This window comes from Lonchura striata, chromosome W (assembly GCF_050655825.1).
Source record: "Lonchura striata isolate lonStrDom1 chromosome W, ASM5065582v1, whole genome shotgun sequence".
NCBI classification, from domain to species: Eukaryota; Metazoa; Chordata; class Aves; order Passeriformes; family Estrildidae; genus Lonchura; species Lonchura striata.
In genome coordinates, this window is record NC_140743.1 from 23052047 (window position 1) to 23122517 (window position 70471).

Genomic DNA, 70471 nt, shown 5'->3' on the forward strand with positions numbered 1-70471 from the left:
GCAGTGTTTTTGGAGTGTGCAGCAAATCCGTGTTTCTGGGCAAGGGCGACATAAGTGCGCTGCGCTGCTAAGCTTTCTCCCTGCGAGACACACTGGCAAAGCTTTTCGCTATGATGCAGTCTAGTGCAGAACCACACTCGGCTCTCCGCTGCTGTCCGAAGCCAAGCGCCGGTTGCCGGCGTCTTTCAGCTGAAGCAGCGCTTCGGAGCTTACGGCTGCCGCTCCGGTGTTGTGTGCGCGAAGCAGCTGCTTCTCCTGCTCCCGGAGTTGGACAGGGCGGCAGCTTGTACTAAGGCGAAGAACGAAGCCACTGAGAGACGAGATTGAGTGCACAGCCTTGGGACTGCTAGAGGACGGTGGCTAAAGCTCCCTGCCTTTTCAATGCACTGCTGGCATGCTTTATGGAAGGTGTTCCGAGACAACTTTTCTGGGTTTTGACTTCGTCCTGATGCAGCCCCTCTTGGGAAATTGGTGTTCGCCTCCTGAGGCTCGAGATGCAGTGAACCCGATGGCACCTGCCGAAATGAAAAACTCCGTTGAGTTGTCGAGAAGCAAGAACATAGACAGCGCCTTGTGATTAGGAGTCAGCCGCTGCTGGACTTTTGCGATTGCTTTCATTGTGCAATGAATACAAGGACGGCATGTGCACGCTACAACAACGAGCTGGGTAGGAGTGGGCAGAAGAGAACGGCCGTCAGACAGCAGCTTACATATTACCCAGGAAAGAGCAGTGTTTTTGGAGTGTGCAGCAAATCCGTGTTTCTGGGCAAGGGCGACATAAGTGCACTGCGCTGCTAAGCTTTCTCACTGCGAGACACACTGGCAAAGCTTTTCGCTATGATGCAGTCTAGTGCAGACGCACACTACGGCTCTCCGGAGCTGATCGGAGGGAAGCGCCGGTCGCCGGCGTCTTTCGGCTGAAGCAGCGCTTCGGAGCTTACGGCTGCCGCTCCGGTGTTGTGCGCGCGAATCAGCCGCTTCTCCTGCTCCCGGAGCCGGACAGAGCGGTAGCTTCTACGTGGGCGCAGAACTAAGCCGCTGAGAGACGAGATTGTGTGCACAGCCTTGGGACGGCCAGAGGACGGTGGTTAAAGCCCCGTGCCTTTTCAATGCACTGCTGGCATACTTTATTGAAGGTGTTCCAAGACAACTTTTCTGGGTTTTGACTTTGTTCTGATGCAGCACCTCTTGGGAAATTCGTGTTCGTTTCCTGAGGCTCGAGATGCAGTGAACCCGATGGCACCTGCCGAAATGAAAAACTCCGTTGAGTTGTCGAGAAGCAAGAACATAGTCAGCGCCTTGTGATTAGGAGTCAGCCGCTGCTGGACTTTTGCGATTGCTTTCACTGTGCACTGAATACAAGGACGGCATGTGCACGCTACAACAACGAGCTGGGTAGGAGTGGGCAGAAGAGAACGGCCGTCAGACAGCAGCTTACATATTACCCAGGAAAGAGCAGTGTTTTTGGAGTGTGCAGCAAATCCGTGTTTCTGGGCAAGGGCGACATAAGTGCGCTGCGCTGCTAAGCTTTCTCACTGCGAGACACACTGGCAAAGCTTTTCGCTATGATGCAGTCTAGTGCAGACGCACACTACGGCTCTCCGGAGCTGATCAGAGGGAAGCGCCGGTCGCCGGCGTCTTTCGGCTGAAGCAGCGCTTCGGAGCTTACGGCTGCCGCTCCGGTGTTGTGCGCGCGAATCAGCCGCTTCTCCTGCTCCCGGAGCCGGACAGAGCGGTAGCTTCTACGTGGGCGCAGAACTAAGCCGCTGAGAGACGAGATTGTGTGCACAGCCTTGGGACTGCCAGAGGACGGTGGTTAAAGCTCCATGCCTTTTCAATGCACTGCTGGCATACTTTATTGAAGGTGTTCCGAGACAACTTTTCTGGGTTTTGACTTTGTTCTGATGCAGCACCTCTTGGGAAATTCGTGTTCGTCTCCTGAGGCTCGAGATGCAGTGAACCCGATGGCACCTGCCGAAATGAAAAACTCCGTTGAGTTGTCGAGAAGCAAGAACATAGACAGCGCCTTGTGATTGGGAGTCAGCCGCGGCTGGACTTTTGGGATTGCTTTCACTGTGCACTGAATACAAGACGGCATGTGCACGCTACAACAACGAGCTGGGCAGGAGTGGGCAGAAGAGAACGGCCGTCAGACAGCAGCTTACATATTACCCAGGAAAGAGCAGTGTTTTTGGAGTGTGCAGCAAATCCGTGTTTCTGGGCAAGGGCGGCATAAGTGCGCTGCGCTGCTAAGCTTTCTCCGGCGAGACACACTGGCAACGCTTTTCGCTATGATGCAGCCTAGTGCAGACGCACACTACGGCTCTCCGCTACTGTCCGAAGCCAAGCGCCGGTCGCCGGCGTCTTTCGGCTGAAGCAGCGCTTCAAAGCGTACCGCTGCCGCTCCAGTGTTGTGTGCGCGAAGCAGCCGCTTCTCCTGCTCCCGGAGCCGTACAGAGCGGTAGCTTCTACGAGGGCGCAGAACTAAACCGCTGAGAGACGAGATTGTGTGCACAGCCTTGGGACTGCTAGAAAACTGTGGCTAAAGCTCCCTGCCTTTTCAATGCACTGCTGGCATGCTTTATTGAAGGTGTTCCGAGAAAACTTTTCTGGGTTTTGACTTCGTCCTGATGCAGCCCCTCTTGGGAAATTCGTGTTCGTCTACTGAGGCTCGAGATGCAGTGAACCCGATGGCACCTGCCGAAATGAAAAACTCCGTTGAGTTGTCGAGAAGCAAGAACATAGACAGCGCCTTGTGATTGGGAGTCAGCCGCTGCTGGACTTTTGCGATTGCTTTCACTGTGCGCTGAATACTAGGACGGCATGTGCACGCTACAACAGCAAGCTGGGCAGGAGTGGGCAGAAGAGAATGGCCGTCAGACAGCAGCTTACATATTACCCAGGAAAGAGCAGTGTTTTTGGAGTGTGCAGCAAATCCGTGTTTCTGGGCAAGGGCAGCATAAGTGTGCTGCTCTGCTAAGCTTTCTCCATGTGAGACACACTGGCAAAGCTTTTCGCTATGATGCAGACTAGTGCAGACGCACACTCGGCTCTCCGCTGCTGTCCGAAGCCAAGCGCCGGTTGCCGGTGTCTTTCGGCTGAAGCAGCGCTTCGGAGCTTACGGCTGCCGCTCCGGTGTTGTGTGCGCGAAGCAGCCGCTTCTCCTGCTCTTGGAGCCGGACAGAGCGGTAGCTTCTATGAAGGCGAAGAACGAAGCCGCTGAGAGACGAGATTGTGTGCACAGCCTTGGGACTGCTAGAGGACGGTGGCTAAAGCTCCCTGCCTTTTCTATGCACTGCTGGCATGCTTCATTGAAGGTGTTCCGAGACAACTTTTCTGGGTTTTGACTTTGTTCTGATGCAGCCCCTCTTGGGAAATTCGTGCTCGTCCCCTGAGGCACGAGATGCAGAGAACTAGAAGGCAGCTGTCGAAATTAAAAACTCCATTGAGTTGTAGAGAAGCAAAAACATAGACAGTGCCTTGTGTTTGGGAGTCAGCAGCTGCTGGACTTTTGGGATTGCTTTCATTGTGCAATGAATGCCAGGACGGCATGTGCCCGCTACAACAACGAGCTGGGCAGGAGTGGGCAGAAGAGGACGGCCATCAGAAAAAAGCTTACATATTACCCAGGAAAGAGCAGTGTTTTTGGAGTGTGCAGCAAATCCGTGTTTCTGGGCAAGGGCGACATAAGTGCGCTGCGCTGCTAAGCTTTCTCACTGCGAGACACACTGGCAAAGCTTTTCGCTATGATGCAGTCTAGTGCAGACGCACACTACGGCTCTCCGGAGCTGATCGGAGGGAAGCGCCGGTCGCCGGCGTCTTTCGGCTGAAGCAGCGCTTCGGAGCTTACGGCTGCCGCTCCGGTGCTGTGCGCGCGAATCAGCCACTTCTCCTGCTCCCGGAGCCGGACAGAGCGGTAGCTTCTACGTGGGCGCAGAACTAAGCCGCTGAGAGACGAGATTGTGTGCACAGCCTTGGGACGGCCAGAGGACGGTGGTTAAAGCCCCGTGCCTTTTCAATGCACTGCTGGCATACTTTATTGAAGGTGTTCCAAGACAACTTTTCTGGGTTTTGACTTTGTTCTGATGCAGCACCTCTTGGGAAATTCGTGTTCGTTTCCTGAGGCTCGAGATGCAGTGAACCCGATGGCACCTGCCGAAATGAAAAACTCCGTTGAGTTGTCGAGAAGCAAGAACATAGACAGCGCCTTGTGATTAGGAGTCAGCCGCTGCTGGACTTTTGCGATTGCTTTCACTGTGCACTGAATACAAGGACGGCATGTGCACGCTACAACAACGAGCTGGGTAGGAGTGGGCAGAAGAGAACGGCCGTCAGACAGCAGCTTACATATTACCCAGGAAAGAGCAGTGTTTTTGGAGTGTGCAGCAAATCCGTGTTTCTGGGCAAGGGCGACATAAGTGCGCTGCGCTGCTAAGCTTTCTCACTGCGAGACACACTGGCAAAGCTTTTCGCTATGATGCAGTCTAGTGCAGACGCACACTACGGCTCTCCGGAGCTGATCGGAGGGAAGCGCCGGTCGCCGGCGTCTTTCGGCTGAAGCAGCGCTTCGGAGCTTACGGCTGCCGCTCTGGTGCTGTGCGCGCGAATCAGCCGCTTCTCCTGCTCCCGGAGCCGGACAGAGCGGTAGCTTCTACGTGGGCGCAGAACTAAGCCGCTGAGAGACGAGATTGTGTGCACAGCCTTGGGACTGCCAGAGGACGGTGGTTAAAGCTCCGTGCCTTTTCAATGCACTGCTGGCATACTTTATTGAAGGTGTTCCGAGACAACTTTTCTGGGTTTTGACTTTGTTCTGATGCAGCACCTCTTGGGAAATTCGTGTTCGTCTCCTGAGGCTCGAGATGCAGTGAACCCGATGGCACCTGCCGAAATGAAAAACTCCGTTGAGTTGTCGAGAAGCAAGAACATAGACAGCGCCTTGTGATTGGGAGTCAGCCACGGCTGGACTTTTGTGATTGCTTTCACTGTGCACTGAATACAAGACGGCATGTGCACGCTACAACAACGAGCTGGGCAGGAGTGGGCAGAAGAGGACGGCCATCAGAAATAAGCTTACATATTACCCAGGAAAGAGCAGTGTTTTTGGAGTGTGCAGCAAATCCGTGTTTCTGGGCAAGGGCGGCATAAGTGTGCTGCACTGCTAAGCTTTCTCCCTGTGAGACACACTGGCAAAGCTTTTCGCTATGATGCAGTCTAGTGCAGACGCACACTACGGCTCTCCGGAGCTGATCGGAGGGAAGCGCCGGTCGCCGGTGTCTTTCGACTGAAGCAGCGTTTTGGCGCTTACAACTGCCGTTCTGATGTTGTGTGCGCGAAGCAGCTGCTTCTCCTGCTCCCGGAGCCGGACAGAGCGGTAGCTTGTACGTGGACGAAGAACGAAGCCGCTGGGAGACGAGACTGTGTGCACAGCCTTGGGACTGCAAGAGGACGGTGGCTAAAGCTCCCTGCCTTTTCAATGCACTGCTGGCATGCTTTATTGAAGGTGTTCTGAGACAACTTTTCTGGGTTTTGACTTCGTCCTGATGCAGCCCCTCTTGGGAAATTGGTGTTCGCCTCCTGAGGCTCGAGATGCAGTGAACCCGATGGCACCTGCCGAAATGAAAAACTCCGTTGAGTTGTCGAGAAGCAAGAACATAGACAGCGCCTTGTGATTAGGAGTCAGCCGCTGCTGGACTTTTGCGATTGCTTTCATTGTGCAATGAATACAAGGACGGCATGTGCACGCTACAACAACGAGCTGGGTAGGAGTGGGCAGAAGAGAACGGCCGTCAGACAGCAGCTTACATATTACCCAGGAAAGAGCAGTGTTTTTGGAGTGTGCAGCAAATCCGTGTTTCTGGGCAAGGGCGACATAAGTGCACTGCGCTGCTAAGCTTTCTCACTGCGAGACACACTGGCAAAGCTTTTCGCTATGATGCAGTCTAGTGCAGACGCACACTACGGCTCTCCGGAGCTGATCGGAGGGAAGCGCCGGTCGCCGGCGTCTTTCGGCTGAAGCAGCGCTTCGGAGCTTACGGCTGCCGCTCCGGTGTTGTGCGCGCGAATCAGCCGCTTCTCCTGCTCCCGGAGCCGGACAGAGCGGTAGCTTCTACGTGGGCGCAGAACTAAGCCGCTGAGAGACGAGATTGTGTGCACAGCCTTGGGACGGCCAGAGGACGGTGGTTAAAGCCCCGTGCCTTTTCAATGCACTGCTGGCATACTTTATTGAAGGTGTTCCAAGACAACTTTTCTGGGTTTTGACTTTGTTCTGATGCAGCACCTCTTGGGAAATTCGTGTTCGTTTCCTGAGGCTCGAGATGCAGTGAACCCGATGGCACCTGCCGAAATGAAAAACTCCGTTGAGTTGTCGAGAAGCAAGAACATAGTCAGCGCCTTGTGATTAGGAGTCAGCCGCTGCTGGACTTTTGCGATTGCTTTCACTGTGCACTGAATACAAGGACGGCATGTGCACGCTACAACAACGAGCTGGGTAGGAGTGGGCAGAAGAGAACGGCCGTCAGACAGCAGCTTACATATTACCCAGGAAAGAGCAGTGTTTTTGGAGTGTGCAGCAAATCCGTGTTTCTGGGCAAGGGCGACATAAGTGCGCTGCGCTGCTAAGCTTTCTCACTGCGAGACACACTGGCAAAGCTTTTCGCTATGATGCAGTCTAGTGCAGACGCACACTACGGCTCTCCGGAGCTGATCAGAGGGAAGCGCCGGTCGCCGGCGTCTTTCGGCTGAAGCAGCGCTTCGGAGCTTACGGCTGCCGCTCCGGTGTTGTGCGCGCGAATCAGCCGCTTCTCCTGCTCCCGGAGCCGGACAGAGCGGTAGCTTCTACGTGGGCGCAGAACTAAGCCGCTGAGAGACGAGATTGTGTGCACAGCCTTGGGACTGCCAGAGGACGGTGGTTAAAGCTCCATGCCTTTTCAATGCACTGCTGGCATACTTTATTGAAGGTGTTCCGAGACAACTTTTCTGGGTTTTGACTTTGTTCTGATGCAGCACCTCTTGGGAAATTCGTGTTCGTCTCCTGAGGCTCGAGATGCAGTGAACCCGATGGCACCTGCCGAAATGAAAAACTCCGTTGAGTTGTCGAGAAGCAAGAACATAGACAGCGCCTTGTGATTGGGAGTCAGCCGCGGCTGGACTTTTGGGATTGCTTTCACTGTGCACTGAATACAAGACGGCATGTGCACGCTACAACAACGAGCTGGGCAGGAGTGGGCAGAAGAGAACGGCCGTCAGACAGCAGCTTACATATTACCCAGGAAAGAGCAGTGTTTTTGGAGTGTGCAGCAAATCCGTGTTTCTGGGCAAGGGCGGCATAAGTGCGCTGCGCTGCTAAGCTTTCTCCGGCGAGACACACTGGCAACGCTTTTCGCTATGATGCAGCCTAGTGCAGACGCACACTACGGCTCTCCGCTACTGTCCGAAGCCAAGCGCCGGTCGCCGGCGTCTTTCGGCTGAAGCAGCGCTTCAAAGCGTACCGCTGCCGCTCCAGTGTTGTGTGCGCGAAGCAGCCGCTTCTCCTGCTCCCGGAGCCGTACAGAGCGGTAGCTTCTACGAGGGCGCAGAACTAAACCGCTGAGAGACGAGATTGTGTGCACAGCCTTGGGACTGCTAGAAAACTGTGGCTAAAGCTCCCTGCCTTTTCAATGCACTGCTGGCATGCTTTATTGAAGGTGTTCCGAGAAAACTTTTCTGGGTTTTGACTTCGTCCTGATGCAGCCCCTCTTGGGAAATTCGTGTTCGTCTACTGAGGCTCGAGATGCAGTGAACCCGATGGCACCTGCCGAAATGAAAAACTCCGTTGAGTTGTCGAGAAGCAAGAACATAGACAGCGCCTTGTGATTGGGAGTCAGCCGCTGCTGGACTTTTGCGATTGCTTTCACTGTGCGCTGAATACTAGGACGGCATGTGCACGCTACAACAGCAAGCTGGGCAGGAGTGGGCAGAAGAGAATGGCCGTCAGACAGCAGCTTACATATTACCCAGGAAAGAGCAGTGTTTTTGGAGTGTGCAGCAAATCCGTGTTTCTGGGCAAGGGCAGCATAAGTGTGCTGCTCTGCTAAGCTTTCTCCATGTGAGACACACTGGCAAAGCTTTTCGCTATGATGCAGACTAGTGCAGACGCACACTCGGCTCTCCGCTGCTGTCCGAAGCCAAGCGCCGGTTGCCGGTGTCTTTCGGCTGAAGCAGCGCTTCGGAGCTTACGGCTGCCGCTCCGGTGTTGTGTGCGCGAAGCAGCCGCTTCTCCTGCTCTTGGAGCCGGACAGAGCGGTAGCTTCTATGAAGGCGAAGAACGAAGCCGCTGAGAGACGAGATTGTGTGCACAGCCTTGGGACTGCTAGAGGACGGTGGCTAAAGCTCCCTGCCTTTTCTATGCACTGCTGGCATGCTTCATTGAAGGTGTTCCGAGACAACTTTTCTGGGTTTTGACTTTGTTCTGATGCAGCCCCTCTTGGGAAATTCGTGCTCGTCCCCTGAGGCACGAGATGCAGAGAACTAGAAGGCAGCTGTCGAAATTAAAAACTCCATTGAGTTGTAGAGAAGCAAAAACATAGACAGTGCCTTGTGTTTGGGAGTCAGCAGCTGCTGGACTTTTGGGATTGCTTTCATTGTGCAATGAATGCCAGGACGGCATGTGCCCGCTACAACAACGAGCTGGGCAGGAGTGGGCTGAAGAGGACGGCCATCAGAAAAAAGCTTACATATTACCCAGGAAAGAGCAGTGTTTTTGGAGTGTGCAGCAAATCCGTGTTTCTGGGCAAGGGCGACATAAGTGCGCTGCGCTGCTAAGCTTTCTCACTGCGAGACACACTGGCAAAGCTTTTCGCTATGATGCAGTCTAGTGCAGACGCACACTACGGCTCTCCGGAGCTGATCGGAGGGAAGCGCCGGTCGCCGGCGTCTTTCGGCTGAAGCAGCGCTTCGGAGCTTACGGCTGCCGCTCCGGTGCTGTGCGCGCGAATCAGCCACTTCTCCTGCTCCCGGAGCCGGACAGAGCGGTAGCTTCTACGTGGGCGCAGAACTAAGCCGCTGAGAGACGAGATTGTGTGCACAGCCTTGGGACGGCCAGAGGACGGTGGTTAAAGCCCCGTGCCTTTTCAATGCACTGCTGGCATACTTTATTGAAGGTGTTCCAAGACAACTTTTCTGGGTTTTGACTTTGTTCTGATGCAGCACCTCTTGGGAAATTCGTGTTCGTTTCCTGAGGCTCGAGATGCAGTGAACCCGATGGCACCTGCCGAAATGAAAAACTCCGTTGAGTTGTCGAGAAGCAAGAACATAGACAGCGCCTTGTGATTAGGAGTCAGCCGCTGCTGGACTTTTGCGATTGCTTTCACTGTGCACTGAATACAAGGACGGCATGTGCACGCTACAACAACGAGCTGGGTAGGAGTGGGCAGAAGAGAACGGCCGTCAGACAGCAGCTTACATATTACCCAGGAAAGAGCAGTGTTTTTGGAGTGTGCAGCAAATCCGTGTTTCTGGGCAAGGGCGACATAAGTGCGCTGCGCTGCTAAGCTTTCTCACTGCGAGACACACTGGCAAAGCTTTTCGCTATGATGCAGTCTAGTGCAGACGCACACTACGGCTCTCCGGAGCTGATCGGAGGGAAGCGCCGGTCGCCGGCGTCTTTCGGCTGAAGCAGCGCTTCGGAGCTTACGGCTGCCGCTCTGGTGCTGTGCGCGCGAATCAGCCGCTTCTCCTGCTCCCGGAGCCGGACAGAGCGGTAGCTTCTACGTGGGCGCAGAACTAAGCCGCTGAGAGACGAGATTGTGTGCACAGCCTTGGGACTGCCAGAGGACGGTGGTTAAAGCTCCGTGCCTTTTCAATGCACTGCTGGCATACTTTATTGAAGGTGTTCCGAGACAACTTTTCTGGGTTTTGACTTTGTTCTGATGCAGCACCTCTTGGGAAATTCGTGTTCGTCTCCTGAGGCTCGAGATGCAGTGAACCCGATGGCACCTGCCGAAATGAAAAACTCCGTTGAGTTGTCGAGAAGCAAGAACATAGACAGCGCCTTGTGATTGGGAGTCAGCCACGGCTGGACTTTTGTGATTGCTTTCACTGTGCACTGAATACAAGACGGCATGTGCACGCTACAACAACGAGCTGGGCAGGAGTGGGCAGAAGAGGACGGCCATCAGAAATAAGCTTACATATTACCCAGGAAAGAGCAGTGTTTTTGGAGTGTGCAGCAAATCCGTGTTTCTGGGCAAGGGCGGCATAAGTGTGCTGCACTGCTAAGCTTTCTCCCTGTGAGACACACTGGCAAAGCTTTTCGCTATGATGCAGTCTAGTGCAGACGCACACTACGGCTCTCCGGAGCTGATCGGAGGGAAGCGCCGGTCGCCGGTGTCTTTCGACTGAAGCAGCGTTTTGGCGCTTACAACTGCCGTTCTGATGTTGTGTGCGCGAAGCAGCTGCTTCTCCTGCTCCCGGAGCCGGACAGAGCGGTAGCTTGTACGTGGACGAAGAACGAAGCCGCTGGGAGACGAGACTGTGTGCACAGCCTTGGGACTGCAAGAGGACGGTGGCTAAAGCTCCCTGCCTTTTCAATGCACTGCTGGCATGCTTTATTGAAGGTGTTCTGAGACAACTTTTCTGGGTTTTGACTTCGTCCTGATGCAGCCCCTCTTGGGAAATTCGTGTTCGTCTACTGAGGCTCGAGATGCAGTGAACCCGATGGCACCTGCCGAAATGAAAAACTCCGTTGAGTTGTCGAGAAGCAAGAACATAGTCAGCGCCTTGTGATTAGGAGTCAGCCGCTGCTGGACTTTTGCGATTGCTTTCACTGTGCACTGAATACAAGGACGGCATGTGCACGCTACAACAACGAGCTGGGTAGGAGTGGGCAGAAGAGAACGGCCGTCAGACAGCAGCTTACATATTACCCAGGAAAGAGCAGTGTTTTTGGAGTGTGCAGCAAATCCGTGTTTCTGGGCAAGGGCGACATAAGTGCGCTGCGCTGCTAAGCTTTCTCACTGCGAGACACACTGGCAAAGCTTTTCGCTATGATGCAGTCTAGTGCAGACGCACACTACGGCTCTCCGGAGCTGATCGGAGGGAAGCGCCGGTCGCCGGCGTCTTTCGGCTGAAGCAGCGCTTCGGAGCTTACGGCTGCCGCTCCGGTGCTGTGCACGCGAATCAGCCGCTTCTCCTGCTCCCGGAGCCGGACAGAGCGGTAGCTTCTACGTGGGCGCAGAACTAAGCAGCTGAGAGACGAGATTGTGTGCACAGCCTTGGGACTGCCAGAGGACGGTGGTTAAAGCTCCGTGCCTTTTCACTGCACTGCTGGCATACTTTATTGAAGGTGTTCTGAGACAACTTTTCTGGGTTTTGACTTCGTCCTGATGCAGCCCCTCTTGGGAAATTCGTGCTCGTCCCCTGAGGCACGAGATGCAGAAAACTAGAAGGCAGATGTCGAAATTAAAACTCCATTGAGTTGTCGAGAAGCAAGAACATAGACAGCGCCTTGTGTTTGTGAGTCAGCATCTGCTGGACTTTTGCGATTGCTTTCATTGTGCAATGAATGCCAGGACGGCATGTGCCCGCTACAACAACGAGCTGGGCAGGAGTGGGCAGAAGAGGACGGCCATCAGAAATAAGCTTACATATTACCCAGGAAAGAGCAGTGTTTTTGGAGTGTGCAGCAAATCCGTGTTTCTGGGCAAGGGCAGCATAAGTGTGCAGCGCTGCTAAGCTTTCTCCCTGTGAGACACACTGGCAAAGCTTTTCGCTATGATGCAGTCTAGTGCAGACGCACAGTACGGCTCTCTGGAGCTGATCGGAGGGAAGCGCCGGTCGCCGGCGTCTTTCGGCTGAAGCAGCGCTTCGGAGCTTACGGCTGCCGCTCCGGTGTTGTGCGCGCGAATCAGCCGCTTCTCCTGCTCCCGGAGCCGGACAGAGCGGTAGCTTCTACGAAGGCGAAGAACGAAGCCGCTGAGAGACGAGATTGTGTGCACAGCCTTGGGACTGCTAGAGGACGGCGGCTAAAGCTCCCTGCCTTTTCAAAGCACTGCTGGCATGCTTTATTGAAGGTGTTCCGAGACAACTTTTTTGGGTCTTGACTTCATCCTCATGCAGCCCATTTTGGGAAATTCATGTTCGTCTCCTAAGGCTCGAGATGCAGTGAATCCGATGGCACCTGCCGAAATGAAAAACTCCGTTGAGTTGTCGAGAAGCAAGAACATAGACAGCGCCTTGTGATTGGGAATCAGCAGCTGCTGGACTTTTGCGATTGCTTTCACTGTGGAATGAATGCCAGGACGGCATGTGCACGCTACAACAACGAACTGGGAAGGAGAGGGCAGAAGAGAATGGCCGTCAGACTGCAGCTTACATATTACCCAGGAAAGAGCAGTGTTTTTGGAGTGTGCAGCAAATCCGTGTTTCTGGGCAAGGGCGACATAAGTGCGCTGCGCTGCTAAGCTTTCTCCCTGCGAGACACACTGGCAAAGCTTTTCGCTATGATGCAGTCTAGTGCAGACGCACACTCGGCTCTCCGCTGCTGTCCGAAGCCAAGCGCCGGTTGCCGGCGTCTTTCAGCTGAAGCAGCGCTTCGGAGCTTACGGCTGCCGCTCCGGTGTTGTGTGCGCGAAGCAGCCGCTTCTCCTGCTCTTGGAGCCGGACAGAGCGGTAGCTTCTATGTGGGCGCAGAACTAAGCCGCTGAGAGACGAGATTGTGTGCACAGCCTTGGGACTGCCAGAGGACGGTGGTTAAAGCTCCGTGCCTTTTCACTGCACTGCTGGCATACTTTATTGAAGGTGTTCCGAGACAACTTTTCTGGGTTTTGACTTTGTTCTGATGCAGCCCCTCTTGGGAAATTCGTGCTCGTCCCCTGAGGCACGAGATGCAGAGAACTAGAAGGCAGCTGTCGAAATTAAAAACTCCATTGAGTTGTCGAGAAGCAAGAACATAGACAGCGCCTTGTGTTTGGGAGTCAGCAGCTGCTGGACTTTTGCGATTGCTTTCATTGTGCAATGAATGCCAGGACGGCATGTGCCCGCTACAACAACGAGCTGGGCAGGAGTGGGCAGAAGAGGACGGCCATCAGAAATAAGCTTACATATTACCCAGGAAAGAGCAGTGTTTTTGGAGTGTGCAGCAAATCCGTGTTTCTGGGCAAGGGCAGCATAAGTGTGCTGCGCTGCTAAGCTTTCTCCCTGTGAGACACACTGGCAAAGCTTTTCGCTATGATGCAGTCTAGTGCAGACGCACAGTACGGCTCTCTGGAGCTGATCGGAGGGAAGCGCCGGTCGCCGGCGTCTTTCGGCTGAAGCAGCGCTTCGGAGCTTACGGCTGCCGCTCCGTTGTTGTGCGCGCGAATCAGCCGCTTCTCCTGCTCCCGGAGCCGGACAGAGCGATAGCTTCTACGAAGGCGAAGAACGAAGCCGCTGAGAGACGAGATTGTGTGCACAGCCTTGGGACTGCTAGAGGACGGCGGCTAAAGCTCCCTGCCTTTTCAAAGCACTGCTGGCATGCTTTATTGAAGGTGTTCCGAGACAACTTTTTTGGGTCTTGACTTCATCCTCATGCAGCCCATTTTGGGAAATTCATGTTCGTCTCCTAAGGCTCGAGATGCAGTGAATCCGATGGCACCTGCCGAAATGAAAAACTCCGTTGAGTTGTCGAGAAGCAAGAACATAGACAGCGCCTTGTGATTGGGAATCAGCAGCTGCTGGACTTTTGCGATTGCTTTCACTGTGGAATGAATGCCAGGACGGCATGTGCACGCTAAAACAACGAACTGGGAAGGAGAGGGCAGAAGAGAATGGCCGTCAGACTGCAGCTTACATATTACCCAGGAAAGAGCAGTGTTTTTGGAGTGTGCAGCAAATCCGTGTTTCTGGGCAAGGGCGACATAAGTGCGCTGCGCTGCTAAGCTTTCTCCCTGCGAGACACACTGGCAAAGCTTTTCGCTATGATGCAGTCTAGTGCAGACGCACACTCGGCTCTCCGCTGCTGTCCGAAGCCAAGCGCCGGTTGCCGGCGTCTTTCAGCTGAAGCAGCGCTTCGGAGCTTACGGCTGCCGCTCCGGTGTTGTGTGCGCGAAGCAGCTGCTTCTCCTGCTCCCGGAGTTGGACAGGGCGGCAGCTTGTACTAAGGCGAAGAACGAAGCCACTGAGAGACGAGATTGAGTGCACAGCCTTGGGACTGCTAGAGGACGGTGGCTAAAGCTCCCTGCCTTTTCAATGCACTGCTGGCATGCTTTATGGAAGGTGTTCCGAGACAACTTTTCTGGGTTTTGACTTCGTCCTGATGCAGCCCCTCTTGGGAAATTGGTGTTCGCCTCCTGAGGCTCGAGATGCAGTGAACCCGATGGCACCTGCCGAAATGAAAAACTCCGTTGAGTTGTCGAGAAGCAAGAACATAGACAGCGCCTTGTGATTAGGAGTCAGCCGCTGCTGGACTTTTGCGATTGCTTTCATTGTGCAATGAATACAAGGACGGCATGTGCACGCTACAACAACGAGCTGGGTAGGAGTGGGCAGAAGAGAACGGCCGTCAGACAGCAGCTTACATATTACCCAGGAAAGAGCAGTGTTTTTGGAGTGTGCAGCAAATCCGTGTTTCTGGGCAAGGGCGACATAAGTGCACTGCGCTGCTAAGCTTTCTCACTGCGAGACACACTGGCAAAGCTTTTCGCTATGATGCAGTCTAGTGCAGACGCACACTACGGCTCTCCGGAGCTGATCGGAGGGAAGCGCCGGTCGCCGGCGTCTTTCGGCTGAAGCAGCGCTTCGGAGCTTACGGCTGCCGCTCCGGTGTTGTGCGCGCGAATCAGCCGCTTCTCCTGCTCCCGGAGCCGGACAGAGCGGTAGCTTCTACGTGGGCGCAGAACTAAGCCGCTGAGAGACGAGATTGTGTGCACAGCCTTGGGACGGCCAGAGGACGGTGGTTAAAGCCCCGTGCCTTTTCAATGCACTGCTGGCATACTTTATTGAAGGTGTTCCAAGACAACTTTTCTGGGTTTTGACTTTGTTCTGATGCAGCACCTCTTGGGAAATTCGTGTTCGTTTCCTGAGGCTCGAGATGCAGTGAACCCGATGGCACCTGCCGAAATGAAAAACTCCGTTGAGTTGTCGAGAAGCAAGAACATAGTCAGCGCCTTGTGATTAGGAGTCAGCCGCTGCTGGACTTTTGCGATTGCTTTCACTGTGCACTGAATACAAGGACGGCATGTGCACGCTACAACAACGAGCTGGGTAGGAGTGGGCAGAAGAGAACGGCCGTCAGACAGCAGCTTACATATTACCCAGGAAAGAGCAGTGTTTTTGGAGTGTGCAGCAAATCCGTGTTTCTGGGCAAGGGCGACATAAGTGCGCTGCGCTGCTAAGCTTTCTCACTGCGAGACACACTGGCAAAGCTTTTCGCTATGATGCAGTCTAGTGCAGACGCACACTACGGCTCTCCGGAGCTGATCAGAGGGAAGCGCCGGTCGCCGGCGTCTTTCGGCTGAAGCAGCGCTTCGGAGCTTACGGCTGCCGCTCCGGTGTTGTGCGCGCGAATCAGCCGCTTCTCCTGCTCCCGGAGCCGGACAGAGCGGTAGCTTCTACGTGGGCGCAGAACTAAGCCGCTGAGAGACGAGATTGTGTGCACAGCCTTGGGACTGCCAGAGGACGGTGGTTAAAGCTCCATGCCTTTTCAATGCACTGCTGGCATACTTTATTGAAGGTGTTCCGAGACAACTTTTCTGGGTTTTGACTTTGTTCTGATGCAGCACCTCTTGGGAAATTCGTGTTCGTCTCCTGAGGCTCGAGATGCAGTGAACCCGATGGCACCTGCCGAAATGAAAAACTCCGTTGAGTTGTCGAGAAGCAAGAACATAGACAGCGCCTTGTGATTGGGAGTCAGCCGCGGCTGGACTTTTGGGATTGCTTTCACTGTGCACTGAATACAAGACGGCATGTGCACGCTACAACAACGAGCTGGGCAGGAGTGGGCAGAAGAGAACGGCCGTCAGACAGCAGCTTACATATTACCCAGGAAAGAGCAGTGTTTTTGGAGTGTGCAGCAAATCCGTGTTTCTGGGCAAGGGCGGCATAAGTGCGCTGCGCTGCTAAGCTTTCTCCGGCGAGACACACTGGCAACGCTTTTCGCTATGATGCAGCCTAGTGCAGACGCACACTACGGCTCTCCGCTACTGTCCGAAGCCAAGCGCCGGTCGCCGGCGTCTTTCGGCTGAAGCAGCGCTTCAAAGCGTACCGCTGCCGCTCCAGTGTTGTGTGCGCGAAGCAGCCGCTTCTCCTGCTCCCGGAGCCGTACAGAGCGGTAGCTTCTACGAGGGCGCAGAACTAAACCGCTGAGAGACGAGATTGTGTGCACAGCCTTGGGACTGCTAGAAAACTGTGGCTAAAGCTCCCTGCCTTTTCAATGCACTGCTGGCATGCTTTATTGAAGGTGTTCCGAGAAAACTTTTCTGGGTTTTGACTTCGTCCTGATGCAGCCCCTCTTGGGAAATTCGTGTTCGTCTACTGAGGCTCGAGATGCAGTGAACCCGATGGCACCTGCCGAAATGAAAAACTCCGTTGAGTTGTCGAGAAGCAAGAACATAGACAGCGCCTTGTGATTGGGAGTCAGCCGCTGCTGGACTTTTGCGATTGCTTTCACTGTGCGCTGAATACTAGGACGGCATGTGCACGCTACAACAGCAAGCTGGGCAGGAGTGGGCAGAAGAGAATGGCCGTCAGACAGCAGCTTACATATTACCCAGGAAAGAGCAGTGTTTTTGGAGTGTGCAGCAAATCCGTGTTTCTGGGCAAGGGCAGCATAAGTGTGCTGCTCTGCTAAGCTTTCTCCATGTGAGACACACTGGCAAAGCTTTTCGCTATGATGCAGACTAGTGCAGACGCACACTCGGCTCTCCGCTGCTGTCCGAAGCCAAGCGCCGGTTGCCGGTGTCTTTCGGCTGAAGCAGCGCTTCGGAGCTTACGGCTGCCGCTCCGGTGTTGTGTGCGCGAAGCAGCCGCTTCTCCTGCTCTTGGAGCCGGACAGAGCGGTAGCTTCTATGAAGGCGAAGAACGAAGCCGCTGAGAGACGAGATTGTGTGCACAGCCTTGGGACTGCTAGAGGACGGTGGCTAAAGCTCCCTGCCTTTTCTATGCACTGCTGGCATGCTTCATTGAAGGTGTTCCGAGACAACTTTTCTGGGTTTTGACTTTGTTCTGATGCAGCCCCTCTTGGGAAATTCGTGCTCGTCCCCTGAGGCACGAGATGCAGAGAACTAGAAGGCAGCTGTCGAAATTAAAATCTCCATTGAGTTGTAGAGAAGCAAAAACATAGACAGTGCCTTGTGTTTGGGAGTCAGCAGCTGCTGGACTTTTGGGATTGCTTTCATTGTGCAATGAATGCCAGGACGGCATGTGCCCGCTACAACAACGAGCTGGGCAGGAGTGGGCAGAAGAGGACGGCCATCAGAAAAAAGCTTACATATTACCCAGGAAAGAGCAGTGTTTTTGGAGTGTGCAGCAAATCCGTGTTTCTGGGCAAGGGCGACATAAGTGCGCTGCGCTGCTAAGCTTTCTCCCTGTGAGACACACTGGCAAAGCTTTTCGCTATGATGCAGTCTAGTGCAGACGCACACTACGGCTCTCCGGAGCTGATCGGAGGGAAGCGCCGGTCGCCGGCGTCTTTCGGCTGAAGCAGCGCTTCGGAGCTTACGGCTGCCGCTCCGGTGCTGTGCGCGCGAATCAGCCACTTCTCCTGCTCCCGGAGCCGGACAGAGCGGTAGCTTCTACGTGGGCGCAGAACTAAGCCGCTGAGAGACGAGATTGTGTGCACAGCCTTGGGACGGCCAGAGGACGGTGGTTAAAGCCCCGTGCCTTTTCAATGCACTGCTGGCATACTTTATTGAAGGTGTTCCAAGACAACTTTTCTGGGTTTTGACTTTGTTCTGATGCAGCACCTCTTGGGAAATTCGTGTTCGTTTCCTGAGGCTCGAGATGCAGTGAACCCGATGGCACCTGCCGAAATGAAAAACTCCGTTGAGTTGTCGAGAAGCAAGAACATAGACAGCGCCTTGTGATTAGGAGTCAGCCGCTGCTGGACTTTTGCGATTGCTTTCACTGTGCACTGAATACAAGGACGGCATGTGCACGCTACAACAACGAGCTGGGTAGGAGTGGGCAGAAGAGAACGGCCGTCAGACAGCAGCTTACATATTACCCAGGAAAGAGCAGTGTTTTTGGAGTGTGCAGCAAATCCGTGTTTCTGGGCAAGGGCGACATAAGTGCGCTGCGCTGCTAAGCTTTCTCACTGCGAGACACACTGGCAAAGCTTTTCGCTATGATGCAGTCTAGTGCAGACGCACACTACGGCTCTCCGGAGCTGATCGGAGGGAAGCGCCGGTCGCCGGCGTCTTTCGGCTGAAGCAGCGCTTCGGAGCTTACGGCTGCCGCTCTGGTGCTGTGCGCGCGAATCAGCCGCTTCTCCTGCTCCCGGAGCCGGACAGAGCGGTAGCTTCTACGTGGGCGCAGAACTAAGCCGCTGAGAGACGAGATTGTGTGCACAGCCTTGGGACTGCCAGAGGACGGTGGTTAAAGCTCCGTGCCTTTTCAATGCACTGCTGGCATACTTTATTGAAGGTGTTCCGAGACAACTTTTCTGGGTTTTGACTTTGTTCTGATGCAGCACCTCTTGGGAAATTCGTGTTCGTCTACTGAGGCTCGAGATGCAGTGAACCCGATGGCACCTGCCGAAATGAAAAACTCCGTTGAGTTGTCGAGAAGCAAGAACATAGACAGCACCTTGTGATTGGGAGTCAGCCGCTGCTGGACTTTTGCGATTGCTTTCACTGTGCACTGAATACTAGGACGGCATGTGCACGCTACAACAACAAGCTGGGCAGGAGTGGGCAGAAGAGAACGGCCGTCAGACAGCAGCTTACATATTACCCAGGAAAGAGCAGTGTTTTTGGAGTGTGCAGCAAATCCGTGTTTCTGGGCAAGGGCAGCATAAGTGTGCTGCGCTGCTAAGCTTTCTCCATGTGAGACACACTGGCAAAGCTTTTCGCTATGATGCAGCCTAGTGCAGACGCACACTACGGCTCTCCGCTACTGTCCGAAGCCAAGCGCAGGTCGCCGGCGTCTTTCGGCTGAAGCAGCACTTCGGAGCTTACGGCTGCCGCTCCGGTGTTGTGTGCGCGAAGCAACCGCTTCTCCTGCTCCCGGAGCCGGACAGAGCGGTAGCTTCTACGAGGGCGAAGAACGAAGCCGCTGGGAGACGAGATTGTGTGCACAACCTTGGGACTGCTAGAGGACGGTGGCTAAAGCTCCGTGCCTTTTCAATGCACTGCTGGCATACTTTATTGAAGGTGTTCCGAGACAACTTTTCTGGGTTTTGACTTCGTCCTGATGCAGCCCCTCTTGGGAAATTCGTGCTCGTCCCCTGAGGCACGAGATGCAGAGAACTAGAAGGCAGCTGTCGAAATTAAAAACTCCATTGAGTTGTCGAGAAGCAAGAACATAGACAGCGCCTTGTGTTTGGGAGTCAGCAGCTGCTGGACTTTTGCGATTGCTTTCACTGTGGAATGAATGCCAGGACGGCATGTGCACGCTACAACAACGAACTTGGAAGGAGTGGGCAGAAGAGAACGGCCGTCAGACAGCAGCTTACATATTACCCTGGAAAGAGCAGTGTTTTTGGAGTGTGCAGCAAATCCGTGTTTCTGGGCAAGGGCGACATAAGTACGCATAGCTGCTAAGCTTTCTCCCTGCGAGAAACACTGGCAAAGCTTTTCGCTATGATGCAGTCTAGTGCAGACACACACTACGGCTTTCCGGAGCTGATCGGCGGGAAGCGCCGGTCGCCGGCGTCTTTCGGCTGAAGCAGCGCTTCGGAGCTAACGGCTGCCGCTCCGGTGTTGTGTGCGCAAAGCAGCCGCTTCTCCTGCTCCCGGAGCCGGACAGAGCGGTAGCTTGTACGTGGGCGAAGAACGAAGCTGCTGGGAGACGAGATTGTGTGCACAGCCTTGGGACTGCTAGAGGACGGTGGCTAAAGCTCCCTGCCTTTTCAATGCACTGCTGGCATGCTTTATGGAAGGTGTTCCGAGACAACTTTTCTGGGTTTTGACTTCGTCCTGATATAGCCCCTCTTGGGAAATTCGTGCTTGTCCCCTGAGGCACGAGATGCAGAGAACTCGAAGGCAGCTGTCGAAATGAAGAACTCCGTTGAGTTGTCGAGAAGCAAGAACATAGACAGCGCCTTGTGTTTGGGAGTCAGCAGCTGCTGGACTTTTGCGATTGCTTTCACTGTGCACTGAATGCCAGGACGGCATGTGCACGCTACAACAACGAACTGGGAAGGAGTGGGCAGAAGAGAACGGCCGTCAGACTGCAGCTTACATATTACCCAGGAAAGAGCAGTGTTTTTGGAGTGTGCAGCAAATCCGTGTTTCTGGGCAAGGGCGACATAAGTGCGCTGCGCTGCTAAGCTTTCTCCCTGCGAGACACACTGGCAAAGCTTTTCGCTATGATGCAGTCTAGTGCAGACGCACACTACGGCTCTCCGGAGCTGATCGGAGGGAAGAGCCGGTTGCCAGCGTCTTTCGGCTGAAGCAGCGCTTCGGAGCTAACGGCTGCCGCTCCGGTGTTGTGTGCGCAAAGCAGCCGCTTCTCCTGCTCCCGGAGCCGGACAGAGCGGTAGCTTGTACGTGGGCGAAGAACGAAGCTGCTGGGAGACGAGATTGTGTGCACAGCCTTGGGACTGCTAGAGGACGGTGGCTAAAGCTCCCTGCCTTTTCAATGCACTGCTGGCATGCTTTATGGAAGGTGTTCCGAGACAACTTTTCTGGGTTTTGACTTCGTCCTGATATAGCCCCTCTTGGGAAATTCGTGCTTGTCCCCTGAGGCACGAGATGCAGAGAACTCGAAGGCGGCTGTCGAAATGAAAAACTCCGTTGAGTTGTCGAGAAGCAAGAACATAGACAGCGCCTTGTGATTGGGAGTCAGCAGCTGCTGGACATTTGCGATTGCTTTCCCTGTGCACTGAATGCCAGGACGGCATGTGCATGCTACAACAACGAGCTGGGCAGGAGTGGGCAGAAGAGAACGGCCGTCAGACAGCAGCTTACATATTGCCCAGGAAAGAGCAGTGTTTTTGGAGTGTGTAGCAAATCCGTGTTTCTGGGCAAGGGCGGCATAAGTGCGCTGCGCTGCTAAGCTTTCTCCCGGCGAGACACACTGGCAACGCTTTTCGCTATGATGCAGCCTAGTGCAGACGCACACTACGGCTCTCCGCTACTGTCCGAAGCCAAGCGCAGGTCGCCGGCGTCTTTCGACTGAAGCAGCGCATCAAAGCTTACGGCTGCCGCTCCAGTGTTGTGTGCGCGAATCAGCCGCTTCTCCTGCTCCCGGAGCCGTACAGAGCGGTAGCTTCTACGAGGGCGCAGAACTAAACCGCTGAGAGACGAGATTGTGTGCACAGCCTTGGGACTGCTAGAGGACGGTGGCTAAAGCTCCCTGCCTTTTCAATGCACTGCTGGCATGCTTTATTGAAGGTGTTCCGAGAAAACTTTTCTGGGTTTTGACTTCGTCCTGATGCAGCCCCTCTTGGGAAATTCGTGTTCGTCTACTGAGGCTCGAGATGCAGTGAACCCGATGGCACCTGCCGAAATGAAAAACTCCGTTGAGTTGTCGAGAAGCAAGAACATAGACAGCGCCTTGTGATTGGGAGTCAGCCGCTGCTGGACTTTTGCGATTGCTTTCACTGTGCGCTGAATACTAGGACGGCATGTGCACGCTACAACAACAAGCTGGGCAGGAGTGGGCAGAAGAGAATGGCCGTCAGACAGTAGCTTACATATTACCCAGGAAAGAGCAGTGTTTTTGGAGTGTGCAGCAAATCCGTGTTTCTGGGCAAGGGCAGCATAAGTGTGCTGCTCTGCTAAGCTTTCTCCATGTGAGACACACTGGCAAAGCTTTTCGCTATTATGCAGCCTAGTGCAGACGCACACTACGGCTCTCCGCTACTGTCCGAAGCCAAGCGCAGGTCGCCGGCGTCTTTCGGCTGAAGCAGCGCTTCGGAGCTTACGGCTGCCGCTCCGGTGTTGTGTGCGCGAAGCAACCGCTTCTCCTGCTCCCGGAGCCGGACAGAGCGCTAGCTTCTACGAGGGCGAAGAACGAAGCCGCTGGGAGACGAGATTGTGTGCACAACCTTGGGACTGCTAGAGGACGGTGGCTAAAGCTCCCTGCTTTTTCAATGCACTGCTGGCATGCTTTATTGAAGGTGTTCCGAGACAACTTTTCTGGGTTTTGACTTCTTCCTGATATAGCCCCTCTTGGGAAATTCGTGCTTGTCCCCTGAGGCACGAGATGCAGAGAACTCGAAGGCAGCTGTCGAAATGAAGAACTCCGTTGAGTTGTCGAGAAGCAAGAACATAGACAGCGCCTTGTGTTTGGGAGTCAGCAGCTGCTGGACTTTTGCGATTGCTTTCACTGTGGAATGAATGCCAGGACGGCATGTGCACGCTACAACAACGAACTTGGAAGGAGTGGGCAGAAGAGAACGGCCGTCAGACAGCAGCTTACATATTACCCTGGAAAGGGCAGTGTTTTTGGAGTGTGCAGACAATCCGGGTTTCTGGGCAAGGGCGGCATAAGTGCGCTGCGCTGCTAAGCTTTCTCCCTGCGAGACACACTGGCAAAGCTTTTCGCTATGATGCAGTCTAGTGCAGACACACACTACGGCTCTCCGGAGCTGATCAGAGGGAAGCGCTGGTCGCCGGCGTCTTTCGGCTGAAGCAGCGCTTCGGAGCTTACGGCTGCCGCTCCGGTGTTGTGTGCGCAAAGCAGCCGCTTCTCCTGCTCCCGGAGCCGGACAGAGCGGTAGCTTGTACGTGGGCGAAGAACGAAGCTGCTGGGAGATGAGATTGTGTGCACAGCCTTGGGACTGCTAGAGGACGGTGGCTAAAGCTCCCTGCCTTTTCAATGCACTGCTGGCATGCTTTATTGAAGGTGTTCCGAGACAACTTTTCTGGGTTTTGACTTCGTCCTGATATAGCCCCTCTTGGGAAATTCGTGCTTGTCCCCTGAGGCACGAGATGCAGAGAACTCGAAGGCAGCTGTCGAAATGAAGAACTCCGTTGAGTTGTCGAGAAGCAAGAACATAGACAGCGCCTTGTGTTTGGGAGTCAGCAGCTGCTGGACTTTTGCGATTGCTTTCACTGTGCACTGAATGCCAGGACGGCATGTGCACGCTACAACAACAAACTGGGAAGGAGTGGGCAGAAGAGAACGGCCGTCAGACTGCAGCTTACATATTACCCAGGAAAGAGCAGTGTTTTTGGAGTGTGCAGCAAATCCGTGTTTCTGGGCAAGGGCGACATAAGTGCGCTGCGCTGCTAAGCTTTCTCCCTGCGAGACACACTGGCAAAGCTTTTCGCTATGATGCAGTCTAGTGCAGACGCACACTACGGCTCTCCGGAGCTGATCGGAGGGAAGAGCCAGTCGCCAGCGTCTTTCGGCTGAAGCAGCGCTTCGGAGCTTACAGCTGCCGCTCCGGTGTTGTGCGCGCGAATCAGCCGCTTCTCCTGCTCCTGGAGCCGGACAGAGCGGTAGCTTCTACGAGGGCGCAGAATTAAGCCGCTGAGAGACGAGATTGTGTGCACAGCCTTGGGACTGCTAGAGGACGGTGGCTAAAGCTCCCTGCCTTTTCAATGCACTGCTGGCATGCTTTATTGAAGGTGTTCCGAGACAACTTTTCTGTGTTTTGACTTCGTCCTGATGCAGCCCCTCTTGGGAAATACGTGTTCGTCTCCGGAGGCCAGAGATGCAGTGAAACCGATGGCACCTGCCGAAATGAAAAACTCTGTTGAGTTGTCGAGAAGCAAGAACATAGACAGCGCCTTGTGATTGGGAGTCAGCCGCTGCTGGACTTTTGCGATGGCTTTCACTGTGCACTGAATGCCAGGACGGCATGTGCACGCTACAAAAACGAGCTGGGCAGGAGTGGGCAGATGAGAACGGCTGTCAGACAGCAGCTTACATATTACCCAGGAAAGAGCAGTGTTTTTGGAGTGTGCAGCAAATCCGTGTTTTTGGGCAAGGGCGACATAAGTGCGCTGCGCTGTTAAGCTTTCTCCCTGCAAGACACACTGGCAAAGCTTTTCGCTATGATGCAGTCTAGTGCAGACGCACACTCGGCTCTCCGCTGCTGTCCGAAGCCAAGCGCCGTTCGCCGGCGTCTTTCGGCTGAAGCAGCGCTTCGGAGCTTACGGCTGACGCTCCGGTGTTGTGTGCGCGAAGCAGCCGCTTCTCCTGCTCTTGGAGCCGGACAGAGCGGTAGCTTCTACGAAGGCGAAGAACGAAGCCGCTGAGAGACGAGATTGTGTGCACAGCCTTGGGACTGCTAGAGGACGGTGGCTAAAGCTCCCTGCCTTTTCTATGCACTGCTGGCATGCTTCATTGAAGGTGTTCCGAGACAACTTTTCTGGGTTTTGACTTCGTCCTGATGCAGCCTTTCTTGGGAAATTCGTGTTCGTCTCCTGAGGCTCGAGATGCAGTGAACCCAATGGCACCTGCCGAAATGAAAAACTCCGTTGAGTTGTCGAGAAGCAAGAACATAGACAGCGCCTTGTGATTAGGAGTCAGCCGCTGCTGGACTTTTGCGATTGCTTTCACTGTGCACTGAATACAAGGATGGCATGTGCACGCTACAACAACGAGCTGGGTAGGAGTGGGCAGAAGAGAACGGCCGTCAGACAGCAGCTTACATATTGCCCAGGAAAGAGCAGTGTTTTTGGAGTGTGCAGCAAATCCGTGTTTCTGAGCAAGGGCGACATAAGTGCGCTGCGCTGCTAAGCTTTCTCACTGCGAGACACACTGGCAAAGCTTTTCGCTATGATGCAGTCTAGTGCAGACGCACACTACGGCTCTCCGGAGCTGATCGGAGGGAAGCGCCGGTCGCCGGCGTCTTTCGGCTGAAGCAGCGCTTCGGAGCTTACGGCTGCCGCTCCGGTGTTGTGCGCGCGAATCAGCCGCTTCTCCTGCTCCCGGAGCCGGACAGAGCGGTAGCTTCTACGTGGGCGCAGAACTAAGCCGCTGAGAGACGAGATTGTGTGCACAGCCTTGGGACTGCTAGAGGACGGTGGCTAAAGCTCCCTGCCTTTTCTATGCACTGCTGGCATGCTTTATGGAAGGTGTTCCGAGACAACTTTTCTGGGTTTTGACTTCGTCCTGATGCAGCCTTTCTCGGGAAATTCGTGTTCGTCCCCTGAGCCACGAGATGCAGAGAATTCAAAGGCAGCTCTCGAAATTAAAAACTCCGTTGAGTTGTCGAGAAGCAAGAACATAGACAGAGCCTTGTGTTTAGGAGTCAGCCGCTGCTGGACTTTTGCGATTGCTTTCACTGTGCACTGAATACAAGGATGGCATGTGTACGCTACAACAACGAGCTGGGCAGGAGTGGACAGAATCGAACAGCCGTCAGACAGCAGCTTACATATTACCCAGGAAAGAGCAGTGTTTTTGGAGTGTGCAGCAAATCCGTGTTTCTGGGCAAGGGCGGCATAAGTGCGCTGCGCTGCTAAGCTTTCTCCCTGTGAGACACACTGGCAAAGCTTTTCGCTATGATTCAGTCTAGTGCAGACGCACACTACGGCTCTCCGCTGCTGTCCGAAGCCAAGCGCCGGTCGCCGGCCTCTTTTGGCCGAAGCAGCGCTTCGGAGCTTACGGCTGCCGCTCCGGTGTTGTGTGCGCGAAGCAGCCGCTTGTCCTGCTCCCGGAGCCGGACAGAGCGGTAGCTTCTACGAAGGCGAAGAACAAAGCCGCTGAGTGCCGCGCTCCCGCCCCGGTTCCCTTTGTCTCAGCCCCGGCTAGCTCTCATCCTGGGGCGAGGGCGGGCGATGGAGGCACCCTCCGCCGCTCCCAGCTGGGGTTTGGAGAGTGCCTTTGTGGGTCCCGAGCAGCGCTAGCAAGCCTCGCGGTGGTAAATGAAGAGCGGATCCTGCTGGGGGCTAAGTCCGAGTTTATTGTAGCCCAACGGGGCCAAATGTCCTAGAACGATGCCAGCCAACAGGAACAAGCACAAGGTGCTTGCACTGGCTTATAAACTGTAAGGGAGGGGTATCCAACGACCAATGGGGATAGGGATAGGGGGTGGCTCCGGGATGGGGGGATATGGTGGGGTCCAATGGGGGAAGGATATGGGGGGAGCCCCAGGTCCTCGCCCAATCACCCGGTGCCCTGAGTAGAAGCTTCTGGATGGATGGGAAGGGGCACCGAGTGATAGACAAGGCACCCGGGGGGGGTAAAATGCCTCTTTCAGGGTGATGGATAGATACTGGGAAGGCGGGAAGGGCGGACAAGGCGGGAAAACTGGGGATAAACCAAGTTGCACACGGGGGTACAAAGGAATAAACCAATACATAATACAGGGATAATAAAACATATACATAACGCAACTCCACATCTCCTCCTTTTTTTGTTTAAAAAGAAAGAAAGGTGAAGAGGATAAAGTAAGCCTTTAAACGGGGGCTTCACAGTCAGTGGGCTCATTTTGAAACTAGATGTTTCCTTTTTCTGGAAATTCTTCTTCTTGAAACCCTTCTTTGTTCAAGGGTTTCAGTTCATCACTATGTTAAAGCTTGTAATAAACACAATGAGTCCCAGCAGCAGCAAAAGTCCTGTTTCTTTAGAAAGCAACTGAAATTAATAGTCGAGGTAGGGGAGGTCTAACTCAAAGGGGAACAGAGAATCCCAGGAGCCAGGGAGGGAAGAGGGGGGACCAGGTGAGGGGGACCTTTTCCGCCGTCGGAGGGCGGCGTACCCAACTTGAGGACTGTCCGGTTTTCTCTTCTGGGTTTTAGGGACATATGGTCTGACGAATTTGGAAGGGACCCATCTCAGGCCTGAGGGCGTGGATACGCAAGCGTACCCCCGTCCCCAGGTGACCAAGTCATAGGGTCCTTCCTGCCGCCAGGTCTCAGGGTTTTTAATGAGAACTGGCGGCTTTTCCCTGACCTTGCTCTGCTCGTAGGAATTAAAGTGCCTCGCGATGGGGGGGTTGAGGCACTCGAAGGAACAGTTTAAGAAATTGATGGTAAAAAGGGCTCGCGCTAACTGAACCTGGGGGGACTCATTTTTAGCTGACGACTGTTGTTGTTTAAGCATCCTTTTGATGCTTTGATGAGTCCTCTCTACCACGGCTTGACCTGTCGGGGAATAGGCGATGCCAGTTTTATGTTCTATTCCCCATTGCTGCAGGAAGCCTGCGAATTCCTTGGATGTGTACCCGGGGGCATTGTCTGTTTTTATCTGTTTTGGGACGCCTAGCATGGAGAAGGCTTGTATCAGGTGTTTCTCTACTTCCTTGGCCTTCTCCCCTGTGTGGGCAGAGGCGAAAACTGCTCCAGAGAAGGTGTCCACGGAGACATGGACGTACTTCATCCTCCCGAAGGAGGGGATATGAGTAACGTCCATCTGCCACACCTCACAGGACTTCAGACTCCTAGGGTTAGCCCCTGCGCTCACCGATGGTAGTGGGAGCGACTTACAGGACGGGCATGTGGCCACAATGGCCTTGGCCTGGTCCCGGGTTAGATGGAACTGCCGGACCAGACCAGGCGCATTTTGATGGTAAAGCTGGTGGCTTATTTTGGCTTGCTGGAACTTGTCCGGGAGCGGCGCCAGCTGTGCGGGGGCGGCAGCGAGGGAATCGGCACGGCGATTGTCCTCGGCCAAGAACCCCGGCAGGTCGGTGTGTGACCTGATATGCATCACATAAAACGGTTGCTCTCGGTGGGAGACTAGCCTTATCAGCTTAGAGAGCAACCTGTTAAGGGCATCGTTGGAGACACCTTGCAGGATTGCATCCTGTGCTCTAGACACTACACCTGCTACATAGGCCGAATCAGTTACCAAATTAAAAGGTTCAGAGAACCGCTCAAAAGCTCTAACGACTGCGGCCAACTCAGCTACTTGAGGGGATCCTTCTACTTCAACAACATCTGCCTCCCACTGCTGAGTTTGAGGATCTTTCCAAGTCACTACTGACTTGTGGGACCCTCCGGACGCGTCCGTAAAAACTGTTAGAGCCTTTAAGGGTTTTTTGCTCTGAATTTGTTTTGTTGACAGAGTGAATTGGATTTCGGAATTGAAAATTTTGTGGGCCGGTCTCAAAACAGAAATTTTTCCGGTGTAGCTGTCCAGTGCAAACTGCAATGATTCATTCTCTTGCAGCAGGTGTTCTAACATTGCCTTTGTGAATTGGCCCGATTCTAATTTCAAAGGAATGTGGATGTGATCAAAGTCACACCCCGCCAGCTCCCGAATCCGCGTTCTCGCTTTGCGGATTAGCTCTGCCACCAGCTCTTGTGGCCGTGTCAACCTTTTGGATCGTGAATGACTCAGGAATACCCACTCTATGATGGAGAGTGGGTCCCTTTTGTCCTGATCCTTGCCCTTTCCTAGGGTGTCTGCCCATTGGAAGATGACACCGTGGAGGTGTGGCAGTCTGCCCAATATGATGAATCTGAAGGGCAGGCCCGGATCGTACCTGTGGGCCTGCCTGGCAGACATTGCCTCCTGAACCTTCTGCAAAGCAGCTTTGGCCTCTGGAGTGAGTTCTCTGGGAGAACTAGGCTCTTCCCCCCCTTTCAATAAATTGAAAAGAGGGGCTAGGTCTTCGTTGTTAATACCTAACCAGGGTCTCACCCAGTTTAAAGACCCACACAGCTGCTGCACGTCAGCTAGAGTCTGAATTGAATTTTTTATGGCCAATTTCTGCGGAACAATGGTCCGCTTGTTTATTTCTAAACTCAGGTACTTCCAAGGTGGCATTTTTTGAATCTTATCCTCTCGCAGCTCGAACCCTACAGCAACCAACGCACTGGTTGTCAGTTCAAGCGCGTGTGTAAGTAGATCGCTGTTGGGGGCACAAATAAGAATATCATCCATATAGTGCTGGATGATCACGCCCTCGGTGGCTGCACGCACAGGGGACAGCAATGAAGAGACGTACCACTGGCAAATGCTTGGGCTGACTTTCATGCCTTGGGGAAGAACTTTCCAGTGGTATCTCTCCATTGGGGCTTCTCGGTTGATGGAAGGAACCGAGAAGGCGAACCGTGGTGCGTCATCAGGGTGTAGGGGAATTTGGAAAAAACAATTTTTGATGTCAATGACAGCTAATTCCCAATTTTCTGGTAACATCGTGGGGGACGGCATCCCTGGCTGGAGAGGACCCATGTCTTCTATTACATTGTTGATGGCGCGAAGGTCATGAAGGAGGCGCCACTCGTCTTTGCCAGGTTTTTTCAGGACAAAGACAGGGGAATTCCAGGGGGATGTTGTTTCTTGGATATTCCCTTTGGTAAGTTGCTCCTTCACGAGCTCCCGAAGCGCTTTTAATTTCTGTTTATTGAGCGGCCACTGCTCTACCCACACTGGTGTATCTGTGAGCCAATTAAGTTTCCGGGTAGGACGCTCCTCAGTGACTGTTGCCCGAAAAACCTGGGGGGTCGGGATGTTAATTGTGACCCCCCACTGGGCCATCAGGTCTCTCCCCCATAAGGGTTCTGTGTAATCTAATACGAACGGGCGTAAATAGGCCGATTGTCCGTTCGGCCCCTCAAATTTTACGATGTTTTTTGATTGCTTTGCCAATTGAGAACCCCCTACACCTTGAATTTTCCCCGCCACGTTTTGCAATTCCCAGCGTGACGGCCAATCCCGTGCGGGAATGACTGTCACGTCTGCTCCTGTATCTAGGAGACCGCTTAGGTGTTTGTACTCCCCATCCTTCCGCATATAGCAGGAGAGCTTTGGTCTTTCCTTCCCTATGACCTGGGCCTGGCACACCTGGTAGCTCTTCTTCGCTGACTTCTTCCATAGATCCTCAGGGTGTGCCGGAGGCCCAGATGCTGGGATGGCCTGGGCGATGACTTGGCCCTTGGGAAGGAAGACTGGAGGATGGGAGCAGTGCAGCCACACCACTAATCGCTCGGTGTTCCTAGATGTCAGGGATGGTGCAATAGTGACTTCGAGAGGCGTGAATTTTGTGTCCCCAAGAACGATGTACTTACTGTGGAGGTTCCTCCAGGTTCCTGGGTCCTCTGTGTCGACAGCGATGGAGTGCCAGTCGCTGTCCCTTAGGTGCAGAGCCTTAGTCAGGGTCAACCTATATGGGGAGAAACCAGATACGATGTTAAGTATCGGCTTGGGCTGGTTCGGGCCTCGACCCAGCCAAGCAGTGGGAATGAAATCCACATCTTCTCTCATATAGGCTGGTTTGTCAGCCATAATCTGGTGTGTCAAGTCCAGTGAAATGTCCTCAGGTGGGTATTGCAGGTAGTCGTCTCTCCCCTCCTCTGATGTTATAGAACCCACCATATTTATGTCCTCGCGCAGGGAGGGACTGCGCTGATGACTCAGTTTTTTTGTTTTCCCCCCGAGTTGGGGGCACTCTTTTCTTGTCGCTGCTGTTTAAACCTAAAAAACTCGTCCCTCAGCGGGCATTGGGAAGCCCAATGTCCCTTCTGCCTACATAGATTGCAGGCTTGATGGTGCTGTTGTCCCCTCGGGGGTGCTCCTGTAGGGCGGCGATCTGGAGAAGGGGTGGCTGGCGGTGTCACGGCTTCAACGAAGGCTACTCTCTTTGTTGGTGGTTTAGGAGTCTCTGGAATGTCTTTAGCAGGAACTGTCACCTTCCTCGCACAGACTTGTAGCATGCTTTGAAGGGTAGGCTCAGGGTCCAGGGGCAGACTGAGGATTGCTTGCCGGCACGCGTCGTTAGCGTTCTGCCTCGCAACTGTGGCAAGCATCCCCTCTCGCAGCCTCTCGTCCGGGACCTGAGCCTCCATCGCGTGATGCAAGCGATCCACGAACGCGACAAAAGGTTCTAGGGATTCCTGCTTTAGGGACAAGAAGTTAATAACTGTACTGCTGGGTCTTAATTTAAAAAACGCCTTTTCTGCTGCCCTAGTGCTGACTTGCAGCACCTCTCTGGGGATTTTTTCCGCCTGCTTGGTCCCCATTTTCCAATCCCCCTCCCCGCACAAGTGGTCTAGCGATATTACAGCCCCATCCTCATCCCTAGAGCTATCTGCATTGGCCCAGAGGTCAGGTAACACCTCTCTGATCTTCCGCTTCCACTCGGACTCCCAGATGAGGAATTCTCCGTGGGTAATTAAACAGGAGAAGAGAGTTCGCATGTCTGCTGGGACATATTCTTTGGAGGAGAGGGTTGCTTTTAATAAGCCTCGGAAGTATTCGCTTTCCATCCCGAACCCCTTCTTGGCCTTGCAGAGCTCTTTGACGGTCTGCTGGGGGATGGGGGACCACTGTGCAAGGGGCCTACCCCCCTGCCGCGGGGTACAGGTGACAGGTGCGGCCGAGAAGGCAGGTAGGGACTGGGGTGTATCGGGGTTCCCACGCTGCCCCCCCCCGGAACCGAAAGCGTGGGAACTGGAAGTGGGGTCGTGGGAACCAGGGGACGAGGCGTGGTCTGGAGCAGGAGGAGTGGTATGGTGGGGACTCCCCTCCCCGGGGGTGGAGCTGAGGGGTGGGGTGTTGAATAATTCAAGGGAGGGGGAGTTGACGGGGGGTGGAGGAGGGAGGTGGGCGGAGAAATCCGGGGAGCAGAAGGGGTTGGTCTGCCGGAAGGGATTATGGGAGGGGGGAGGACAGGGATCATGGGAAGAAGGAGCACGAGTGGCGGGAAAACCCACGCGGTCACCTCCATCTTGTGTCCTGGGGAAGGGGGAAGAAGGGGAGCCATTTCGTGGGGTTTGGGGATGGAGGATGGGGGATGAGGGATCTTCGGGGGTCTGGGATAACTGAAAACGAACGGAGTCTCTACGGGACGGGGCTGTACAGCGCGGGGAAGAAGGGGAACGGGTAGAAGCAGAGACAGTGCCTGCACCGCTCTGCGGGGTGTCTAGGGTATTCTCAGAGGGGCCAGAATCTGCCTGCGGGCAATGCCGGGATGCCTGTCTGATAATACCCGACTTCGGGAGAGAGGGAGAGTTTTGCCGCAGTTTTCCCGCAGCGCCCGCCGCAGCCGCAGCTTCGGGAGCAGCGACAGCAGCTGCCCTGCGCTCCGCTGCAGCGGCGAGCGCTGCATCGTACTGCAGCGACCGGGCTGAGGGACAGGGAAGCGGAGTAGGGTTATATGAACTACCCGCCGAACTGGGGATCGGTTTGTTTGCGGCTGGCTGTGGCAGACTTTCGTAGCGATATTTAATTATATCGCGAATTTGGAGAGCCAAATGGGTGAATATGGAGAGAGAGAGATCTGACTGTCGCAGGATCTTCCCCGCTACCTGTTCCCAAAAAGGGGCTTGGTATAATTTAGCTGGCGAAATGTCAGGGAAAGTTTGCGACAACCACTGAACGAACCGTTTTACTTCAGATTTTTTAACCTTAATTCCCCCCACTAAAAGGATACCCACAACTTGGGAATAAATGCTCTTCTGCGGCACGGACAGCCTTGCACCCATGGCTGTTAGATGTTAAATCGTGCTGCAGCGCCTACGATTGGGAAAACACGAACGAAAAACAAAAGACCACACTTCCGGCTTTGTCGCGGTCCTTAAGCTTCCCGCCCGGAAAGGGAAGCACCAAAAACAGGAATTTTTTCCCCGAACCTCGGGGAAAAAGAAACCCACCAAAAAGGGATCCTTCCCCTAAAACCTAGGGGAAAGGAACCAACCAAAAAAAAAGGACCGGGAAAGCCCCAGGGGCCCCTATACTCACAAACCACAGGGGTCCGAGAGGGAAGGGTGGAAAAGAAAAACCAATCGCAGGGCTTCTCCGCGAGAGAATCGACTCCGGAGGTGCTTTCCAGAGCTGCCGATCCTGTCCCCAAGAGTGCCACCCACTAAAACGTGGGTCTGCTCTCGCCGGGGTAGCTGACGGCCAGGAGGACGATTCTTCAGGTCTGCGCGACCCTAAAATCCTCAAACGAGGGTCCAACGCCGCGAAAACGGGGCCGCTCGTTGGGCGCCAGCTGCCACGCTCCCGCCCCGGTTCCCTTTGTCTCAGCCCCGGCTAGATCTCATCCTGGGGCGAGGGCGGGCGATGGAGGCACCCTCCGCCGCTCCCAGCTGGGGTTTGGAGAGTGCCTTTGTGGGTCCCGAGCAGCGCTAGCAAGCCTCGCGGTGGTAAATGAAGAGCGGATCCTGCTGGGGGCTAAGTCCGAGTTTATTGTAGCCCAACGGGGCCAAATGTCCTAGAACGATGCCAGCCAACAGGAACAAGCACAAGGTGCTTGCACTGGCTTATAAACTGTAAGGGAGGGGTATCCAACGACCAATGGGGATAGGGATAGGGGGTGGCTCCGGGATGGGGGGATATGGTGGGGTCCAATGGGGGAAGGATATGGGGGGAGCCCCAGGTCCTCGCCCAATCACCCGGTGCCCTGAGTAGAAGCTTCTGGATGGATGGGAAGGGGCACCGAGTGATAGACAAGGCACCCGGGGGGGGTAAAATGCCTCTTTCAGGGTGATGGATAGATACTGGGAAGGCGGGAAGGGCGGACAAGGTGGGAAAACTGGGGATAAACCAAGTTGCACACGGGGGTACAAAGGAATAAACCAATACATAATACAGGGATAATAAAACATATACATAACGCAACTCCACAGCTGAGAGACGAGATTGTGTGCACAGCCTTGGGACTGCTAGAGGACGGTGGCTAAAGCTCCCTGCCTTTTCAATGCACTGCTGGCATGCTTTATGGAAGGTGTTCCGAGACAACTTTTCTGGGTTTTGACTTCGTCCTGATGCAGCCCCTCTTGGGAAATTCGTGTTCGTCTCCTGAGGCTCGAGATGCAGTGAACCCGATGGCACCTGCCGAAATGAAAAACTCCGTTGAGTTGTCGAGAAGCAAGAACATAGACAGCGCCTTGTGATTAGGAGTCAGCCGCTGCTGGACTTTTGCGACTGCTTTCACTGTGCACTGAATACTAGGATGGCATGTGCACGCTACAACAACGAGCTGGGTAGGAGTGGGCAGAAGAGAACGGCCGTCAGACAGCAGCTTACATATTACCCAGGAAAGACCAGTGTTTTTGGAGTGTGCAGGAAATCCGTGTTTCTGGGCAAGGGCGACATAAGTGCGCTGCGCTGCTAAGCTTTCTCACTGCGAGACACACTGGCAAAGCTTTTCGCTATGATGCAGTCTAGTGCAGACGCACACTACGGCTCTCCGGAGCTGATCGGAGGGAAGCGCCGGTCGCCGGCGTCTTTCGGCTGAAGCAGCGCTTCGGAGCTTACGGCTGCCGCTCCGGTGTTGTGCGCGCGAATCAGCTGCTTCTCCTGCTCCCGGAGCCGGACAGAGCGGTAGCTTCTACGTGGGCGCAGAACTAAGCCGCTGAGAGACGAGATTGTGTGCACAGCCTTGGGACTGCCAGAGGACGGTGGTTAAAGCTCCGTGCCTTTTCAATGCACTGCTGGCATACTTTATTGAAGGTGTTCCGAGACAACTTTTCTGTGTTTTGACTTCGTCCTGATGCAGCCCCTCTTGGGAAATTCGTGCTCGTCCCCTGAGGCACGAGATGCAGAGAACTAGAAGGCAGCTGTCGAAATTAAAAACTCCATTGAGTTGTCGAGAAGCAAGAACATAGACAGCGCCTTGTGTTTGGGAGTCAGCAGCTGCTGGACTTTTGCGATTGCTTTCATTGTGCAATGAATGCCAGGACGGCATGTGCACACTACAACAACGAGCTGGGCAGGAGTGGGCAGAAGAGAACGGCCGTCAGACAGCAGCTTACATATTACCCAGGAAAGAGCAGTGTTTTTGGAGTGTGCAGCAAATCCGTGTTTCTGGGCAAGGGCAGCATAAGTGTGCTGCGCTGCTAAGCTTTCTCCCTGTGAGACACACTGGCAAAGCTTTTCGCTATGATGCAGTCTAGTGCAGACGCACAGTACGGCTCTCTGGAGCTGATCGGAGGGAAGCGCCGGTCGCCGGCGTCTTTCGACTGAAGCAGCGCTTCGGAGCTTACGGCTGCCGCTCCGGTGTTGTGTGCGCGAAGCAGCTGCTTCTCCTGCTCCCGGAGTTGGACAGGGCGGCAGCTTGTACTAAGGCGAAGAACGAAGCCACTGAGAGACGAGATTGTGTGCACAGCCTTGGGACTGCTAGAGGACGGTGGCTAAAGCTCCCTGCCTTTTCAATGCACTGCTGGCATGCTTTATGGAAGGTGTTCCGAGACAACTTTTCTGGGTTTTGACTTCGTCCTGATGCAGCCTTTCTTGGGAAATTCGTGTTCGTCCCCTGAGGCACGAGATGCAGAGAATTCGAAGGCAGCTGTCGAAATTAAAAACTCCATTGAGTTGTCGAGAAGCAAGAACATAGGCAGCGCCTTGTGTTTGGGAGTCAGCAGCTGCTGGACTTTTGCGATTGCTTTCACTGTGCACTGAATGCCAGGACGGCATGTGCACGCTACAACAACGAGCTGGGCAGGAGTGGGCAGAAGAGGACGGCCGTCAGAAATAAGCTTACATATTACTCAGGAAAGAGCAGTGTTTTTGGAGTGTGCAGCAAATCCGTGTTTCTGGGCAAGGGCAGCATAAGTGCGCTTCGCTGCTAAGCTTTCTCCCTGTGTGACACACTGGGAAAGCTTTTAGCTATGATGCAGTCTAGTGCAGACGCACACTACGGCTCTCCGGCGCTGATCGGAGGGAAGCGCCGGTCGCCGGTGTCTTTCGGCTGAAGCAGCGCTTCGGAGCTTACGGCTGCCGCTCCGGTGTTGTGTGCGCGAAGCAGCCGCTTCTCCTGCTCTTGGAGCCGGACAGAGCGGTAGCTTCTACGAAGGCGAAGAACGAAGCCGCTGAGAGGCGAGATTGTGTGCACAGCCTTGGGACTGCTAGAGGACGGTGGCTAAAGCTCCCTGCCTTTTCAATGCACTGCTGGCATGCTTTATTGAAGGTGTTCCGAGACAACTTTTCTGTGTTTTGACTTCGTCCTGATGCAGCCCCTCTTGGGAAATTCGTGCTCGTCCCCTGAGGCACGAGATGCAGAGAACTAGAAGGCAGCTGTCGAAATTAAAAACTCCATTGAGTTGTCGAGAAGCAAGAACATAGACAGCGCCTTGTGATTAGGAGTCAGCCGCTGCTGGACTTTTGCGATTGCTTTCACTGTGCACTGAATACAAAAACGGCATGTGCACGCTACAACAACGAGCTGGGTAGGAGTGGGCAGAAGAGAACGGCCGTCAGACAGCAGCTTACATATTACCCAGGAAAGAGCAGTGTTTTTGGAGTGTGCAGCAAATCCGTGTTTCTGGGCAAGGGCGACATAAGTGTGCTGCGCTGCTAAGCTTTCTCCCTGCGAGACGCACTGGCAAAGCTTTTCGCTATGACGCAGTCTAGTGCAGACGCACACTACGGCTCTCTGGAGCTGATCGGAGGGAAGCGCCGGTCGCCGGCGTCTTTCGACTGAAGCAGCGCTTCGGAGCTTACGGCTGCCGCTCCGGTGTTGTGTGCACGAAGCAGCTGCTTCTCCTGCTCCCGGAGTTGGACAGGGCGGCAGCTTGTACTAAGGCGAAGAACGAAGCCACTGAGAGACGAGATTGTGTGCACAGCCTTGGGACTGCTAGAGGACGGTGGCTAAAGCTCCCTGCCTTTTCAATGCACTGCTGGCATGCTTTATGGAAGGTGTTCCGAGACAACTTTTCTGGGTTTTGACTTCGTCCTGATGCAGCCCCTCTTGGGAAATTCGTGTTCGCCTCCTGAGGCTCGAGATGCAGTGAACCCGATGGCACCTGCCGAAATGAAAAACTCCGTTGAGTTGTCGAGAAGCAAGAACATAGACAGCGCCTTGTGATTAGGAGTCAGCCGCTGCTGGACTTTTGCGATTGCTTTCACTGTGCACTGAATACAAGGACGGCATGTGCACGCTACAACAACGAGCTGGGTAGGAGTGGGCAGAAGAGAACGGCCGTCAGACAGCAGCTTACATATTACCCAGGAAAGACCAGTGTTTTTGGAGTGTGCAGCAAATCCGTGTTTCTGGGCAAGGGGGACATAAGTGCGCTGCGCTGCTAAGCTTTCTCACTGCGAGACACACTGGCAAAGCTTTTCGCTATGATGCAGTCTAGTGCAGACGCAGACTATGGCTCTCCGGAGCTGATCTGAGGGAAGCGCCGGTCGCCGGTGTCTTTCGACTGAAGCAGCGCTTCGGAGCTTACGGCTGCCGCTCCGGTGTTGTGTGCGCGAAGCAGCTGCTTCTCCTGCTCCCGGAGTTGGACAGGGCGGCAGCTTGTACTAAGGCGAAGAACGAAGCCGCTGAGAGACGAGATTGTGTGCACAGCCTTGGGACTGCTAGAGGACGGTGGCTAAAGCTCCCTGCCTTTTCAATGCACTGCTGGCATGCTTTATGGAAGGTGTTCCGAGACAACTTTTCTGGGTTTTGACTTCGTCCTGATGCAGCCTTTCTTGGGAAATTCGTGTTCGTCCCCTGAGGCACGAGATGCAGAGAATTCGAAGGCAGCTGTCGAAATTAAAAACTCCATTGAGTTGTCGAGAAGCAAGAACATAGGCAGCGCCTTGTGTTTGGGAGTCAGCAGCTGCTGGACTTTTGCGATTGCTTTCACTGTGCACTGAATGCCAGGACGGCATGTGCACGCTACAACAACGAGCTGGGCAGGAGTGGGCAGAAGAGGACGGCCGTCAGAAATAAGCTTACATATTACTCAGGAAAGAGCAGTGTTTTTGGAGTGTGCAGCAAATCCGTGTTTCTGGGCAAGGGCAGCATAAGTGCGCTTCGCTGCTAAGCTTTCTCCCTGTGTGACACACTGGGAAAGCTTTTAGCTATGATGCAGTCTAGTGCAGACGCACACTACGGCTCTCCGGCGCTGATCGGAGGGAAGCGCCGGTCGCCGGTGTCTTTCGGCTGAAGCAGCGCTTCGGAGCTTACGGCTGCCGCTCCGGTGTTGTGTGCGCGAAGCAGCCGCTTCTCCTGCTCTTGGAGCCGGACAGAGCGGTAGCTTCTACGAAGGCGAAGAACGAAGCCGCTGAGAGGCGAGATTGTGTGCACAGCCTTGGGACTGCTAGAGGACGGTGGCTAAAGCTCCCTGCCTTTTCAATGCACTGCTGGCATGCTTTATTGAAGGTGTTCCGAGACAACTTTTCTGTGTTTTGACTTCGTCCTGATGCAGCCCCTCTTGGGAAATTCGTGCTCGTCCCCTGAGGCACGAGATGCAGAGAACTAGAAGGCAGCTGTCGAAATTAAAAACTCCATTGAGTTGTCGAGAAGCAAGAACATAGACAGCGCCTTGTGATTAGGAGTCAGCCGCTGCTGGACTTTTGCGATTGCTTTCACTGTGCACTGAATACAAAAACGGCATGTGCACGCTACAACAACGAGCTGGGTAGGAGTGGGCAGAAGAGAACGGCCGTCAGACAGCAGCTTACATATTACCCAGGAAAGAGCAGTGTTTTTGGAGTGTGCAGCAAATCCGTGTTTCTGGGCAAGGGCGACATAAGTGTGCTGCGCTGCTAAGCTTTCTCCCTGCGAGACGCACTGGCAAAGCTTTTCGCTATGACGCAGTCTAGTGCAGACGCACACTACGGCTCTCTGGAGCTGATCGGAGGGAAGCGCCGGTCGCCGGCGTCTTTCGACTGAAGCAGCGCTTCGGAGCTTACGGCTGCCGCTCCGGTGTTGTGTGCACGAAGCAGCTGCTTCTCCTGCTCCCGGAGTTGGACAGGGCGGCAGCTTGTACTAAGGCGAAGAACGAAGCCACTGAGAGACGAGATTGTGTGCACAGCCTTGGGACTGCTAGAGGACGGTGGCTAAAGCTCCCTGCCTTTTCAATGCACTGCTGGCATGCTTTATGGAAGGTGTTCCGAGACAACTTTTCTGGGTTTTGACTTCGTCCTGATGCAGCCCCTCTTGGGAAATTCGTGTTCGCCTCCTGAGGCTCGAGATGCAGTGAACCCGATGGCACCTGCCGAAATGAAAAACTCCGTTGAGTTGTCGAGAAGCAAGAACATAGACAGCGCCTTGTGATTAGGAGTCAGCCGCTGCTGGACTTTTGCGATTGCTTTCACTGTGCACTGAATACAAGGACGGCATGTGCACGCTACAACAACGAGCTGGGTAGGAGTGGGCAGAAGAGAACGGCCGTCAGACAGCAGCTTACATATTACCCAGGAAAGACCAGTGTTTTTGGAGTGTGCAGCAAATCCGTGTTTCTGGGCAAGGGCGACATAAGTGCGCTGCGCTCCTAAGCTTTCTCACTGAGAGACACACTGGCAAAGCTTTTCGCTATGATGCAGTCTAGTGCAGACGCAGACTATGGCTCTCCGGAGCTGATCTGAGGGAAGCGCCGGTCGCCGGTGTCTTTCGACTGAAGCAGCGCTTCGGAGCTTACGGCTGCCGCTCTGGTGTTGTGTGCGCGAAGCAGCTGCTTCTCCTGCTCCCGGAGTTGGACAGGGCGGCAGCTTGTACTAAGGCGAAGAACGAAGCCGCTGAGAGACGAGATTGTGTGCACAGCCTTGGGACTGCTAGAGGACGGTGGCTAAAGCTCCCTGCCTTTTCTATGCACTGCTGGCATGCTTTATGGAAGGTGTTCCGAGACAACTTTTCTGGGTTTTGACTTCGTCCTGATGCAGCCTTTCTTGGGAAATTCGTGTTCGTCCCCTGAGGCACGAGATGCAGAGAATTCGAAGGCAGCTGTCGAAATTAAAAACTCCATTGAGTTGTCGAGAAGCAAGAACATAGGCAGCGCCTTGTGTTTGGGAGTCAGCAGCTGCTGGACTTTTGCGATTGCTTTCACTGTGCACTGAATGCCAGGACGGCATGTGCACGCTACAACAACGAGCTGGGCAGGAGTGGGCAGAAGAGGACGGCCGTCAGAAATAAGCTTACATATTACCCAGGAAAGAGCAGTGTTTTTGGAGTGTGCAGCAAATCCGTGTTTCTGGGCAAGGGCAGCATAAGTGTGCTGCACTGCTAAGCTTTCTCCCTGTGTGACACACTGGGAAAGCTTTTCGCTATGATGCAGTCTAGTGCAGACGCACACTACGGCTCTCTGGAGCTGATCGCAGGGAAGCGCCGGTCGCCGGTGTCTTTCGGCTGAAGCAGCGCTTCGGAGCTTACAGCTGCCGCTCCGGTGTTGTGAGCGCGAATCAGCTGCTTCTCCTGCTCCCGGAGCCAGACAGAGCGGTAGCTTCTACGAAGGCGAAGAACGAAGCCACTGAGAGACGAGATTGTGTGCACAGCCTTGGGACTGCTAGAGGACGGTGGCTAAAGCTCCCTGCATTTCAATGCACTGCTGGCATGCTTTATTGAAGGTGTTCCGAGACAAATTTTCTGGGTTTTGACTTCGTCCTGATGCAGCCTTTCTTGGGAAATTCGTGTTCGTCTCCTGAGGCTCGAGATGCAGTGAACCCGATGGCACCTGCCGAAATGAAAAACTCAGTTGAGTTGTCGAGAAGCAAGAACATAGACAGCGCCTTGTGATTGGGAGTCAGCCGCTGCTGGACTTTTGCGATTGCTTTCACTGTGCACTGAATACAAGGACGGCATGTGCACGCTACAACAACGAGGTGGGCAGGAGTGGGCAGAAGAGAACGGCCGTCAGACAGCAGCTTACATATTACCCAGGAAAGAGCAGTGTTTTTGGAGTGTGCAGCAAATCCATGTTTCTGGGCAAGGGCGGCATAAGTGCGCTGCGCTGCTAAGCTTTCTCCCTGCGAGACACACTGGCAAAGCTTTTCGCTATGATGCAGTCTAGTGCAGACGCACACTACGGCTCTCTGGAGCTGATCGGAGGGAAGCGCCGGTCGCCGGCGTCTTTCGGCAGAAGCAGCGCTTCGGAGCTTACGGCTGTCGCTCCGGTGTTGTGTGCGCGAAGCAGCCGCTTCTCCTGCTCCCGGAGCCGGACAGAGCGGTAGCTTCTACGAGGGCGCAGAATTAAGCCGCTGAGAGACGACATTGTGTGCACAGCCTTGGGACTGCTAGAGGACGGTGGCTAAAGCTCCCTGCCTTTTCAATGCACTGCAGGCATGCTTTATTGAAGGTGTTCCGAGACAACTTTTCTGTGTTTTGACTTCGTCCTGATGCAGCCCCTCTTGGGAAATTCGTGCTCGTCCCCTGAGGCACGAGATGCAGAGAACTAGAAGGCAGCTGTCGAAATTAAAAACTCCATTGAGTTGTCGAGAAGCAGGAACATAGACAGCGCCTTGTGTTTGGGAGTCAGCAGCTGCTGGACTTTTGCGATTGCTTTCATTGTGCAATGAATGCCAGGACGGCATGTGCCCGCTACAACAATGAGCTGGGCAGGAGTGGGCAGAAGAGGACGGCCATCAGAAATAAGCTTACATATTACCCAGGAAAGAGCAGTGTTTTTGGAGTGTGCAGCAAATCCGTGTTTCTGGGCAAGGGCAGCATAAGTGTGCTGCGCTGCTAAGCTTTCTCCCTGTGAGACACACTGGCTAAGCTTTTCGCTATGATGCAGTCTAGTGCAGACGCACACTATGGCTCTCCGGAGCTGATCGGAGGGAAGCGCCGGTCGCCGGCGTCTTTCGGCTGAAGCAGCGCTTCGGAGCTTACGGCTGCCGCTCCGGTGTTGTGTGCGCGAAGCAGCTGCTTCTCCTGCTCCCGGAGTTGGACAGGGCGGCAGCTTGTACTAAGGCGAAGAACGAAGCCACTGAGAGACGAGATTGTGTGCAAAGCCTTGGGACTGCTAGAGGACGGTGGCTAAAGCTCCCTGCCTTTTCAATGCACTGCTGGCATGCTTTATGGAAGGTGTTCCGAGACAACTTTTCTGGGTTTTGACTTCGTCCTGATGCAGCCCCTCTTGGGAAATTCGTGTTCGCCTCCTGAGGCTCGAGATGCAGTGAACCCGATGGCACCTGCCGAAATGAAAAACTCCGTTGAGTTGTCGAGAAGCAAGAACATAGACAGCGCCTTGTGATTGGGAGTCAGCCGCTGCTGGACTTTTGCGATTGCTTTCACTGTGCACTGAATGCCAGGACGGTATGTGCACGCTACAACAACGAGCTGGGCAGGAGTGGGCAGAAGAGAACGGCCGTCAGACAGCAGCTTACATATTACCCAGGAAAGAGCAGTGTTTTTGGAGTGTGCAGCAAATCCGTGTTTCTGGGCAAGGGCAGCATAAGTGTGCTGCGCTGCTAAGCTTTCTCCCTGTGAGACACACTGGCAAAGCTTTTCGCTATGATGCAATCTAGTGCAGACGCACACTACGGCTCTCTGGAGCTGATCGGAGGGAAGCGCCGGTCGCCGGCATCTTTCGGCTGAAGCAGCGCTTCGGAGCTTACGGCTGCCGCTCCGGTGTTGTGAGCGCGAATCAGCTGCTTCTCCTGCTCCCGGAGCCAGACAGAGCGGTAGCTTCTACGAAGGCGAAGAACGAAGCCGCTGAGAGACGAGATTCTGTGCACAGCCTTGGGACTGCTAGAGGACGGTGGCTAAAGCTCCCTGCATTTTCTATGCACTGCTGGCATGCTTTATTGAAGGTGTTCCGAGACAAATTTTCTGGGTTTTGACTTCGTCCTGATGCAGCCTTTCTTGGGAAATTCGTGTTCGTCTCCTGAGGCTCGAGATGCAGTGAACCCGATGGCACCTGCCGAAATGAAAAACTCCGTTGAGTTGTCGAGAAGCAAGAACATAGACAGCGCCTTGTGATTAGGAGTCAGCCGCTGCTGGACTTTTGCGATTGCTTTCACTGTGCACTGAATACAAGGACGGCATGTGCACGCTACAACAACGAGCTGGGCAGGAGTGGGCAGAACAGGACGGCCGTCAGAAAAAAGCTTACATATTACCCAGGAAAGAGCAGTGTTTTTGGAGTGTGCAGCAAATCCGTGTTTCTGGGCAAGGGCGACATAAGTGCGCTGCGCTGCTAAGCTTTCTCACTGCGAGACACACTGGCAAAGCTTTTCGCTATGATGCAGTCTAGTGCAGACGCACACTACGGCTCACCGGAGCTGATCGGAGGGAAGCGCCGGTCGCCGGCGTCTTTCGGCTGAAGCAGCGCTTCGGAGCTTACGGCTGCCGCTCCGGTGTTGTGCGCGCGAATCAGCCGCTTCTCCTGCTCCCGGAGCCGGACAGAGCGGTAGCTTCTACGTGGGCGCAGAACTAAGCCGCTGAGAGACGAGATTGTGTGCACAGCCTTGGAACTGCTAGAGGACGGTGCTTAAAGCTCCGTGCCTTTTCAATGCACTGCTGGCATACTTTATTGAAGGTGTTCCGAGACAACTTTTCTGGGTTTTGACTTCGTCCTGATGCAGCCCCTCTTGGGAAATTCGTGTTCGCCTCCTGAGGCTCGAGATGCAGTGAACCCGATGGCACCTGCCGAAATGAAAAACTCCGTTGAGTTGTCGAGAAGCAAGAACATAGACAGCGCCTTGTGATTGGGAGTCAGCCGCTGCTGGACTTTTGCGATTGCTTTCACTGTGCACTGAATGCCAGGACGGTATGTGCACGCTACAACAACGAGCTGGACAGGAGTGGGCAGAAGAGGACGGCCGTCAGACAGCAGCTTACATATTACCCAGGAAAGAGCAGTGTTTTTGGAGTGTGCAGCAAATCCGTGTTTCTGGGCAAGGGCAGCATAAGTGTGCTGCGCTGCTAAGCTTTCTCCCTGTGAGACACACTGGCAAAGCTTTTCGCTATGATGCAGTCTAGTGCAGACGCACACTACGGCTCTCTGGAGCTGATCGGAGGGAAGCGCCGGTCGCCGGCGTCTTTCGGCTGAAGCAGCGCTTCGGAGCTTACGGCTGCCGCTCCGGTGCTGTGAGCGCGAATCAGCTGCTTCTCCTGCTCCCGGAGCCAGACAGAGCGGTAGCTTCTACGAAGGCGAAGAACGAAGCCGCTGAGAGACGAGATTCTGTGCACAGCCTTGGGACTGCTAGAGGACGGTGGCTAAAGCTCCCTGCATTTTCTATGCACTGCTGGCATGCTTTATTGAAGGTGTTCCGAGACAAATTTTCTGGGTTTTGACTTCGTCCTGATGCAGCCTTTCTTGGGAAATTCGTGTTCGTCTCCTGAGGCTCGAGATGCAGTGAACCCGATGGCACCTGCCGAAATGAAAAACTCCGTTGAGTTGTCGAGAAGCAAGAACATAGACAGCGCCTTGTGATTAGGAGTCAGCCGCTCCTGGACTTTTGCGATTGCTTTCACTGTGCACTGAATACAAGGACGGCATGTGCACGCTACAACAACGAGCTGGGCAGGAGTGGGCAGAACAGGACGGCCGTCAGAAAAAAGCTTACATATTACCCAGGAAAGAGCAGTGTTTTTGGAGTGTGCAGCAAATCCGTGTTTCTGGGCAAGGGCGACATAAGTGCGCTGCGCTGCTAAGCTTTCTCACTGCGAGACACACTGGCAAAGCTTTTCGCTATGATGCAGTCTAGTGCAGACGCACACTACGGCTCACCGGAGCTGATCGGAGGGAAGCGCCGGTCGCCGGCGTCTTTCGGCTGAAGCAGCGCTTCGGAGCTTACGGCTGCCGCTCCGGTGTTGTGCGCGCGAATCAGCCGCTTCTCCTGCTCCCGGAGCCGGACAGAGCGGTAGCTTCTACGTGGGCGCAGAACTAAGCCGCTGAGAGACGAGATTGTGTGCACAGCCTTGGAACTGCTAGAGGACGGTGCTTAAAGCTCCGTGCCTTTTCAATGCACTGCTGGCATACTTTATTGAAGGTATTCCGAGACAACTTTTCTGGGTTTTGACTTCGTCCTGATGCAGCACCTCTTGGGAAATTCGTGCTCGTCCCCTGAGGCACGAGATGCAGAGAACTAGAAGGCAGCTGTCGAAATTAAAAACTCCATTGAGTTGTCGAGAAGCAAGAACATAGACAGCACCTTGTGTTTGGGAGTCAGCAGCTGCTGGACTTTTGCGATTGCTTTCATTGTGCAATGAATGCCAGGACGGCATGTGCCCGCTACAACAATGAGCTGGGCAGGAGTGGGCAGAAGAGGACGGCCATCAGAAATAAGCTTACATATTACCCAGGAAAGAGCAGTGTTTTTGGAGTGTGCAGCAAATCCGTGTTTCTGGGCAAGGGCAGCATAAGTGTGCTGCTCTGCTAAGCTTTCTCCCTGTGTGACACACTGGGAAAGCTTTTAGCTATGATGCAGTCTAGTGCAGACGCACACTACGGCTCTCCGGCGCTGATCGGAGGGAAGCGCCGGTCGCCGGTGTCTTTCGGCTGAAGCAGCGCTTCGGAGCTTACGGCTGCCGCTCCGGTGTTGTGTGCGCGAAGCAGCTGCTTCTCCTGCTCCCGGAGTTGGACAGGGCGGCAGCTTGTACTAAGGCGAAGAACGAAGCCACTGAGAGACGAGATTGTGTGCAAAGCCTTGGGACTGCTAGAGGACGGTGGCTAAAGCTCCCTGCCTTTTCAATGCACTGCTGGCATGCTTTATGGAAGGTGTTCCGAGACAACTTTTCTGGGTTTTGACTTCGTCCTGATGCAGCCCCTCTTGGGAAATTCGTGTTCGCCTCCTGAGGCTCGAGATGCAGTGAACCCGATGGCACCTGCCGAAATGAAAAACTCCGTTGAGTTGTCGAGAAGCAAGAACATAGACAGCGCCTTGTGATTGGGAGTCAGCCGCTGCTGGACTTTTGCGATTGCTTTCACTGTGCACTGAATGCCAGGACGGTATGTGCACGCTACAACAACGAGCTGGGCAGGAGTGGGCAGAAGAGAACGGCCGTCAGACAGCAGCTTACATATTACCCAGGAAAGAGCAGTGTTTTTGGAGTGTGCAGCAAATCCGTGTTTCTGGGCAAGGGCAGCATAAGTGTGCTGCTCTGCTAAGCTTTCTCCCTGTGAGACACACAGGCAAAGCTTTTCGCTATGATGCAGTCTAGTGCAGACGCAGACTATGGCTCTCCGGAGCTGATCGGAGGGAAGCGCCGGTCGCCGGTGTCTTTCGACTGAAGCAGCGCTTCGGAGCTTACGGCTGCCGCTCCGGTGTTATGTGCGCGAAGCAGCTGCTTCTCCTGCTCCCGGAGTTGGACAGGGCGGTAGCTTGTACTAAGGCGAAGAACGAAGCCGCTGAGAGACGAGATTGTGTGCACAGCCTTGGGACTGCTAGAGGACGGTGGCTAAAGCTCCCTGCCTTTTCTATGCACTGCTGGCATGCTTCATTGAAGGTGTTCCGAGACAACTTTTCTGGGTTTTGACTTCGTCCTGATGCAGCCTTTCTTGGGAAATTCGTGTTCGTCTCCTGAGGCTCGAGATGCAGTGAACCCGATGGCACCTGCCGAAATGAAAAACTCCGTTGAGTTGTCGAGAAGCAAGAACATAGACAGCGCCTTGTGATTAGGAGTCAGCCACTGCAGGACTTTTGCGATTGCTTTCACTGTGCACTGAATACAAGGACGGCATGTGCACGCTACAACAACGAGCTGGGTAGGACTGGGCAGAAGAGAACGGCCGTCAGACAGCAGCTTACATATTACCCAGGAAAGAGCAGTGTTTTTGGAGTGTGCAGCAAATCCGTGTTTCTGGGCAAGGGCGACATAAGTGCGCTGCGCTGCTAAGCTTTCTCACTGCGAGACACACTGGCAAAGCTTTTCGCTATGATGCAGTCTAGTGCAGACGCACACTACGGCTCTCCGCTGCTGTCCGAAGCCAAGCGCCGGTCGCTGGCGTCTTTCGGCTGAAGCAGCGCTTCGGAGCTTACGGCTGCCGCTCCGGTGTTGTGCGCGCGAAGCAGCCGCTTGTCCTGCTCCCGGAGCCGGACAGAGCGGTAGCTTCTACGAGGGCGCAGAACTAAGCCGCTGAGAGACGAGATTGTGTGCACAGCCTTGGGACTGCCAGAGGACGGTGGTTAAAGCTCCGTGCCTTTTCAATGCACTGCTGGCATACTTTATTGAAGGTGTTCTGAGACAACTTTTCTGGGTTTTGACTTCGTCCTGATGCAGCCCCTCTTGGGAAATTCTTGTTCGTCTCCTGAGGCCAGAGATGCAGTGAACCCGATGGCACCTGTCGAAATTAAAAACTCCGTTGAGTTGTCGAGAAGCAAGAACATAGACAGCGCCTTGTGATTGGGAGTCAGCCGCTGCTGGACTTTTGCGATTGCTTTCACTGTGCACTGAATGCCAGGACGGCATGTGCACGCTACAAAAACGAGCTGGGCAGAAGTGGGCAGATGAGAACGGCCGTCAGACAGCAGCTTACATATTACCCAGGAAAGAGCAGTGTTTTTGGAGTGTGCAGGAAATCCATGTTTCTGGGCAAGAGCGGCATAAGTGCGCTGCGCTGCTAAGCTTTCTCCCTGTGAGACACACTGGCAAAGCTTTTCGCTATGATGCAGTCTAGTGCAGACGCACACTACGGCTCTCCGCTGCTGTCCGAAGCCAAGCGCCGGTCGCCGGCCTCTTTTGGCTGAAGCAGCGCTTCGGAGCTTACGGCTGCCGCTCCGGTGTTGTGTGCGCGAAGCAGCCGCTTGTCCTGCTCCCGGAGCCGGACAGAGCGGTAGCTTCTACGAAGGCGAAGAACGAAGCTGCTGAGAGACGAGATTGTGTGCACAGCCTTGGGACTGCTAGAGGACGGTGGCTAAAGCTCCCTGCCTTTTCTATGCACTGCTGGCATGCTTTATTGAAGGTGTTCCGAGACAACTTTTCTGGGTTTTGACTTCGTCCTGATGCAGCCTTTCTTGGGAAATTCGTGTTCGTCTCCTGAGGCTCGAGATGCAGTGAACCCAATGGCATCTTCCGAAATGAAAAACTCCGTTGAGTTGTCGAGAAGCAAGAACATAGACAGCGCCTTGTGATTAGGAGTCAGCCGCTGCTGGACTTTTGCGATTGCTTTCACTGTGCACTGAATACAAGGATGGCATGTGCACGCGCCAACAACGAGCTGGGCAGGAGTGGGCAGAATCGAACAGCCGTCAGACAGCAGCTTACATATTACCCAGGAAAGAGCAGTGTTTTTGGAGTGTGCAGCAAATCCGTGTTTCTGGGCAAGGGCGGCATAAGTGTGCTGCTCTGCTAAGCTTTCTCCCTGCGAGACACACTGGCAAAGCTTTTCGCTATGATGCAGTCTAGTGCAGACGCACACTACGGCTCTCTGGAGCAGATCGGAGGGAAGCGCCGGTCGCCAGCGTCTTTCGGCTGAAGCAGCGCTTCGGAGCTTACGGCTGCCGCTCCGGTGTTGTGCGCGCGAATCAGCCGCTTCTCCTGCTTCCGGAGCCGGACAGAGCGGTAGCTTCTACGTGGGCGCAGAACTAAGCCGCTGAGAGACGAGATTGTGTGCACAGCCTTGGGACTGCTAGAGGATGGTGGCTAAAGCTCCCTGCCTTTTCAATGCACTGCTGGCATGCTTTATTGAAGGTGTTCCAAGACAACTTTTCTGGGTTTTGACTTCGTCCTGATGCAGCCCCTCTTGGGAAATTCGTGCTCGTCCCCTGAGGCACGAGATGCAGACAACTCGAAGGCAGCTGTCGAAATTAAAAACTCCATTGAGTTGTCGAGAAGCAAGAACATAGACAGCACCTTGTGTTTGGGAGTCAGCAGCTGCTGGACTTTTGCGATTGCTTTCACTGTGCACTGAATGCCAGGACGGCATGTGCATGCTACAACAACGAGCTGGGCAGGAGTGGGCAGAAGAGGACGGCCGTCAGAAAAAAGCTTACATATTACCCAGGAAAGAGCAGTGTTTTTGGAGTGTGCAGCAAATCCGTGTTTCTGGGCACGGGCGGCATAAGTGCGCTGCGCTGCTAAGCTTTCTCCCTGTGAGACACACTTGCAAAGCTTTTCGCTATGATGCAGTCTAGTGGAGACGCACACTACGGCTCTCCGGAGCTGATCGGAGGGAAGCGCCGGTCGCCGGCCTCTTTTGGCTGAAGCAGCGCTTCGGCGCTTACGGCTGCTGCTCCGGTGTTGTGTGCGCGAAGCAGCCGCTTGTCCTGCTCCCGGAGCCGGACAGAGCGGTAGCTTCTACGAAGGCGAAGAACGAAGCCGCTGAGAGACGAGATTTTGTGCACAGCCTTGGGACTGCTAGAGGACGGTGGCTAAAGCTCCCTGCCTTTTCAATGCACTGCTGGCATGCTTTATTGAAGGTGTTCCGAGACAACTTTTCTGTGTTTTGACTTCGTCCTGATGCAGCCTTTCTTGGGAAATTCGTGTTCGTCTCCTGAGGCTCGAGATGCAGTGAACCCGATGGCACCTGCCGAAATGAAAAACTCCGTTGAGTTGTCGAGAAGCAAGAACATAGACAGCGCCTTGTGATTGGGAGTCAGCCGCGGCTGGACTTTTGTGATTGCTTTCACTGTGCACTGAATACAAGACGGCATGTGCACGCTACAACAACGAGCTGGGCAGGAGTGGGCAGAAGAGAACGGCCGTCAGACAGCAGCTTACATATTACCCAGGAAAGAGCAGTGTTTTTGGAGTGTGCAGCAAATCCGTGTTTCTGGGCAAGGGCGGCATAAGTGCGCTGCGCTGCTAAGCTTTCTCCCTGTGAGACGCACTGGCAAAGCTTTTCGCTATGTTGCAGTCTAGTGCAGACGCACACTATGGCTCTCCGGAGGTGATCGGAGGGAAGCGCCGGTCGCCGGTGTCTTTCGGCTGAAGCAGCGCTTCGGAGCTTACGGCTGCCGCTGCGGTGTTGTGTGCGCGAAGCAGCCGCTTCTCCTGCTCTTGGAGCCGGACAGAGCGGTGGCTTCTACGAAGGCGAAGAACGAAGCCGCTGAGAGGCGAGATTGTGTGCACAGCCTTGGGACTGCTAGAGGACGGTGGCTAAAGCTCCCTGCCTTTTCTATGCACTGCTGGCATGCTTTATTGAAGGTGTTCCAAGACAAATTTTCTGGGTTTTGACTTCGTCCTGATGCAGCCTTTCTTGGGAAATTCGTGTTCGTCTCCTGAGGCTCGAGATGCAGTGAACCCGATGGCACCTGCCGAAATGAAAAACTCCGTTGAGTTGTCGAGAAGCAAGAACATAGGCAGCGCCTTGTGTTTGGGAGTCAGCAGCTGCTGGACTTTTGCGATTGCTTTCATTGTGCAATGAATGCCAGGACGGCATGTGCCCGCTACAACAATGAGCTGGGCAGGAGTGGGCAGAAGAGGACGGCCATCAGAAATAAGCTTACATATTACCCAGGAAAGAGCAGTGGTTTTGGAGTGTGCAGCAAATCCGTGTTTCTGGGCAAGGGCAGCATAAGTGTGCTGCGCTGCTAAGCTTTCTCCCTGTGAGACACACTGGCAAAGCTTTTCGCTATGATGCAGTCTAGTGCAGACGCACACAACGGCTCTCTGGAGCTGATCGGAGGGAAGCGCCGGTCGCCGGCGTCTTTCGGCTGAAGCAGCGCTTCGGAGCTTACGGCTGCCGCTCCGGTGTTGTGTGCGCGAAGCAGCTGCTTCTCCTGCTCCCGGAGTTGGACAGGGCGGCAGCTTGTACTAAGGCGAAGAACGAAGCCGCTGAGAGACGAGATTGTGTGCACAGCCTTGGGACTGCTAGAGGACGGTGGCTAAAGCTCCCTGCCTTTTCAATGCACTGCTGGCATGCTTTATGGAAGGTGTTCCGAGACAACTTTTCTGGGTTTTGACTTCGTCCTGATGCAGCCTTTCTTGGGAAATTCGTGTTCGTCCCCTGAGGCACGAGATGCAGAGAATTCGAAGGCAGCTGTCGAAATTAAAAACTCCATTGAGTTGTCGAGAAGCAAGAACATAGACAGCGCCTTGTGATTAGGAGTCAGCCGCTGCTGGACTTTTGCGATTGCTTTCACTGTGCACTGAATACAAGGACGGCATGTGCACGCTACAACAACGAGCTGGGCAGGAGTGGGCAGAAGAGGACGGCCGTCAGAAAAAAGCTTACATATTACCCAGGAAAGAGCAGTGTTTTTGGAGTGTGCAGCAAATCTGTGTTTCTGGGCAAGGGCGACATAAGTGCGCTGCGCTGCTAAGCTTTCTCACTGCGAGACACACTGGCAAAGCTTTTCGCTATGATGCAGTCTAGTGCAGACGCACACTACGGCTCACCGGAGCTGATCGGAGGGAAGCGCCGGTCGCCGGCGTCTTTCGGCTGAAGCAGCGCTTCGGAGCTTACGGCTGCCGCTCCGGTGTTGTGCGCGCGAATCAGCCGCTTCTCCTGCTCTTGGAGCCGGACAGAGCGGTAGCTTCTACGTGGGCGCAGAACTAAGCCGCTGAGAGACGAGATTGTGTGCACAGCCTTGGAACTGCTAGAGGACGGTGCTTAAAGCTCCGTGCCTTTTCAATGCACTGCTGGCATACTTTATTGAAGGTGTTCCGAGACAACTTTTCTGGGTTTTGACTTCGTCCTGATGCAGCACCTCTTGGGAAATTCGTGCTCGTCCCCTGAGGCACGAGATGCAGAGAACTCGAAGGCAGCTGTCGAAATTAAAAACTCCATTGAGTTGTCGAGAAGCAAGAACATAGACAGCACCTTGTGTTTGGGAGTCAGCAGCTGCTGGACTTTTGCGATTGCTTTCACTGTGCACTGAATGCCAGGACGGCATGTGCACGCTACAACAACGAGCTGGGTAGGAGTGGGCAGAAGAGAACGGCCGTCAGACAGCAGCTTACATATTACCCAGAAAAGAGCAGTGTTTTTGGAGTGTGCAGCAAATCCGTGTTTCTGGGCAAGGGCAGCATAAGTGTGCTGCTCTGCTAAGCTTTCTCCCTGTGTGACACACTGGGAAAGCTTTTCGCTATGATGCAGTCTAGTGCAGACGCACACTACGGCTCTCCGGCGCTGATCGGAGGGAAGTGCCGGTCGCCGGTGTCTTTCGGCTGAAGCAGCGCTTCGGAGCTTACGGCTGCCGCTCCGGTGTTGTGTGCGCGAAGCAGCTGCTTCTCCTGCTCCCGGAGTTGGACAGGGCGGCAGCTTGTACTAAGGCGAAGAACGAAGCCACTGAGAGACGAGATTGTGTGCAAAGCCTTGGGACTGCTAGAGGACGGTGGCTAAAGCTCCCTGCCTTTTCAATGCACTGCTGGCATGCTTTATGGAAGGTGTTCCGAGACAACTTTTCTGGGTTTTGACTTCGTCCTGATGCAGCCCCTCTTGGGAAATTCGTGTTCGCCTCCTGAGGCTCGAGATGTAGTGAACCCGATGGCACCTGCCGAAATGAAAAACTCCGTTGAGTTGTCGAGAAGCAAGAACATAGACAGCGCCTTGTGATTGGGAGTCAGCCGCTGCTGGACTTTTGCGATTGCTTTCACTGTGCACTGAATGCCAGGACGGTATGTGCACGCTACAACAACGAGCTGGGCAGGAGTGGGCAGAAGAGAACGGCCGTCAGACAGCAGCTTACATATTACCCAGGAAAGAGCAGTGTTTTTGGAGTGTGCAGCAAATCCGTGTTTCTGGGCAAGGGCAGCATAAGTGTGCTGCTCTGCTAAGCTTTCTCCCTGTGAGACACACAGGCAAAGCTTTTCGCTATGATGCAGTCTAGTGCAGACGCAGACTATGGCTCTCCGGAGCTGATCGGAGGGAAGCGCCGGTCGCCGGTGTCTTTCGACTGAAGCAGCGCTTCGGAGCTTACGGCTGCCGCTCCGGTGTTGTGTGCGCGAAGCAGCTGCTTCTCCTGCTCCCGGAGTTGGACAGGGCGGTAGCTTGTACTAAGGCGAAGAACGAAGCCGCTGAGAGACGAGATTGTGTGCACAGCCTTGGGACTGCTAGAGGACGGTGGCTAAAGCTCCCTGCCTTTTCTATGCACTGCTGGCATGCTTCATTGAAGGTGTTCCGAGACAACTTTTCTGGGTTTTGACTTCGTCCTGATGCAGCCTTTCTTGGGAAATTCGTGTTCGTCTCCTGAGGCTCGAGATGCAGTGAACCCGATGGCACCTGCCGAAATGAAAAACTCCGTTGAGTTGTCGAGAAGATAGAACATAGACAGCGCCTTGTGATTAGGAGTCAGCCGCTGCAGGACTTTTGCGATTGCTTTCACTGTGCACTGAATACAAGGACGGCATGTGCACGCTACAACAACGAGCTGGGTAGGAGTGGGCAGAAGAGAACGGCCGTCAGACAGCAGCTTACATATTACCCAGGAAAGAGCAGTGTTTTTGGAGTGTGCAGCAAATCCGTGTTTCTGGGCAAGGGCGACATAAGTGCGCTGCGCTGCTAAGCTTTCTCACTGCGAGACACACTGGCAAAGCTTTTCGCTATGATGCAGTCTAGTGCAGACGCACACTACGGCTCTCCGGAGCTGATCGGAGGGAAGCGCCGGTCGCCGGCGTCTTTCGGCTGAAGCAGCGCTTCGGAGCTTACGGCTGCCGCTCCGGTGTTGTGCGCGCGAATCAGCCGCTTCTCCTGCTCCCGGAGCCGTACAGAGCGGTAGCTTCTACGTGGGCGCAGAACTAAGCCGCTGAGAGACGAGATTGTGTGCACAGCCTTGGGACTGCCAGAGGACGGTGGTTAAAGCTCCGTGCCTTTTCAATGCACTGCTGGCATACTTTATTGAAGGTGTTCCGAGACAACTTTTCTGGGTTTTGACTTCGTCCTGATGCAGCCCCTCTTGGGAAATTCGTGCTCGTCCTCTGAGGCACGAGATGCAGTGAACCCAATGGCATCTTCCGAAATGAAAAACTCCATTGAGTTGTCGAGAAGCAAGAACATAGACAGCGCCTTGTGTTTGGGAGTCAGCAGCTGCTGGACTTTTGCGATTGCTTTCACTGTGCACTGAATGCCAGGACGGTATGTGCACGCTACAACAACGAGCTGGGCAGGAATGGGCAGAAGAGAACGGCCGTCAGACAGCAGCTTACATATTACCCAGGAAAGAGCAGTGTTTTTGGAGTGTGCAGCAAATCCGTGTTTCTGGGCAAGGGCAGCATAAGTGTGCTGCTCTGCTAAGCTTTCTCCCTGTGAGACACACAGGCAAAGCTTTTTGCTATGATGCAGTCTAGTGCAGACGCAGACTATGGCTCTCCGGAGCTGATCGGAGGGAAGCGCCGGTCGCCGGTGTCTTTCGACTGAAGCAGCGCTTCGGAGCTTACGGCTGCCGCTCCGGTGTTGTGTGCGCGAAGCAGCTGCTTCTCCTGCTCCCGGAGTTGGACAGGGCGGTAGCTTGTACTAAGGCGAAGAACGAAGCCGCTGAGAGACGAGATTGTGTGCACAGCCTTGGGACTGCTAGAGGACGGTGGCTAAAGCTCCCTGCCTTTTCTATGCACTGCTGGCATGCTTCATTGAAGGTGTTCCGAGACAACTTTTCTGGGTTTTGACTTCGTCCTGATGCAGCCTTTCTTGGGAAATTCGTGTTCGTCTCCTGAGGCTCGAGATGCAGTGAACCCGATGGCACCTGCCAAAATGAAAAACTCCGTTGAGTTGTCGAGAAGCAAGAACATAGACAGCGCCTTGTGATTAGGAGTCAGCCGCTGCAGGACTTTTGCGATTGCTTTCACTGTGCACTGAATACAAGGACGGCATGTGCACGCTACAACAACGAGCTGGGTAGGAGTGGGCAGAAGAGAACGGCCGTCAGACAGCAGCTTACATATTACCCAGGAAAGAGCAGTGTTTTTGGAGTGTGCAGCAAATCCGTGTTTCTGGGCAAGGGCGACATAAGTGCGCTGCGCTGCTAAGCTTTCTCACTGCGAGACACACTGGCAAAGCTTTTCGCTATGATGCAGTCTAGTGCAGACGCACACTACGGCTCTCCGGAGCTGATCGGAGGGAAGCGCCGGTCGCCGGCGTCTTTCGGCTGAAGCAGCGCTTCGGCGCTTACGGCTGCCGCTCCGGTGTTGTGCGCGCGAATCAGCCGCTTCTCCTGCTCCCGGAGTTGGACAGGGCGGCAGCTTGTACTAAGGCGAAGAACGAAGCCGCTGAGAGACGAGATTGTGTGCACAGCCTTGGGACTGCTAGAGGACGGTGGCTAAAGCTCCCTGCCTTTTCAATGCACTGCTGGCATGCTTTATGGAAGGTGTTCCGAGACAACTTTTCTGGGTTTTGACTTCGTCCTGATGCAGCCTTTCTTGGGAAATTCGTGTTCGTCCCCTGAGGCACGAGATGCAGAGAATTCGAAGGCAGCTGTCGAAATTAAAAACTCCATTGAGTTGTCGAGAAGCAAGAACATAGACAGCGCCTTGTGATTAGGAGTCAGCCGCTGCTGGACTTTTGCGATTGCTTTCACTGTGCACTGAATACAAGGACGGCATGTGCACGCTACAACAACGAGCTGGGCAGGAGTGGGCAGAACAGGACGGCCGTCAGAAAAAAGCTTACATATTACCCAGGAAAGAGCAGTGTTTTTGGAGTGTGCAGCAAATCCGTGTTTCTGGGCAAGGGCGACATAAGTGCGCTGCGCTGCTAAGCTTTCTCACTGCGAGACACACTGGCAAAGCTTTTCGCTATGATGCAGTCTAGTGCAGACGCACACTACGGCTCACCGGAGCTGATCGGAGGGAAGCGCCGGTCGCCGGCGTCTTTCGGCTGAAGCAGCGCTTCGGAGCTTACGGCTGCCGCTCCGGTGTTGTGCGCGCGAATCAGCCGCTTCTCCTGCTCCCGGAGCCGGACAGAGCGGTAGCTTCTACGTGGGCGCAGAACTAAGCCGCTGAGAGACGAGATTGTGTGCACAGCCTTGGGACTGCTAGAGGACGGTGGCTAAAGCTCCCTGCCTTTTCAATGCACTGCTGGCATGCTTTATGGAAGGTGTTCCGAGACAACTTTTCTGGGTTTTGACTTCGTCCTGATGCAGCCCCTCTTGGGAAATTCGTGTTCGCCTCCTGAGGCTCGAGATGCAGTGAACCCGATGGCACCTGCCGAAATGAAAAACTCCGTTGAGTTGTTGTCTTGGTTAGACAAGACAGGAGTCTGTGAAAGAGGGCAAAGCCTCCTGTACAATGGAGAACGGCAAACCCCCCTCCCTCTGAATTACGAGGATCTTTAAATTAAAAGGCTCTCAGGCAAAGATATGGGAGTGGGAGTAACAATTCTTTACTAGGAGAAAACTGGACAACAATTTAAAAAAAGGCAAATGCAATCGGTACAAACAAAACCAGTGAAAGAAAAAAGTCTAGAACCTGAGGATTGCCAGTATCAGGTTTGCTGGGACAATTGCTTTCCTTTGCAATAGTTGATGAGTTGCAGCTGAAGTGGTGATCTTTAGAAGGGTATAATTTTCCTCTGAAGATCTGGTGGCAGTGGGGGCCGGTCTTCCTCTGCGCCGGGGTTGCCTCTGAGCTCCGCTGCCGTCGCCTCTGCGCGCGCCGGCTGCTTCGCTGCGAGTGCCGCCGAAGAGAGAGAGAGCGAGAGCTGCTTTTCTGGGAATCCCGCGAAGAGAGAGAGAGAGCTGCTTCTCTCGGAGTCCCGCGAAGAAGAGGGAGAGCTGCTTCTCTCGGAATCCCGCGAAGAGAGAGAGAGAGCTGCTTCTCTCGGAGTCCCGCGAAGAAGAAGAGAGAGCTGCTTCCCCCCTCTGGGTGGGACCCCTCACGATCTTACATTTTTTCAGCCCTTCATTAAATCAGTCAATGGTGTATAAGCAAACCATTGCCTCTACAGGACAAACCATTGTCTTTGAGAGAGATAACAAAAACCTGTCCAACCGGTTCGCCTTCGACAGATGGCAAATGGAATACAAGCTTATCTTACAACCCAGGACATTATCCACCCCTTATTCTATTTCCATCTGCACACCATGAAATCTTACACCCAGTTCTCTCTTAAGACCAAGTTTCCCTGTGGTACACAGCGGGTCTCCCCATCTTCCTGCATTACCCACCAAGTGTAACCAGGTCCTTGAGCAAAGACAATCCCACGAATGGGTTGGTCTTTGCCTGAGGTGGGATTAATCCAAACAGTTTTCCCTAAAATACCTTTCATATGTACTACAGGGACCTTATCTCCATCTACTGCGTGTAAGGGTTCTGACTGAGCAGGGCCAGCTCGATTGACAGACCCCCGGGTGTTGACCATCCAGGTTGCTTTTGCCAGGTTAATTTCCCAGTTTCTAAATGTTCCCCCACCGAGTGCCTTCAGGGTAGTCTTAAGGAGTCCGTTGCACCGTTCAACTTTGCCGGCAGCTGGAGCATGATAGGGAATATGATATATCCATTCGATACCATGTTCTCTGGCCCAGGTGTTGATAAGGCTGTTCTTGAAATGGGTGCCGTTGTCAGACTCAATTCTCTCAGGGGTGCCGTGTCTCCACAGGACTTGTTTTTCCAAGCCTAAGATGGTGTTCCGGGCAGTGGCATGAGGTACAGGGAAAGTCTCCAGCCATCCAGTGGTGGCTTCTACCATGGTCAGCACGTAGCGCTTGCCTTGGCGTGTCTGGGGCAGTGTGATGTAGTCAATCTGCCAGGCCTCCCCATACTTGTACTTGGACCACCGCCCACCATACCATAGGGGCTTCACTCTCTTGGCCTGTTTGATGGCAGCACACGTCTCACAGTCATGGATAACCTGGGAAACACTGTCCATGGTTAGATCCACCCCTCGGTCTCGTGCCCACTTGTAGGTGGCATCTCTGCCCTGATGACCTGAGGCATCATGAGCCCATCGAGCCAGGAACAACTCCCCCTTATGGTGCCAATCTAAGTCTATCTTTGACACTTCTATTTTTGCTGCCTGATCTACCTGCTCGTTGTTCCGGTGCTCCTCATTAGCCCGACTTTTGGGGACATGGGCATCTACATGACGGACTTTCACCGTCAGCTTTTCCACCCGAGAGGCAATGTCTTTCCATATATCAGCAGCCCAGATTGGCTTTCCTTTACGTTGCCAGTTGGCCTTCCTCCACCTTCCCAGCCAGCCCCACAGAGCATTGGCTACCATCCATGAATCAGTATAAAGGTAGAGCTTTGGCCACTTCTCCCTTTCAGCAATGTCCAGAGCCAGCTGAACGGCCTTGAGTTCAGCGAGTTGGCTCGATCCACCTTCTCCTTCGGTAGCTTGTGCAACTTGGCGTGTGGGGCTCCATACGGCTGCTTTCCACTTCCGGTTCATCCCTACGATACGACAGGAACCGTCAGTGAAAAGAGCGTAGCAGGTCTCCTCTGCTGGTAGTTGGTTGTATGGTGGAGCTTCTTCAGCCCTTGCCACTTGTACTTGTTCCTCATCATCAGTGAGACCAAAGTTTTCACCTTCTGGCCAGTTCGTAATTATCTCCAAAATCCCAGGGCGATTCAGGTTTCCAATACGGGCGCGTTGAGTGATGAGGGCAATCCATTTGCTCCATGTGGCGTCAGTGGCATGGTGGGTAGAGGGAACCTTTCCTTTAAACATCCACCCCAGCACCGGTAGTCGGGGTGCCAGGAGGAGTTGTGTTTCTGTGCCAATTACCTCCGAGGCGGCTTGAACTCCTTCAAAGGCAGCCAAGATTTCCTTCTCTGTGGGAGTGTAGTTGGCTTCAGACCCTCTGTAACTTCGGCTCCAGAATCCCAGTGGTCGGCCTCGAGTCTCCCCAGGCACTTTCTGCCAAAGGCTCCAAGACAACCCATGGTTCCCGGCTGCAGAGTAGAGCACATTCTTGACCTCTGGTCCCGTTCTGACTGGGCCAAGGGCTACAGCATGAGCGATCTCCTGCTTGATCTGGGTGAAGGCTTGTTGCTGCTCAGGGCCCCAGTGGAAATCATTCTTCTTTCGGGTAACCAGATAAAGAGGGCTCACAATCTGGCTATACTCAGGAATGTGCATTCTCCAGAAACCTATGGCACCCAGGAAAGCTTGTGTTTCCTTTTTGCTGGTTGGTGGGGACATAGCTGTGATCTTGTTGATGACCTCAGTGGGAATCTGGCGCCGTCCATCTTGCCATTTCACTCCCAGGAACTGGATCTCTCGGGCAGGTCCCTTGACTTTGCTCTTCTTGATGGCAAAGCCAGCTTCTAGTAGTATCTGGATGATCCTCTCACCTTTCTCAAACACTTCTGCCGCTGTGCTCCCCCACACAATGATGTCATCAATGTATTGCAGGTGTTCTGGAGCCTCACCCTTTTCTAGTGCAGCCTGGATCAGTCCATGGCAGATGGTGGGGCTGTGTTTCCACCCCTGGGGCAGTCGGTTCCAGGTGTACTGCACGCCCCTCCAGGTGAAAGCAAACTGAGGCCTGCATTCTGCTGCCAGAGGAATGGAGAAAAACGCATTAGCAATATCAATGGTGGCATACCACTTTGCTGCCTTGGACTCCAGCTCGTACTGGAGTTCCAGCATGTCCGGCACAGCAGCGCTCAGCGGTGGAGTCACTTCATTTAAGCCACGATAGTCCACAGTCAATCTCCATTCTTTGTCAGATTTGCGCACAGGCCAGATGGGGCTGTTGAAGGGTGAGTGGGTTTTGCTGACCACCCCTTGGCTCTCCAGCTCCCGAATCATTTTGTGGATGGGGATCACGGCATCTCGATCCGTCCGATACTGCCGGCGGTGCACTGTCGAGGTCGCAATTGGCACGCGTTGTTCTTCCACCCTTAGGAGTCCTACTGCAGAGGGGTTTTCTGACAGTCCAGGCAAGGTGTTCAATTGCTTAATGTCTTCTGCCTCTACAGCGGCTATTCCAAAAGCCCACCTGAGTCCCTTTGGGTCTTTGTAATATCCGTTCCGGAGGAAGTCTATGCCTAGGATACACGGAGCATCTGGGCCAGTCACTATAGGGTGTTTCTTCCACTCCTTCCCAGTCAGGCTCACCTCAGCTTCCACCAGAGTCAATTGTTGTGATCCCCCTGTCACACCAGCAATGGAAACAGGCTCTGCCCCCACATGTCCCGATGGTATCAGAGTACACTGTGCACCAGTATCAACTAAAGCATCATATTTTTGTGGCTCTGATGTGCCAGGCCATCGGATCCACACTGTCCAGAAGATCCGGTTTTCCCGTGCCTCTCCCTGGCTAGAGACAGGGCCCCTCTAACACTGGTTATCATTCCTTCCCTGGGCATACATACTAGAGGTCCCTTCAAGGGGGTCTGACAGATCGTACCCACAAGCTTGGTCACGGGAGGTTGAGGCTACCTTCACTTTGGTGGAACTCCCCCGGTTAGAGTTTCCCTCCTTGAGTTGACGGACTCGTGCTGCCAGGACAGAAGTGGGTTTCCCATCCCACCTCCCCATGTCTTCCCCATGGTCACGCAGGAAGAACCACAGATTAGCCCTTGGGGTGTACCCTCTCTCTCTAGCTGGGGATTGTTGGGTGCTGATTCTGGGGCCTGTGACTCTCACGGGTGCTGTATTAACCTTCCTTATCTCCTCCCTCATCTCCTCTTTAAACTCCTTAATCACAGCTGAGATATGAGCCTGCATTGGGCCATTAATCATACTCTCATAATTCCTAAGTTTGTTGGCAACAGAACCTATTGTCTCCCGGTGGGTGTCAGCATTGATCGTTGCAATGAAGGTGGCGTATTGAGATGGCCCAAGATTTGCCAGACTCCACAGCATTTGTCCCGTACACCTGACCTTGTCAGGATCATTATTGTGTCGTCCATCCCTCCCAAAGAGTACCTCCAATACTGCCACTTCTCTCAGCTGTTGGATCCCTTCCTCGAGGGTCTTCCAGCGCATTCTATGATGGTGCTCTTGCATTCTCTCTCTGTGGATAAACCTCTCCCTGACACTCATTAAGAGCCGCTCCCAGAGAGAAAGGGACCCTGGTTCCCTTACAAAAACCTGATTTATACCCGAGTCCTGGGTCAAGGGTCCCAAGTTCCTTGCCTCACCACCGTCCAGCTGCACGCCTGTACCCATAAGATCCCAAACCCGGAGTAGCCAGGTAGCATAAGCCTCACGCCCTCGTCGCACAATGTCTTTATGCAGACTGCGAAGACTTTCGTACGTCAGGGACTCGGTGATGATAGCAATCTCTGGCTCCCCTGTGGGTTGTGAGGTTCCTCCATTCCTGTCCCTATCTGCAGGGTGCTCTGCTTTCACCTTAGACTTCCTTGTTTCTACCGGGGCCACTGCTGCTGACCGTGACTGCCCTTGTGGTTCAGCTGGAACCTGGACAGTTGTAACATTAGTGGGTTCCACAGCTGTACTATTAGACTGTCCCTCCTCAAGGCAAAGGGCCGGTTTCTCACCAGCTGGGGAAATGCACTCCTTCAGCATCTCTCGTATCTCCTTAACCAGAACCCTCACCCAATCTGGGCGGTTCATTTCTGAGGTGGGCTGTGGGGCAGGGTCAGGCTCTGGAGCAGCAGCATCTCGAGTCTGTGGTGTAGGTGTGAGGGTAGTTATCCAGGTTAATCTTCCCTTATCTCTGAATGCTAAATATAACAGGACTATCAGCAACACCACCCATTGTATGGTATCATTAGCACTTATAAAGGATCTTAACCCTTTGAGAACTGGTGGAGCAGACCCGAAAAGATGGTTAAAAGGTTGAGAGAAAGTTTGCCCAGGTGCTATTTCCTCGCAGTAGGTACCGTTATTAAAGTAACCCCAAAAACATACAGTTAACGTGTGATAGCTATGAATCCATGTACCTGCCTTCCAGAGGAAATTAAAGATCCATGAATTCCTCACCCAATTAACCCAGAAGCCAAACTTGATAACAGACACCGTAGCCTTAGTTATAGGACCCATTTTTAGATAAGGGTCTGCAAATGGGAAAAGTATAGCTACGATCACATGCCACCCAAACCAAGGTAAACTAGACCACATGGTGATGCTGAAGATGTTTTTACACACAACAAAACCAAATTACTTAAGAACTGTTAATCCTTTTTCCCTCTCAATGCCCTCGGGCCCCACGTTGGGCGCCAAATTCAGTCTTGGTTAGACAAGACAGGAGTCTGTGAAAGAGGGCAAAGCCTCCTGTACAATGGAGAACGGCAAACCCCCCTCCCTCTGAATTACGAGGATCTTTAAATTAAAAGGCTCTCAGGCAAAGATATGGGAGTGGGAGTAACAATTCTTTACTAGGAGAAAACTGGACAACAATTTAAAAAAAGGCAAATGCAATCGGTACAAACAAAACCAGTGAAAGAAAAAAGTCTAGAACCTGAGGATTGCCAGTATCAGGTTTGCTGGGACAATTGCTTTCCTTTGCAATAGTTGATGAGTTGCAGCTGAAGTGGTGATCTTTAGAAGGGTATAATTTTCCTCTGAAGATCTGGTGGCAGTGGGGGCCGGTCTTCCTCTGCGCCGGGGTTGCCTCTGAGCTCCGCTGCCGTCGCCTCTGCGCGCGCCGGCTGCTTCGCTGCGAGTGCCGCCGAAGAGAGAGAGAGCGAGAGCTGCTTTTCTGGGAATCCCGCGAAGAGAGAGAGAGAGCTGCTTCTCTCGGAGTCCCGCGAAGAAGAGGGAGAGCTGCTTCTCTCGGAATCCCGCGAAGAGAGAGAGAGAGCTGCTTCTCTCGGAGTCCCGCGAAGAAGAAGAGAGAGCTGCTTCCCCCCTCTGGGTGGGACCCCTCACGGTCTTACATTTTTTCAGCCCTTCATTAAATCAGTCAATGGTGTATAAGCAAACCATTGCCTCTACAGGACAAACCATTGTCTTTGAGAGAGATAACAAAAACCTGTCCAACCGGTTCGCCTTCGACAGATGGCAAATGGAATACAAGCTTATCTTACAACCCAGGACAGTTGTCGAGAAGCAAGAACATAGACAGCGCCTTGTGATTGGGAGTCAGCCGCTGCTGGACTTTTGCGATTGCTTTCACTGTGCACTGAATGCCAGGACGGTATGTGCACGCTACAACAACGAGCTGGGCAGGAGTGGGCAGAAGAGAACGGCCGTCAGACAGCAGCTTACATATTACCCAGGAAAGAGCAGTGTTTTTGGAGTGTGCAGCAAATCCGTGTTTCTGGGCAAGGGCAGCATAAGTGTGCTGCTCTGCTAAGCTTTCTCCCTGTGAGACACACAGGCAAAGCTTTTCGCTATGATGCAGTCTAGTGCAGACGCAGACTACGGCTCTCTGGAGCTGATCGGAGGGAAGCGCCGGTCGCCGGCGTCTTTCGGCTGAAGCAGCGCTTCGGAGCTTACGGCTGCCGCTCCGGTGTTGTGAGCGCGAATCAGCTGCTTCTCCTGCTCCCGGAGCCAGACAGAGCGGTAGCTTCTACGAAGGCGAAGAACGAAGCCGCTGAGAGACGAGATTGTGTGCACAGCCTTGGGACTGCTAGAGGACGGTGGCTAAAGCTCCCTGCATTTCAATGCACTGCTGGCATGCTTTATTGAAGGTGTTCCGAGACAAATTTTCTGGGTTTTGACTTCGTCCTGATGCAGCCTTTCTTGGGAAATTCGTGTTCGTCCCCTGAGGCACGAGATGCAGAGAACTAGAAGGCAGCTGTCGAAATTAAAAACTCCATTGAGTTGTCGAGAAGCAAGAACATAGACAGCGCCTTGTGTTTGGGAGTCAGCAGCTGCTGGACTTTTGCGATTGCTTTCATTGTGCAATGAATGCCAGGACGGCATGTGCACGCTACAAAAACGAGCTGGGCAGGAGTGGGCAGATGAGAACGGCCGTCAGACAGCAGCTTACATATTACCCAGGAAAGAGCAGTGTTTTTGGAGTGTGCAGCAAATCCGTGTTTCTGGGCAAGGGCGGCATAAGTGCGCTGCGCTGCTAAGCTTTCTCCCTGTGAGACACACTGGCAAAGCTTTTCGCTATGATGCAGTCTAGTGCAGACGCACACTACGGCTCTCCGCTGCTGTCCGAAGCCAAGCGCCGGTCGCTGGCGTCTTTCGGCTGAAGCAGCGCTTCGGAGCTTACGGCTGCCGCTCCGGTGTTGTGCGCGCGAAGCAGCCGCTTGTCCTGCTCCCGGAGCCGGACAGAGCGGTAGCTTCTACGAGGGCGCAGAACTAAGCCGCTGAGAGACGAGATTGTGTGCACAGCCTTGGGACTGCCAGAGGACGGTGGTTAAAGCTCCGTGCCTTTTCAATGCACTGCTGGCATACTTTATTGAAGGTGTTCTGAGACAACTTTTCTGGGTTTTGACTTCGTCCTGATGCAGCCCCTCTTGGGAAATTCTTGTTCGTCTCCTGAGGCCAGAGATGCAGTGAACCCGATGGCACCTGTCGAAATTAAAAACTCCGTTGAGTTGTCGAGAAGCAAGAACATAGACAGCGCCTTGTGATTGGGAGTCAGCCGCTGCTGGACTTTTGCGATTGCTTTCACTGTGCACTGAATGCCAGGACGGCATGTGCACGCTACAAAAACGAGCTGGGCAGAAGTGGGCAGATGAGAACGGCCGTCAGACAGCAGCTTACATATTACCCAGGAAAGAGCAGTGTTTTTGGAGTGTGCAGGAAATCCATGTTTCTGGGCAAGAGCGGCATAAGTGCGCTGCGCTGCTAAGCTTTCTCCCTGTGAGACACACTGGCAAAGCTTTTCGCTATGATGCAGTCTAGTGCAGACGCACACTACGGCTCTCCGCTGCTGTCCGAAGCCAAGCGCCGGTCGCCGGCCTCTTTTGGCTGAAGCAGCGCTTCGGAGCTTACGGCTGCCGCTCCGGTGTTGTGTGCGCGAAGCAGCCGCTTGTCCTGCTCCCGGAGCCGGACAGAGCGGTAGCTTCTACGAAGGCGAAGAACGAAGCTGCTGAGAGACGAGATTGTGTGCACAGCCTTGGGACTGCTAGAGGACGGTGGCTAAAGCTCCCTGCCTTTTCTATGCACTGCTGGCATGCTTTATTGAAGGTGTTCCGAGACAACTTTTCTGGGTTTTGACTTCGTCCTGATGCAGCCTTTCTTGGGAAATTCGTGTTCGTCTCCTGAGGCTCGAGATGCAGTGAACCCAATGGCATCTTCCGAAATGAAAAACTCCGTTGAGTTGTCGAGAAGCAAGAACATAGACAGCGCCTTGTGATTAGGAGTCAGCCGCTGCTGGACTTTTGCGATTGCTTTCACTGTGCACTGAATACAAGGATGGCATGTGCACGCTCCAACAACGAGCTGGGCAGGAGTGGGCAGAATCGAACAGCCGTCAGACAGCAGCTTACATATTACCCAGGAAAGAGCAGTGTTTTTGGAGTGTGCAGCAAATCCGTGTTTCTGGGCAAGGGCGGCATAAGTGTGCTGCTCTGCTAAGCTTTCTCCCTGCGAGACACACTGGCAAAGCTTTTCGCTATGATGCAGTCTAGTGCAGACGCACACTACGGCTCTCTGGAGCAGATCGGAGGGAAGCGCCGGTCGCCAGCGTCTTTCGGCTGAAGCAGCGCTTCGGAGCTTACGGCTGCCGCTCCGGTGTTGTGCGCGCGAATCAGCCGCTTCTCCTGCTTCCGGAGCCGGACAGAGCGGTAGCTTCTACGTGGGCGCAGAACTAAGCCGCTGAGAGACGAGTTTGTGTGCACAGCCTTGGGACTGCTAGAGGATGGTGGCTAAAGCTCCCTGCCTTTTCAATGCACTGCTGGCATGCTTTATTGAAGGTGTTCCAAGACAACTTTTCTGGGTTTTGACTTCGTCCTGATGCAGCCCCTCTTGGGAAATTCGTGCTCGTCCCCTGAGGCACGAGATGCAGACAACTCGAAGGCAGCTGTCGAAATTAAAAACTCCATTGAGTTGTCGAGAAGCAAGAACATAGACAGCACCTTGTGTTTGGGAGTCAGCAGCTGCTGGACTTTTGCGATTGCTTTCACTGTGCACTGAATGCCAGGACGGCATGTGCATGCTACAACAACGAGCTGGGCAGGAGTGGGCAGAAGAGGACGGCCGTCAGAAAAAAGCTTACATATTACCCAGGAAAGAGCAGTGTTTTTGGAGTGTGCAGGAAATCTGTGTTTCTGGGCAAGGGCAGCATAAGTGCGCTTCGCTGCTAAGCTTTCTCCCTGTGTGACACACTGGGAAAGCTTTTCGCTATGATGCAGTCTAGTGCAGACGTACACTACGGCTCTGCGGAGCTGATCGGAGGGAAGCGCCGGTCGCCGGCGTCTTTCGGCTGAAGCAGCGCTTCGGAGCTTACGGCTGCTGCTCCGGTGTTGTGCGCGCGAATCAGCCGCTTCTCCTGCTCCCGGAGCCGGACAGAGCGGTAGCTTCTACGAGGGCGCAGAACTAAGCCGCTGAGAGACGAGATTGTGTGCACAGCCTTGGGACTGCCAGAGGACGGTGGTTAAAGCTCCGTGCCTTTTCAATGCACTGCTGGCATACTTTATTGAAGGTGTTCCGAGACAACTTTTCTGGGTTTTGACTTCGTCCTGATGCAGCCCCTCTTGGGAAATTCTTGTTCGTCTCCTGAGGCCAGAGATGCAGTGAACCCGATGGCACCTGTCGAAATTAAAAACTCCGTTGAGTTGTCGAGAAGCAAGAATATAGACAGCGCCTTGTGATTGGGAGTCAGCCGCTGCTGGATTTTGCGATTGCTTTCACTGTGCACTGAATACAAGGACGGCATGTGCACGCTACAACAACGAGCTGGGCAGGAGTGGGCAGAAGAGAACGGCCGTCAGACAGCAGCTTACATATTACCCAGGAAAGAGCAGTGTTTTTGGAGTGTGCAGCAAATCCGTGTTTCTGGGCACGGGCGGCATAAGTGCGCTGCGCTGCTAAGCTTTCTCCCTGTGAGACACACTGGCAAAGCTTTTCGCTATGATGCAGTCTAGTGCAGACGCACACTACGGCTCTCCGGAGCTGATCGGAGGGAAGCGCCGGTCGCCGGCCTCTTTTGGCTGAAGCAGCGCTTCGGCGCTTACGGCTGCCGCTCCGGTGTTGTGTGCGCGAAGCAGCCGCTTGTCCTGCTCCCGGAGCCGGAGAGAGCGGTAGCTTCTACGAAGGCGAAGAACGAAGGCGCTGAGAGACGAGATTTTGTGCACAGCCTTGGGACTGCTAGAGGACGGTGGCTAAAGCTCCCTGCCTTTTCAATGCACTGCTGGCATGCTTTATTGAAGGTGTTCCGAGACAACTTTTCTGTGTTTTGACTTCGTCCTGATGCAGCCTTTCTTGGGAAATTCGTGTTCGTCTCCTGAGGCTCGAGATGCAGTGAACCCGATGGCACCTGCTGAAATGAAAAACTCCGTTGAGTTGACGAGAAGCAAGAACATAGACAGCGCCTTGTGTTTGGGAGTCAGCAGCTGCTGGACTTTTGCGATTGCTTTCATTGTGCAATGAATGCCAGGACGGCATGTGCCCGCTAAAACAATGAGCTGGGCAGGAGTGGGCAGAAGAGGACGGCCATCAGAAATAAGCTTACATATTACCCAGGAAAGAGCAGTGTTTTTGGAGTGTGCAGCAAATCCGTGTTTCTGGGCAAGGGCAGCATAAGTGTGCTGCGCTGCTAAGCTTTCTCCCTGTGAGACACACTGGCAAAGCTTTTCGCTATGACGCAGTCTAGTGCAGACGCACACTATGGCTCTCTGGAGCTGATCGGAGGGAAGCGCCGGTCGCCGGCGTCTTTCGACTGAAGCAGCGCTTCGGAGCTTACGGCTGCCGCTCCGGTGTTGCGTGCACGAAGCAGCTGCTTCTCCTGCTCCCGGAGTTGGACAGGGCGGCAGCTTGTACTAAGGCGAAGAACGAAGCCACTGAGAGACGAGATTGTGTGCACAGCCTTGGGACTGCTAGAGGACGGTGGCTAAAGCTCCCTGCCTTTTCAATGCACTGCTGGCATGCTTTATGGAAGGTGTTCCGAGACAACTTTTCTGGGTTTTGACTTCGTCCTGATGCAGCCCCTCTTGGGAAATTCGTGTTCGCCTCCTGAGGCTCGAGATGCAGTGAACCCGATGGCACCTGCCGAAATAAAAAACTCCGTTGAGTTGTCGAGAAGCAAGAACATAGACAGCGCCTTGTGATTAGGAGTCAGCCGCTGCTGGACTTTTGCGATTGCTTTCACTGTGCACTGAATACAAGGATGGCATGTGCACGCTACAACAACGAGCTGGGTAGGAGTGGGCAGAAGAGAACGGCCGTCAGACAGCAGCTTACATATTACCCAGAAAAGAGCAGTGTTTTTGGAGTGTGCAGCAAATCCGTGTTTCTGGGCAAGGGCAGCATAAGTGTGCTGCTCTGCGAAGCTTTATCCCTGTGAGACACACAGGCAAAGCTTTTCGCTATGATGCAGTCTAGTGCAGACGCACACTATGGCTCTCCGGAGCTGATCGGAGGGAAGCGCCGGTCGCCGGTGTCTTTCGACTGAAGCAGCGCTTCGGAGCTTACGGCTGCCGCTCCGGTGTTGTGCGCGCGAATCAGCCGCTTCTCCTGTTGCCGGAGCCGGACAGAGCGGTAGCTTCTACGAGGGCGCAGAACTAAGCCGCTGAGAGACGAGATTGTGTGCACAGCCTTGGGACTGCTAGAGGACGGTGGCTAAAGCTCCCTGCCTTTTCAATGCACTGCTGGCATGCTTTATTGAAGGTGTTCCGAGACAACTTTTCCGGGTTTTGACTTCGTCCTGATGCAGCACCTCTTGGGAAATTCGTGTTCGTTTCCTGAGGCTCGAGATGCAGTGAACCCGATGGCACCTGCCGAAATGAAGAACTCCGTTGAGTTGTCGAGAAGCAAGAACATAGACAGCGCCTTGTGATTGGGAGTCAGCCGCTGCTGGACTTTTGCGATTGCTTTCACTGTGCACTGAATACAAGGACGGCATGTGCACGCTACAACAACAAGGTGGGCAGGAGTGGGCAGAAGAGAACGGCCGTCAGACAGCAGCTTACATATTACCCAGGAAAGAGCAGTGTTTTTGGAGTGTGCAGCAAATCCATGTTTCTGGGCAAGGGCGGCATAAGTGCGCTGCGCTGCTAAGCTTTCTCCCTGCGAGACACACTGGCAAAGCTTTTCGCTATGATTCAGTCTCGTGCAGACGCACACTACGGCTCTCTGGAGCTGATCGGAGGGAAGCGCCGGTCGCAGGCGTCTTTCGGCTGAAGCAGCGCTTCGGAGCTTACGGCTGCCGCTCCGGTGTTGTGAGCGCGAATCAGCCGCTTCTCCTGCTCCCGGAGCCGGACAGAGCGGTAGCTTCTACGAGGGCGCAGAACTAAGCCGCTGAGAGACGAGATTGTGTGCACAGCCTTGGGACTGCTAGAGGACGGTGGCTAAAGCTCCCTGCCTTTTCAATGCACTGCAGGCATGCTTTATTGAAGGTGTTCCGAGACAATTTTTCTGTGTTTTGACTTCGTCCTGATGCAGCCCCTCTTGGGAAATTCGTGCTCGTCCCCTGAGGCACGAGATGCAGAGAACTAGAAGGCAGCGGTCGAAATGAAAAACTCCATTGAGTTGTCGAGAAGCAAGAACATAGACAGCGCCTTGTGTTTGGGAGTCAGCAGCTGCTGGACTTTTGCGATTGCTTTCACTGTGTACTGAATGCCAGGACGGCATGTGCACGCTACAACAACGAGCTGGGCAGGAGTGGGCAGAAGAGGACGGCCGTCAGAAATAAGCTTACATATTACCCAGGAAAGATCAGTGTTTTTCGAGTGTGCAGCAAATCCGTGTTTCTGGGCAAGGGCAGCATAAGTGTGCTGCTCTGCGAAGCTTTCTCCCTGTGAGACACACAGGCAAAGCTTTTCGCTATGATGCAGTCCAGTGCAGACGCACACTATGGCTCTCCGGAGCTGATCGGAGGGAAGCGCCGGTCGCCGGTGTCTTTCGACTGAAGCAGCGCTTCGGAGCTTACGGCTGCCGCTCCGGTGTTGTGTGTGCGAAGCAGCCGCTTCTCCTGCTCTTGGAGCCGGACAGAGCGGTAGCTTCTACGAAGGCGAAGAACGAAGCCGCTCAGAGACGAGATTGTGTGCACAGCCTTGGGACTGCTAGAGGACGGTGGCTAAAGCTCCCTGCCTTTTCAATGCACTGCTGGCATGCTTTATGGAAGGTGTTCCGAGACAACTTTTCTAGGTTTTGTCTTCGTCCTGATGCAGCACCTCTTGGGAAATTCGTGTTCGTCCCCTGAGGCTCGAGATGCAGTGAACCCGATGGCACCTGCCGAAATGAAAAACTCCGTTGAGTTGTCGAGAAGGAAGAACATAGACAGCGCCTTGTGATTAGGAGTCAGCCGCTGCTGGACTTTTGCGATTGCTTTCACTGTGCACTGAATGCCAGGACGGCATGTGCACGCTACAACAACGAGCTGGGCAGGAGTGGGCAGAATCGAACAGCCGTCAGACAGCCGCTTACATATTACCCAGGAAAGAGCAGTGTTTTTGGAGTGTGCAGCAAATCCGTGTTTCTGGGCAAGGGCGGCATAAGTGCGCTGCGCTGCTAAGCTTTCTCCCTGCGAGACACACTGGCAAAGCTTTTCGCTATGATGCAGTCTAGTGCAGACGCACACTACGGCTCTCCGGAGCTGATCGGAGGGAAGCGCCGGTCGCCAACGTCTTTCGGCTGAAGCAGCGCTTCGGAGCTTACGGCTGCCGCTCCGGTGTTGTGCGCGCGAATCAGCCGCTTCTCCTGTTGCCGGAGCCGGACAGAGCGGTAGCTTCTACGAGGGCGCAGAACTAAGCCGCTGAGAGACGAGATTGTGTGCACAGCCTTGGGACTGCTAGAGGACGGTGGCTAAAGCTCCCTGCCTTTTCAATGCACTGCTGGCATGCTTTATGGAAGGTGTTCCGAGACAACTTTTCCGGGTTTTGACTTCGTCCTGATGCAGCACCTCTTGGGAAATTCGTGTTCGTTTCCTGAGGCTCGAGATGCAGTGAACCCGATGGCACCTGCCGAAATGAAGAACTCCGTTGAGTTGTCGAGAAGCAAGAACATAGACAGCGCCTTGTGTTTGGGAGTCAGCACCTGCTGGACTTTTGCGATTGCTTTCATTG